Source organism: Panthera pardus, unplaced genomic scaffold, assembly GCF_024362965.1.
Source record: "Panthera pardus isolate Hobbes unplaced genomic scaffold, ASM2436296v1 HiC_scaffold_6, whole genome shotgun sequence".
In the NCBI taxonomy this organism is placed as follows: Eukaryota; Metazoa; Chordata; class Mammalia; order Carnivora; family Felidae; genus Panthera; species Panthera pardus.
In genome coordinates, this window is record NW_026526991.1 from 27748571 (window position 1) to 27820659 (window position 72089).

Sequence of the window (72089 nt, forward strand, 5' to 3'; positions counted from 1 at the left end):
GTAAGAAAATTGCCCAAGGTCACACAGCAAGCAAATGGCAGAGATGTTTGTTAACTCAGCTCACCGGCTCTAAAACTGAAGCTCTTCCTAGTCTGCCACCGGAGGGTATTATTTCGATGAGTTGTTATTCATGTCTGTGGTGATCTATAACTGCTTAGATCGGTGTGCCGTGGCCATGGGTGATCAAATCATCCTGTTTTCTAGGGCTTGAAAAAAAATGCAGGCATAGAATTCATGAAGCCTTGGTAATCAGAATTAGCCATATACCTTGGGCTCCATTCACTCATTCAAATAAACATTTGTTGAGTTCCAACCGCATGCCACGTACTGGGCTAGGTCATGCTGGTGCGACAGGAAATAAGAGAGAGGTAACTCTGGTCTTCATGAGCTTACATTCTAGAAATAGTCCACAAGTTAAGAGGCAAACACATTCAAGCCATGAAAACATTAGATCAGATAATGTTATTCTAGTGTGCCAGGTTGCTACAGGAATGAGATGCACAAGGAAACAGAATGTTCTGGTTGTCTACACAGACTTTATCAAAAATTGAATCTGGCCCTAACTGCATGGGAAAACCTATGGATTGTTTCACCTCTGTATTAGCTGCTATAAAACGGTCTTCCTCGTCCTTCTGTGGAGAGACCACTCAACTTGTTACTCCTTTAAATTTTTTTTTCCTTTGGGGGACTTTCCTTAATTCCACTGATACTAAAACGATACTAAAACCCTTCAACAGAGTTATGATATTTTATTTTGGGGTGGGGGTAGTTTTTTAAGAAAGGGAATGGGCTCTTCTTTCAAAGGTCACACTGTTTTGATTTAGAACGGTCTTGAAGACATATGGATAAATAGAAAAATACAATTTGATACAATTTGCACATTCATTTAAAAAATCTATCAAACCATACTGCATATTTTTAAAGGCACATACATTTGCAGAAAAACATCTAGAAGGAGACACATCAGAACTTGGGGAGAAACTTGGGAGTGCAGCTGGTGGTCAAATGGGATTTTGTCTTATTCATGGTATTTTGCTATTTTATTTACCTATAGAGTGTATTCATATATTATTTTTATAATAAAAAAATAATGTGAAAAGAGGCATTTAATGGAGACCAGTTAAGAAGCTGTTGTAGTATCGCAGAAAAGAAATGATTCCGATGTGAAAGAAAAATGGAGACAGTCTCGCCTAGCAGTTTTAGAGAACAGAGAACAAACCCCACGTTGCTTGGGCTTGAATGTCAGCTCTCACACTCACCAGCCGTGTGCCAGCTGGGTAAATTACCTAACCTATTTGTGTCATGGCCATTTCATCTGTAAATGAATATGCAAAAAATAGCACCTACTCATAGGGCTGTTGTGATAATTAAATGACTAGTACATGAAAAGTGCTGAGAACAATGGTTAGTACATCATGAGGCTTCTATAAATACTAGCTCCTATTTTCGGGGAATAAACAAGATTGGGTTGGGGAAATGGGAAGAGTGAGGGATAACTGAAGAGGCTAGTGCATTGGATACCAAATTGATGCTGAATACCTTGTCAGGTCTTGTGAATCATCATGCTTTTATGACCGTCCCTTCCCACCGTATGCCTGGAGGTCACAGGGCTGTAGAACAGCTTATAATGACTCTCCACTAATTCTGTGGCAGGTCCTGGAAGTTGCTTTTCTAATCATGAATTGCAATCTGGAATGAGATGGTCACATCACTTAGCCTCCTGTCGAGTTCTCTAATTAGTAAGTTGGTAACCATGTCACTTATTTTTAGTGCTTAGATTTTTTTTTTTTTTTTTGGTAATTAATAAGGTGACTATACACGTTTCAGTGGATATAAAATGCCTCTTCTCCAATTTCCCCTGTGTACTCTATTGCATTTTCAGTCACTGATAAATCTGCTTCTCTGGATAATGTTGTGGAAAACAAGACAGGTCAAAGGAAAAACTTATTACCTCTCAGGGTCTGTTTGTGTGAAAATACAAAGATAAATATCACTTGGGGGCTAGTGTGGGGGAGACTCTGGCACACTGCCTAACACTGAATTATTTTAAGGATCCAATAAGGAAAAGTATGCTTAGAGAAAATGTAAAGCACTGTGTACATTAGGAGTTAGTCTATTGGCTTTCTGTTTGTATTTTAGTTTCCTATCCCGTGAGAAAATACTATAGAAGAAATTCTAAATGGCTACATTCTAAATAAACAGCATCCACTGAGTTCTTATTTCTCTTTAGTTTTGTCTACTTGCCTCATCTTTGAGTTTACTGACTATTGAGTGATTGTTTAAACCTTGGCATTTTATTCCCTTCAATCTTTGTCCTACACTGGTAGGACAATTGCTGAATCTTTGGAAAAGGACAAATATTTAATTTAGATGTTATTCTACCTTCTCTACTCAATGTATCCCTATATATTTTTTTTTCTAATTATGATACTGAATAAACTTTTGATGACATTAAATCTTCCTCATCTGTGCTCAGGAGACTCTTGAAGCTTTTTCTGGAGGTCCTAATTTGCCTTTTATTTGTCTTAACTTGGGTCAGAATGTAGCCCAATGTCTAGCCTCTTATATAAGTCTACAATAATCTACAAACTATAATCATGATTCTAGTCCTTTCTCTATGGTGGTCCATATTCCAGCTCATAATGCCTTCTTTCTTTCTACCATAAGAAAAAAAATGCTTCTGTAACTATTGATTTTCTTCTTCTTCTTTGCTTACCAGCAATATTTACATATATATGGGCTTTCCTTATCTTGTCTTTTCTCACTTATACATCAGGAAATACCTTAATATGTTATCACGAATTTGAGATTTGGTTCTCAACTCAGAAGAGACTGATATTTTGAAAAAAAATTCTAAAGCCTGCTTTTTAAACATACCACTTTACTGAGTTATAATTGGTATATAATAAACTGTACACATTTTGAACGCATAATTGAAAACCTACTTTTGAATAATAAACCTCAACTCATTTTCCACAGAAGCCCTGATTTAGGTACCAACCTATCTTTCTCCTTGTCTTCAAAGCTAAGCTTGTCAAGGGCACTGTTTGAACTCACTTTCCTTAATTACTCATCTTCCAGTAAAGTCCATTCTTTGTCCCTCCCAGTCATGCTTCCGTCCTCATTCCCCAACTAAAATTGCCGTGGCAATGTTCATCTGCCAAATCCAGTGGATATTTTCTGGTCTTCTCTTTGGATTCTTTGTGACATTTGCCACCATTGACCATTGTCTATCATCTTGAAAAAGTCAACTTTCTTGGCACCCACAGAGACGAACTCTTTAGGTTCCTCTCCTACCACTGACATGGTTCCTTCTCAGTCTCCTTCTACCTGCCCTCAACTGGTGGCAGCACCATGGCTGTGCCCTTCACTGCTTATCTTCTCCATCTCTAGCCAACCCAAGTGAGCTTGTGCACTCAGTTTCCGACTCATCCTGAACATATGTTGACGAATCACAAGTAGGCAATTTCAGTTTAGATTTCTCTTCTGATGTCAGATCCATATACATAAAATGCCCAATAGACATTTCTACCTGCATCTGCTATAAGCAGATAAAGCTTAATATCTTAGAAATGCACTTCATTATCATTCTCTCGCAAACCTTCTCTTCCTTCTCTATCCCTTGGCCTACGACATAGGCCTTCCCTGTGGGAAACTTATTCTCTTGGTTGGTGACACAAGATACAAATGCATGAAATAATCACAAACAAGCTTGTGTTGTTAATGTCAGCTTGCTATAATAAAGCAGCGAAAGACTCAGTGGTACTATATGACCGTTAGGGAAGAGAGCCTTAGCGAACAAAGTCCTGGTGATGGGGGAACGCTGATAAGTGCAAAGAATACTCAGGAAGGTGAGAATGTCAAAGTCAGGAAGGGAAGGTTTATCAGGGAAGACTTTGGAGAGCCAGTGCAACTTTATTCCTTCATTTATTCCACAGATGCTTGTTGAGGCTTTTCCATGGGTCGAGAACTCAGGTTCTGGTCTCAGTGGTTTTCTTGCTCCCATGGGGCTGATATTCTACCATGAAGAATGAGACAGTGAACATGGAAGACATTAACAAAAATACAATTTTGGATAGAGATAAATACTACAGAGAAGTTAATGGGCTGTAACGAACTAGAAAGTGATAGAAAGGTGAAGGGATTCCTTTAGGCATGATGACAAGGGAAACCTCAGAAATGTGACATTGGAGCTTTTTGCTGAATTAGTAAGTGTATCTTTCCCTCCTTCTAAGCTCTGAAAAGAAAAAAGTTTAAGAACCAAATTGAACCGTTAGAAGAATCCACAGAGTGGGTGTGAGGCACCGAGTTTATTAGAATCCTGCCAACAAATCTGGAACAATTGTGTCTTTGTTGTACTTTCTTTGACATCTAAGGTAAGACGCAGACTTACTGGACTTTTCTTTCTCACCCAGATATTGTGCTTGTGTTTGCAAGGTGGAGAAAATAGAAAAGTTCTGAGTGAGGACACCCTCTCTGTAGTGTCTGAAGTGAAAAATCCTTACCAGTGAGAAAACTTCGGTCTCCTATTTATCGTAACGTTATCCAAATCTTAGTTTCTCCAACACATGAGAGAAAAATATAACAGAACTGTTTTGCAAGCGGCATCCTGAATGTTTATTCAGGGAATTGAATTCAGCATGCTGGTTTCTGGGAAAATAGCAATAACTAAGACAGATTCACATAAAGGTCATATCTTCTAGTAAGAAGAGAAAGACAGGAAAGAAGTAAACAGATCAAAATATAATGTCAGAAAGTGATAAATACTATAGATACATAAAATAAAGGGGAAGAAGGTTAAGTGATGGAGTAAGAGCAATTTTAGGAGGTGTCTCCTGGGAAGTGATATTTGAGGGAGACCTGAAAGGTGGGAAAGTACCAGCCGTACAAGGGGGGCGGCGGTCAGGAGGGGCAGCGAGTCAGTTGGCCGGGAGTCTGGTTCATTCGGCAGACAATTTCTCACTTCAATACTTTGCTATCTACACCACACTCTTTCTACAAATATGACATTAGACCAGAAAGGGAAGTTCATTTGGCCTACAGACTTCTTATATTAAGAAGAATTACATTAATTTTCCCCCTAAAGTTGTCTCATCATTTTTAATGAACTGATGTCCTCAAAAAGTGCACACTCCATTCTTCTGTAGGAAACAAGATTTATAAAGAGTTGGTGCACTGCGATAGCAGCAGGAGGAGGATAAAGGGGACTAAATACGAAACTGACCTTTTATGGTCTTGTTGACTTTAAATTCAGTGATATAAGATGTAAAAAAATGGAGGAGCCTGGGTGGCTCAGTCAGTTAAGCATCTGACTCTTGATCTCCACTCAGGTCACGATCTCAGGGTTCGTGAGGCCGAACCCTGCATCCGACTCTGTGCTGACAGTGTGGAGCCTGCTTGGGATTCTTTCTCTGCCCCTTCCCTGCTCATGCTAAGTTTCTCTCTCTCTCTCCCCCTCTCTCTCTCAAAATAAATGAATACAATAATGAAAAAAAGATGTAAGAACCTGAATGCACACTAAGCATTGTTACAGGGGAGGAAGGAGAATGCCATTCCTCAAAGTTTCATTTCCTAAGCTCATGTCTCTTTGCTCTGCCCTTGGAAAGCCCACAACTCCCCTTGAGGGTTTTAGTTTTTTCATATGGAAAAAGGAGAAAGAATTAAGACTCACCACCACTGAAGAGAAACCAGCAGTCATTGGTGTGCTTGATTTTCATTGTTTTTGGTTTCTGTTTGAAGATGCTCGCTCTTGGCGAGCACATAACGCTGACCTGGGAAATTTCTGCTTGAGGTTTTCAAATGATCCAGATGAGCTGGCTGAGGAGACAGAATGCTTGTCTTTAAAGAGCATTTTAAGAAGATGATAGGATTTGAAGTCAGAGCCCGAGAGCTGAGTCCTGTCACACATTATATTTGCTTTCGGCGAGTCACAGAACTCATGTTTTGGAATACCGAGGACCCAATGACTATGGTGTGTGGAAGTCACAAAACACTTTGAAAACATTAGTTATTGGCCATTATTATGCGGATAATCGTTTGTTTGTTTTAAATCGTCTTCACAGATTTCTCTCTCTAGGGATTCATTTTCCCCAACAAATTTACTCATTTCAGTTTCCCCATACCATCCTGGTTTGGAAGGAGCGTGTTCAAATTACTTCATTCAATGCAAAGGTCTAATTTGAAAAATAAAAGGAAATTACATATCAGAAGAGGTCAACAAGACAAGTGAGACACGATCTTAATCTAACGCAGGCTGAGAAAAGAGCCCAGGAGGGGGATTTGAGTCAAGAGTTAAAGGAACAGATTTAAGTCAAGAGTTAAAGGGTATGAAGGATGAGCTCCGTCGTGGACAACCAGAGAGAGACGCCATGCTGACGTGGCGGCATAGAGAGTGCTCAGTTATGCGCTCGGAGGTAAAATAGGCCGAGAAGAGCCCCGGCCTGGAAGTAAGCCAGCCCCCTGCGTAGGGGCAGGCGTGGGCCAGAGTGGGCAGGAAGTCCAGAGTAGCACGTACGCTCTGTGTCTCATGAGCATGGCAGCAGCTAACATGTGATTTTCCAGTACAGCTGTCAGCATCAGAAGGCTGAGAGCAGGAAGGAAGAGCAAGTCCCCACAGGCCTAGTGACGGGGGCACAGGAGTGAGTGATAATAACAGCTTCTGGCCGCCAGGCAGCAGCTGATCAGGACCAGAGAATCTGGCCTGGGTAGCAGGATCTCGGGAAGCTTTCTCACCATCACCCCTCCCCTCCCCGTCCCACCCCCCTACACACACACGCACACACACACACACAGCCCCACAGTGTCTCTTCGACTGAAAGTAGAGCTATGTATCGAGCACAGCCTCTGGAGTCAGAAGGCCAGGATTTGACTCCTGGTTCCATCATCTATCGGCTGTGTGAACTTGGGCAAATTTCCCAAAACCTCTGCAACACGGTCCACGGGCTGTGCAGGGATCCCCAGGGGTGCTGTGAGGAGTGTGAGATCATGTGTGGCGGGGTGTGTACCACAGAGCCTGGCACATAATACATGCTCAATGGATCGGATGAACGAAAATGAAACCCGCGCTGGAGGCAAAGCTGGGTTCACATTATGAGATTCAAGATGGTCTTGCGTGGAGATGTATTTGAGTCCCGAAGCCTGGAGCAGTGGCAAGGATTAGCTAGTGCTACATCTCAGAGGGCCGGCTGAGTTACCTTTATGTCTCCCCTGCCCGATTCAAGGCACTTCTATAGATTGACACGGGGGGCCCTTCAAGTGAGGGTCAGGGGGAGGGAGGCACCTGTCTGGGGACCTGACAGGAGCATGTATGCAGCAGGACAAAGGCACACACATGTGGGGAAGCCAGGTAACAAGGGCTGAGAGAGGAGGGGGTCACTAGGAGGAGAAATCAGTGATCCAGCCGGCAGGTCCCCCTGTAAAGTTCCAGAAAGTGGGAGGTTGGCGAGAAAGATCAGCAAGACTGAGTGAGAAGCCTTCAGGAGAGGGGAGACTTGAGGAAACTGTTGATTTAGGGATACACGGCGGAAGTGAGAAAGAAATTAAATAAGAGAGAGCGTGACTGATGGGACATGTTTACGGAAGAGAGAAAAGGAGACAGATCACGTGGTTAGGTTGGAGTCACTTTTGGAATGAAGACATTCCTCTCCAAAACAAGGAAGGTGAAGATGTAGAAAAATAGTGAGATGGAACAGAGAGAAGGTGAGGGGCCCTTTACCCAGTGGCCGCAATGTGGGACAAGAAGAAGAAAAAGTCATCTGGCAGGGAGGGCGGGGGATGGGAGGCAGAGGCTTAAGTAAATGGTGTCAAATAGTTACTGCGGGGAATTTGGTAGGGAGCCAACTGGGGTTGAATCAGTCCGCTGGTGTGATTTTGGTGCTTCTGGAATGCACCTGCCCAGGCGGGCTTGGATGGAAACTGAAAGTCGCCTATGCGGATGGCCTGAAATAGCAAACCCAAGCTCATCCCGCCCTGCTGCTGCTAACACAGACTGCTGCACCCACCAACCCCACTTCCTACCACAGATTCGCCCCTTCTCGTCCTCTCCAGACAGCAGGCGCTGCTCAATCAGAGGTCGCCCAGGCAACCGGAGTAAATGCTGCCCCTTCTCACTTCTCATTCTTACTGCCATCCCCAGAGAAGCAATATCCTCTTTCTCCTTGAAATGCTCTCCCTCTCCTTCTGCCCCTACCTTTTGCACGACAGGTTCCTTCCCATTTTGCAGGTCTCCTTTTAAAAGTCATCAACTCAGAGACGCTTTCCTGAAACTCTAACAGATGGTTCTTTCCTATACTGTGTTCTTATAGAATTCCCCTCTTCCACTGCTGTAACATTAAAAACAAGAAGAAGAAGGAAGAGATGTTGGCTTTTTTAAAAAAAAATGTTTATTTATTTTGAGAGAAAGAACACCAGCGAGTGAGGGGGAGGGGGAGAGAGAGAGAGAGAGGAGGGAGGATCCCAAGTAGGCTCAGCACCATCAGCACAGAGCCTGATGCGGGGCTCAAACTCATGAACCATGAGATCCTGACCTGAGCTGAGATCAAGAGTCAGATGCTTAACTGACTGAACCACCCAGCCACCCAGGAAAAGACCTGTTGCTTTGCTCATTTTCTGGGTCCCCAACTAGCCTGTAAGTTTCCTGAAGCCAGAGATCCAGCATTTAACACATAAATATGTGTAGAATGAAAGAATGGACAAATGAATGGTTTAACTTTGTATCACCCCTTTCCCCTCCCACTTCTTGCCACTTTGTATGCTTACCCCTGACTGACGGTGGCAAAAGGACCAATCTCCACATCAGAGGTCCCAGTGTAATCTTCCCACTGTCAGTTCCATCAGCCTCGGGATCCCTTCCTCTGTCAGGCCCCTCTGGTCCCCTGGGCCGTCCTATGAAAGCATACCGTCCAGTTCTGTTCTTCCTTTTGAGAGCCTTCCTTTCACTAACACGTCTATTACTCTAGATGCAGACATTTCTTGTAATTTCAAATACTTGCAAGAATACACTCTCCAGTTTCCCGACAAACACAAGCGTGAGACATAATGAGGGCTGAAGAGATAACCTGATCTAGAGGCAGCCCTGAAAACTGCAGCCACGATGTGCAAGCTGGGAAGCAGACTGAGCCCTAGTGGCCATAACGGTGAGCATGAGACATACTGCGAGCAGGTAGGTCAGGTAGCAGAGAATGGGCACTACTCATGAGTCAGACGGTGGTTTTCTGGAACTATTTCTCTCAGCCTCAGAGTAAGCTGGTAGGGAAGACTCCCGGAGAAGCAACTGTTTACGAGTGTGGCCTCTGGAGTCAACTGCGTAGAGGCAAATGCCAGCGTCGCCTCTGATTAGCAGGGTGACCTTAGTCAAGCCACTACATCTCTCTGTCGGTCAGTTTTCATAGCTGTGAACAGGTGACAGCCATTGTGCTTAAACCATAGGGTGTTTGTAGATGTTAATGACTTAGTGCATCAGGCACTTAGATCTGTGCCCGGCACGTCGTAAGTGCTCATAAGTCAGCTTTTAGCCATGGATGAGAGTCCAGTCATAAGCAGAGGGCCTCCAGGTATGGTGCCTGTGGGACAGGTACCTGGGCTCCGTGCATCAGAACCAAAAAGAGTGTCTCACACCCCGAGTTTCTGGTCTGCAGCACTGGGTAAGGCCCAGAACATATGCATGTGCTCTGGGCTGAGGTTCCCACCAACCTTCCTGTGAGTTCTTTGCTCACATGATAAGCTTCCATTGTTCTTCACCAGGGTTGGGCCCTTCCTGGACCCCTAGTCCCGCTGGCTGCCTAGGTCTCCTCCTTGATCAAACCTATACGTGTAAGGATCACACATGAGCCTCCCACAGATTCTGCCACGGGAAGAAGGGATGGGGGCACCGAGGTTCCAGCTACCCTACTGAGGAGAAGTTAAAGATCATCTTTCCTGCCATTTTAATCTTTCCCACATCGCTCTGCTTGCACCCCTTTGTGTAATTATGAAATCAGAGATTAGGGTGATTATGGAACTCTGCAGTCAGCCCACTCCTACGTTTCCAGAATTTTTTTCTGTGGCCATCGTACTAGCACCTTAAATGCTTTCAAAACTTGTCTATCTGCCATCCCCCAAGCATATTTGAGAAAAACTGTGGAGTCTTTCTCTTCTGAACTTTGGCTGCTGCTTTTCCTTTTCCTCTGCCCTCACATGGCCCATAGTGAGAGCTCAGCCACGTCTGGAGCTCCCTTGCAGGGTGACAGGAGTCCCCCACAGACATGCCGTTGGTTTCTGAAATGAGTGATAGACCTTTTCTCTGAAGTCCTAGACGTTTCGGTTTAAAGCATCATTTCTCAAATGTGCCTACCAGACACTTAAGGAATTTTGGTGAAACGCATATGGGTCTGGAAGTTCTTGGTGGGGCCCGAGACTCTGCTGATGCTGAGGGTCCTTGTGCCCATTGATGACACTTTCTAATTGTGTCCTAAAAGTGTTACCTGTGCTGTTTCTCTCACTGTATTTTGAGCTAGTTGAGGGTGGCATTGGTACCTTTATACATCTTTATATCCTCCTAGGTGCCTGGTCCATTGTCTCATTGTTAGTGCACAGTAAATACCTGTAGAATTCATGGCAAGTGCTTAAAAGCTCTACTTTGTGTCAGACTGGGCTTAGATAGCCAAAGCTGCCCTTCTCCCTTACTTTTCCTTTATTGGTATATCCCGTGTCACTTCTACTAAAACATGTAACCTCAATCCTGGGCCCAGTCTGTCACTAGAAAGAATCTCCTTGATGCTAAATGCTGACGATTTTGAAGTATTACCTACCTCATGAATATCTGACAGAAAAAAAGATCTCCTGAGAGGTCGATGTTTAACATAGATGATACAACATCATCTATGCGATGTTTCTCGTGTTGCTCTAGGTAATGAATTTCATAGCCTCTTGCTGAGCAACAGCTCTCCTGGGTATATCTGAACCATGGGAGAAACTTTCCTACCACAGAACATTATTAAGAACTTCCAGAAACGGGAGATCTTTAATTATATAGATACCAGAGTTGGATAGACGCTCACAATTCTTCGTCTACCTGTGCTTCTGAATAACCACTCACCTACCTGGTGACCTGGGGTGGGTTTTTGTGGTTCAGGCTTCACAACTTGCTGCTGTCCTGGCTCTCTGGTGAGCGGGCTGGTGGTAGTTCTCTCCATGGTCCCACACGGCGTCACAGGGTATGCTCAGTCTTGGAAGACGGAAAATAAAGAAACAAACAAAACGTGTCTAATCCTTCCCAGTGGAATTTCTGCCTCTGTTCCACCCATGCTTCTCCTGGGGTGGGGGTGGGGGGGCGGCTCGTGCTGCCTTGGCTGCAGTTGCTGCTTTTAAGAATTGACGGGCCTTGTGGTGCCTGTGTGGCTCAGTTGGTTGGGCGTCTGACTTTGGCTCAGGTCATGATCTCGCGGTTCATGAGTTCGAGCCCCACGTCGGGCTCTGTGCTGACAGCGCAGAACCTGGAGCCTGCTTCGGATTCTGTGTCTCCCTCCCTCTCTGCCCCTCCTCGCTCATACTCTGTCTCTTAATAATAAATAAACGTTAAAAAAATTTTTTTAAAGAATTGATGGACCTTGTAATCAATGCATAGCCTCCCTCCTTGTAATCAATGCATCTTGTAATCAATGCATCTCCCTCCACTCATGGCTCAATGTCCACAAATTCAGACGCTGCAGGGAAGAAAGGGAGAAATCAGTTCGTTTCAGACAAGAAGTCACTTACTTTCACTTTCTTTACCATCTGAACTATGGCTTGCTGGAGAGAACTTCTGGCCCCCCCTTGGGGCCTCCTTCATCCAAATGTCCCTTTGCCCATGTCAGCCCTCCAGCCTAATGTCCCCTCTGTGGCACATACCTCTGTGACAGCAAGGACATAAAGAACTGAGCTCTCATAATGGGATTCCAGGGCCTTTAACACTTAAGCAGTAGGACATATTTGAGCAGAAGGGGTCTTCCTAGGCCCCTGACCCCATTCCACGTAGTGAGTCATTCCCCGTGCCTATGCCTAAGTTGTGCCCTGGCCAGAGGGGGGCATCTCATTGAATGGATCGTTACTTTGGGATCTGCTTTGTCCTAGTAGCCTCATGTTGGCACAACAAAGTTTCTGAATGTGGCTCTTTCTCAGGCTACAAACAGCCTCCCGCCTTGAGCAACTGATGTATAGAACTGCATGTGATGTAGTGTGTAGGGAAGTTTGCCAATGGAATATCACGGATTGAGACAAAGAGGCTTTCAGAGCCCTCTTCTTTAGAGATTCCTTGCCCATTACCTCAATCCTCCAGTGTCAACCTTAGTTTTTATTCTGGCCACATTAGTAATCATTTGCCCTCACACAAAACACAGGCGTCTTTGTGCATCAACATCACACCTTATTCTCTTCTGTGGGAGAGGGTGAGGCTGTCATTCACTCATTTAAAAAGAACATGTTCAGGGTGTGGCCAAAGGCTCATCTGAAACCCTAGAAATTGTAGGTGGAGAGTATTTCACAGCATGTTTGGGGAAGGCCACCGGGGGGAATTATTAATAGTCTTGAGCAATAACAATCATGTAGGCTGTTTCAGAAATTAACTTAATGTGAAAATAGAGGCCATCTGACTTGCTTAAATGTCCAGAAAAGGAGCATATGGGCCCAAATTTGGCTTTAATTTCCCTTTGAAGTTAATGGGTGTGGCAGGCGCTTATCTAATCATGACATGTGGACCAATGTTTTGCACATTCAGGACTTTGTAATGAGATGCGGTGTTTATTTATGTTCCATACGTCTCCCTACAGGCTGTAAAAATACCCTTTGCAACCCTGTCTAATCGTTGCCAGTGCTGACAGTCAAAGCTAGTGACAGAAGGCAGGTTTATGGGGTAGTAACACTGCCCAGTTGGCATAAAAGATCTATTCCCAGAAAAAAAGGTTTAAGCAATCATGTGGACTTCAGTTTGAATAAGGGAGCTTCAGTGGCCTGGTGATTCCAAAGTAATGATCTTTTGGTCAGGTTGGTAGTGAAATAGGAATGTGGGAGAGGTGGGGAAGGTTGTAGTTGATGGTTGTTAAATATGGAGAACATGAGTCTCATCTCTTTCAAGGTCACGCTTAAATCCCAAAGTCTGTCTGGTGTTTCCACCAAAATGCTCACTGGTCACTCCCTGAATTAGTTTCTATTTACTAAACATTTACTAAATACTCACTAAATTCTAGGGGCTGGGGGAGCCTCAGGGAGTCAAAGAGAAAAAGAGGTGGGGCCTAGATTTAGGAGTTCTGTGTCTTATTCTGAATCCCTACAGGACAGTTTGTATAGAGTATGATTCCCAAACCCAGCTACTCATTGGAATCACCACTGTAGCTTCTAAAATACTGATGCCTAGATCTTTCCCCAGATATAGCAAATCTGAATCTCTGGGACTAAGGTCCCCAGACCTATATATTTAACGAGTTCTTGAAGACAATTCTTATGCAGGTCAGCTCTGCAAAAGTCTGCAGATCTGAGTCTGGGGACCACTCACCGACACTGCTTTCTTTATACATGGCAATGTATTAATTGTTTTATGTGTCAAGCTTATACATACAGCTTGATTGAAAATTACTTGAAGGACTGCTTCTTATATTCTCAAAACAAATCACAGTTTTGTGTGCAAACCTTTGATAAATCAGTGTTTTTAAAACCTTGAGTGCCTATTAGAATTTTTTGGAGAGCTTTTAAAAAATGCTGATACTAGGGCCTCACTCCATACCAACTAAATCAGAAATTCTAGACACTGATTCCTGAGCATTGATATAACCAAAAAACCCCCACCAAAACCAAATATATATATATATATATATATATATATATATATATATATATATATATATAAAATTCTCCAGTTGATTCTAATATGATCTAATATGAATCCAGAGTTGAGACCCATTGGAATAAACATTTGCTGTTCGTGAGAATAAACTTGCGAAATTAGTTTCTTCCTGGAACCAGCATGCAGCTTTTGATAATTCCTTACATTTGTGTGGTTATTTTCAGCTTTCAAAGTGCTTTCATCTGTCTACCTAAAATGTTGTGAACCCTGGAAGAGACCTTAGAGGTGGTCTATGCCAGAGGTCAGCTAACATTTCTACAAAGGGCTAGATAGTAAATATTTCAGGCTTTATGAACCTTATGTCAAAACTACTCTGCAGCTGTAGAATGAAAGCAGCCATAGGGAATATGTAAATGAATGGGTATGGGTGTGTTCTAATGAACGTTATTTACCAAACAGGTTGGATCTGGATTTGGCCCTCAGGGTGTTGTTTACTAACCCCTGGTCTACCCAATGTTCTAATTTTACAGATGAGGAACCCGAGCTCCAGTTGGTGATGTGTGGGCTTAGATCTCATGGCTAGCAAAAGGCAAAAGTGGGCCTGAAGTTTAGGTGCTTGGACTTAAAAAAACCAAAACAAACCCAAACAAAGACCCATAATCAGCGAATAGTATTTTTTTAAATTAAAGCATTTAAAAAAAGTTTTTCTCCTCCTTGTCCTCTGTGTCTGACTGGCTTGTGTCCTGGTGGCTGTGTCCATGTTTATCACTGTACCCAGAATGCAGGCACCTAGAGACTAGAGGCGGAACTTGTCCAGTGATGTCCCTGGGGCTCGGGGCAAAGTAGTGCCCAGTCCATGTAAGTGAACTGAATGTATCAGAGCCGTGAATTTGGAGCTCTGTCTCAGGTGTTTATTTCAAGGCAACCTAACCCCGGCTGGCTCATTGACTTCCTTAACTATCTTATGTTAATATCTAGCTTACTAGGCTGTGCTTGTGCTCTTTGTAACTTCAAATAATGTTTACATAATGACAGAAAACGTTTTGGGGCTGTGGCAGTAGATAAAGCAAAGGTCAGAAGTCTAATTATTTTGAAAAAGTTGACCTTCATGTTTTGCCAAAAAACTGTAAGAAATCAATTTTTTTAAATTTATTTTTGAGAGAGAGAGAGAGCGAGCTGGGGAGGGGCAGAGAGAGAGGAAGACACAAAATCCGAAGCAGGCTCTAGGCTCTGAGGTGTCAGCACAGAGCCCGACATGGGACTCGAACTCATGAACTATGAGATCATGACCTGAGCTGAAGTCGGACGCTCAACCGACTGAGCCACCCACGGACCCCAGAAGTCAATTTGACCATCATTCTCTCCAAAATTGTTTCCTGTTCACTTTTTCCTCAGTCCAGGCATGTAGGACATATACAATATGTTTCTCTCCTATGTTACATCCAGAAGCCTTTCTCTCTGCACCCCCCCTCCCCCCCCCCCCCATTGTTGTGCAGTCTCTCCAGTTTGACCTTGGAAGAGACTGTTTACAGTTGGGTGAACCTGGGACTCTCCTTTCTTGATACACGCTCAGCAAATGGGCAGGAAAAACCTGCAGAACCTGTTCAGCAATTTCAGACTATAAGCAAGCAATCCAAAGGGAATAGGGGGTGGGTATTACTTTATGAAAGCAATTAAAGCCTTCTCTCCCTAAGTTGTCCACACACCAGGCTGAGCAGCAGCCTGAGAAAGTTGCTCATTTACCAGGCAGGTTTTCTGGTTCGCATGCAAACAATGCCATCCTGCTTGTAAAGTGCAACATGCTGTTATCCCGTGTCTCTTGCCTTATCAAAACATGTTTTTCACACACATAATGTCTTAGTGTGGAAAAGGTGCAAGACAGAATGTTATGGCCTTACAAGAGACAAAAAAAATTTTTTTAATTTTTTTAAGCTTTATTTATTTTTGAGAGAGAGAGAGAGAATGAGTGGGGGAGGAGCAGACAGAGGGGGACACAGAATCCGAAGCAGACTCCAGGCTCAGAGCTGTCAGCACAGAGCCCAACATGGGGCTCAAACTCACGAACGGCGAGATCATGACCTGAACTGAGCCCAACTGACTGAGCCACCCAGCTGCCCAATAAGGGAAAAAAATTTTAAAGATGATTTATTCTGGGAAAGAGGGAGTTGAATGCTTCGGAAATAAATGAGGAGGAAAATTTAGCCAACACATACAAAGTATGGCTCTAAAGTCATAGAATTTTCGTGTCCATTGTATAGAAGCACATTATTTGAGTTAAAATGTTTGTACCACCATCCGTAACTTGGGAGATAGAAAAAAAAAAAAAAAAAGGAAAAGAAAAGACAACATGATTCCTGTCCTCTACTAGCTGACAATTATTTGAGGAGAAAGAACAATAAATGTGTGGGTAACTGAACGAATGCATAGCATACTCATTTAAAAAAATGACAAAGATCTCAGATGAATAGAACAGACCAGTTTTAAATGGATTCAGAGAAGAATATGGCTGAGAGAGGGTAGTGTTTGATTCATTCTTGAAAGATAGATTTGGAGGGTAAGACGTGCCAACCTAGAGGCTAAACCAACAGAGACAGAAATGAAGCAAGCAATATGGCTTGGGTAGTGCATTTTCCTGGGGCATGGAGTTGCCTTGGTTGTAGAGAAGGGGGAAGTGGCTTGTGGAAAACCAAATCATGTCACAGGAACATCTGTGGGCTTGGATTCAAACCCCAGCTCTGCCACTCTCATGACTTGGGGAAAGTAGCTTACTCTTTCAGTTTCCTCGTCTATGAAATTGGATACTATGAGTATCCATTTCATCCGTTATTTTGAGGACTAAATGAGATAATCCATGTTAAACTCTGTGCATGCTTAACATACAATAAGCAGCCAATAATAATAGCTATAAGTTATGGCAGATCTTGAAGGTCAAAGGGAGTCGTAATTTTCCATACTCATATTTATCTTTTTAAGGCATTTGCTTGGGACCTAAAAATCACTTACTTCTTTTCACTCTTAACCCTAATTTAAGTAAGGGTGTCTCCATCATGGAAAGCTGCTCTGTGAGATCACGGCAAGATGCTCTGAGACTAAACATTAGACTGGCCATTATGAACCAGGACTTAGGAGTTCTTCTTCATTTTGTTTTGACCTAATATTTTATTTTATTTTTTAATGTTTATTTATTTTTGAGACAGAGACAGAGCATGAATGGGGGAGGGGCAGAGAGAGAGGGAGACACAGAATCGGAAGCATGCTCCAGGCTCTGAGCCATCAGCCCAAAGCCAGACGCGGGGCTCGAACTCAGGGACCGTGAGATCATGACCTGAGCTGAAGTCGGATTCTTAACAGACTGAGCCACCCAGGCACCCCTGACCTAATATTTTAATGAAAAAAGTTAAAAGGATTTTAAACAGAAAGGAACTCAGAAGAGAATCCATGAGACTTAAAGAATAATCATTGCTTACCACTGAGAATTTGATTTCAGAGGACCTCATTCATGATACATAAATATATATGAGCAATTATTAGGCTGAATATATAGACTAGTTCTTGTCCTTCTTTTATGAAGATAATAGAAGAGAAGTTAAATTCAAGTGATATTAATTTATAAAAATTAAAAATTAAAATTAATTTAATTGATTAAATACATGATACAAATAATTTTTTTTAGTCAAAATGATATTACAAGTGTGTATTTATTGGCATGGGTATGTTTTAATACTAAACTGTTTATCAAGTAGCCACTAAGAAATAATTTCTTCTCTGAATAATTTCCTTTTATTAATTTCTTAATAATGTAAATTTCCAATCTTAGGTGGGATACCAAGCTTTCAAAATATGGTTTTCTTCCAAGTTTTTATTTAAATTCCATACAGTGTAGTATTAGTTTCAGGAGGATATAGTGATTCGTCACTTACATATAACACCCAGTGTTCATCATAATGAGTGCCCTCCTTAGTACCCATCACCCATGTAGCCCATCCCCTCCCTTTATCAACCCTCAGTGTGTTCTCTGTAGTTAAGAGTCTGTCTTGGTTTGCCTCTCTCTCTCTGTCTCTCTTTCTCTCTCTCCCCACCCCCATGTTCATCTGTTTTGTTTCTTAAATTCCATATATGAGTGAAATCTTACAGCATTGTCTTTCTCTGACTGACTTATTTTGCTTAGCATAATACTTTATGACTCCATTCAAGTCATTGCAAATGGCAAGATTTTATTCTTTTTTATGGCCAAGCAATATTCAATTCTCTCTCTCTCTCTACACACACACACACACACACACACACACACACACACACACACACATCATATATATACCACAATTGCTTTATCCATTCAACAGTCAAAGGGCATTTAAGTTCTTTCCGTAATTTGGCCATTGTTGATAATGCTGCTATAAATATCAGGATGATTCCCTTAGAATCCGTATTTTTGTATCCTTTGGGTAAACACCTAGTAGTGCAATTACTAGATTGGAGGGTAGTTCTATTTTCAGCTTTTTGAGTAACCTCCATACTGTTTTCCAATTGGCTGTACCAGTTTGCACTCCCACCAGCAGTGCAAGAGGGTTTCCCTTTCTCTGTATCCTAGCCAACATCTCTTGTTTCCTGTGTTATTTTAGCCATTTTGACAGGTGTGAGGTGATATGTCATTGTAGTTTTGACTTGTATTTCCCCGATGATGAGTGATGTTGAGCATCTTTTCATGTGTCTATGGACATCTGTATGTTTTTTCTGGAAAAATGTCTGTTGTCTTCTGCCCATTTCTTTACTAGATTATTTGTTTTTTTGGTGTTGAGTTTTTGTAAGTTCTTTATATATTTTGGATACTAATTCTTTATCATATATGTCATTTGCAAATATCTTCTCCCATTCCTAAGGCTGCCTTTTAGTTTTGTTGGTGGTTTCCTTTACTGTGCAGAATTTATCTTGATGAAAGGACTTGAGAATTCTAATCTGAGTGATATAACTGATGCATTCTCTGTGCCTTTGATGATCTAGCCTGTCCATCTATAAAATGGCCTTTGACGCTGATACAAGGAGAGAATCAATATCTCCCTATCACCATCTTTCCACTCTCTGAAAGGTATAAAATTCTAAGTAAGAGTAATGTATCTCTTTGTATGTATGCCTTATTGAATGTGTGCTGAGCCTCAACTAAAAATTTTAAAAGGGAAAAATAAATAAATTAGAGTAGGAGTATTCCAAAGAACTCACAAGATGTCCCCTTAAAGAAAAGGTTTATATATGAGGAAACCGAAGTGCAGATGGCGGACATAACAAGCTCAAACTCACACGGAGCAGATCTCCTGATGTAAATTGGAGGGCTCCTTGTCCATCATATTAATTCTATTTGCTGATTTATAGAGGTTTTAGCCACTTTATCTTCCCAGTAATTAGGACCTCAGGACAGAGAATAACTCTTGTTCTTGGGTCCAGAAAGAAGTATGCCAAGTAAAGATTACACATGGAACTTTTGTTATGCAAAATGCTGCCCTTCATAAATACAGAGACCCCAGGGGCTGTGTTCCCCTCCCTGGGCCTGCCAATGTGTCTAAATTGCCGAGAGCGCCTCCCACCAGCCTACGGATATGGGCTGCTCCTTTGATAGGCCTGTCATCGCAGTTTGATGGCTATGACATACCATTTAGAAGAGGGGTTAATGTCTTTTTGTTGTTGATCCTTAACCTTCCCGGAGCCTGAGCCACCGAGGGGTCTGCTTTCATGCCATGTGTGCAGAAAGCTTTTGCTCGGCCTGAGCCAGTCCGCTGCTGGTTGCCAGGGCCAGCGTGCGCTCACTGCCACTGTGTTTCCCAGCGGCGCCAGTGGGGTCTTTTTCTTCACACGTGCACCCCTGGGGCAATTCTTCCAGGGCAGCGTTGTGTGTGTCCCTCTGCGGGGCTGCCCTGTTGGTGGCTGGGGGTTGTGTGCATCCAGCCCTCTCTCCCCTCGTGTCTGAGCTCTTCCGATCTGACTTCCAGGGCAGTTGCAGCTTGGCCGCTGCCCCGGGCGTCCTCTTGAGGCTTACCCTGTCCTGTGCTGTTTGCACAGCCTAGAAAAGTCCCTTGGGAAGCTTATCAGATGGTCTGATGAAAATAGCAGGAGTCTGTTTCCCATAGTCAAATTGCCATTTTCATCATCGTCTTTGCTGCTGGGTTTCTCTTTCAAGAAAAATTGTAAGACAAACATACTCTTTCCCAAAGAAGTGTGGACTTTTATCGTGACGGTTCAAAGGAGCCTCCCTGTGTAAATACCTCCTTCCCACTCTCATGTGGCAACTTCTCTGTTTGCTTTGAACCTGGCTGGGTGAGGCCAGGTGGTTTTATCACCTCTCTTCTCACCCTTTGGTCTCCCTGGGTTTCTGATTCTCAGGCAGTGCGCTTGAGAATGGGTTGGGCCAGGTAATTTCTGAAGGTATCTGGACACCGGAAGACCCTGAGTGGTCACAGTGACCACAGAGCAGTACATGATGTCTGAGAGAGACTGACCAGGCCTGAGGTCTGGGAAAATTTGACACGGTAATAACCGTTAGCAAATATTGAGCATTTATGGTTTGTCAGACCACAGAGGAGCAGTTTATAAGCATCATATTACTGATGCTCACAACATTCCAAGAAATTGTTTCTTCTTCTTTGTTTTAAATATTTATTTATTTTTGAGAGAGAGAGAGAGAGAGAGAGCGTGAGTGGGAGAGGGGCAGAGAGAGAAAGAGGGACAGAAGATCCAAAGTGGACTCCACACTGACAGCACCGAGCCCGATGCGGGATCTGAACTCACAAACCATGAGATCATGACCTGAGCCGAAGTCGGATGCTCAACTGACTGAGCCACCCAAGTGCCCCAGGAAATTGTTTCTTCTATTATTCTCATTTAACGGATGAGAATATGGAGGCTCTGAAAGGCTAAGTGAGTTGCCTGAAACCGCATAGTTACTGTCAGAGTCAAAATTTGATCTCCAGGGCTGTTGGACCCTGGTTCCATACCCTTAACCACTATGTTCTAATGATTTAGTTCTGGTGTGTGGAGACACTTGCCAGGCTTAGGGATAAACTGTATCTGTATATAAATAAAGCACAACTGAGGGTATGTCCTGCTCATGGGCACATTCCTTTCAAACTCCAAAGGCTAAGAGGTTATCCTCGTGACTTCGATAGGAAACAGAAGACAGGTTGTCAAGTTTCTTGGGTAATTCTAGGTATTTGGACACCTGTTCAGCTATTCTGGGATTCTGTGGTCGAGTAAGGGGAACATGGGGAGAGTGAGGTCATTATTGCAAAAACCATTTCCTGAGGGCTCGACTTCAGGAAATGCTGGGGCATTAAAAATACCAGTTGTTAGGTCACAAAGGATTTGGGGGAACACAGGGGATATTCATACAAGATTGTGTGTGGGGGCGGTTCTGCATGAAATTTTTAGTAGGTTGAGCAGCATGGTCAAATTTTGAGAAGAGTGACATTTAAAATTTTCCATGGAAATGGTGAAACTTGACTCATGCATTTAGACACGGACTCACAAATAGCAGTTGGCCACCTACTAAGTGCAAGGCCTCGCCCTGGGTGCTTGGGGGTGATGTAAGAGGAATAAAGCATGGTCCTAGCCCATCAGTGAAGTCTTTACGAACCAGTGACAGTGAGACAGGCTGTTTCTCGAATTCCTTTTGTCCTTCACCTCGTGACACTTTGAGTAAAGGAGGATTCGTTCTTAAAGAAAAACATTTTGTATTCTTTTCTAGCATGAATAATTTCCAAAACAATGTGATCTGGAAACTCCTGGGGCTTCTTCTCAGGAGACTATAGCCATCAGGAGGAAAGAATCAGGAGCCTGGCCTGGCTTATGTACCTCTGGTCACTGTAGAATGAGGCAGGGGAGGGAGAATAGAAAGTATTAATTGACTGCCTCACGTTCTGTACCTTTGAGGATTTTTTTTTTTGCTTTGTTCAATAGTTTAAAATTACATTTTTATATAAAATTTGACACATGCTAGAATATACTAATATAATGATGACCCACGAAATCACCATGTAACCTAAGGACCAGGATAATATCCATCACTTGTATCTCCCTGTGTGTTGTGTTCCTCCCGTGGCTCTAACCATCTAACCACCCCCTCCGGCCTCTTCTCCCAGAGGTAGCCCCTACCTTGGAATCTGTATTTACTAGATAAGAGTGTGGACATTTCAAATCTGTCCATCTGTACGAGATGAGGGAAACAGAGACGAAGCTTAGTGTCCAGGGCTCACTTTGCTGCTGCCGATAGATTTGTGACTGTGTTTGTTTGCAGACAAGGACACCACTGACCCACAAATGAGGTCCCTCCTGGAGAGGCTGCATAGCACAGGGGTAGGAGTGTGGAACTAAAGTCTGGTGGATCTAGCTTCAACCCTCACCTCCATTGGCATGAAGCCCCGATGTGACCTCAGGCAAGTAACTCAACCTCTTTGAACTTCAGTTTTCTCATCATTAAAATGGAGAAGAAGCAGGTAGTACCTGTATCTCCTGGTGGTGATAAGAATTAAAGGAATAAGTGCAGGGAAACTGTTTGGTATGTGGGTGGCACTCAATTCAAGACAGTCAAAGGGAAAACTAACTGAAATGCTGTGCGGTGTCTTATCATTACTAGGGAGATATACAGATTATAAGTTTTGTAATCCATAGTATTTCTCCTTTTGCTTTTTACTTTCCCTTCTTATGGTCTTTCACTTTTCCCCACTGGGTCTTAGCACGGTTGTCAATATTATATACAAGTCATCAAAAGAAAAGTAACTAGAACAGTAGATATTTTAGGCAAGATGTGATATGGTGAAATCCTAGGTTAATAAATGCTAGTGGTGAGCAAAAGTAATGTAAATTAAATATAACCGTAAGGACTGATTTAATTCGCTCTCCGTTAGTTGTACTGATTAACCAAATTCACTAATTTTTTCAAGTATGTTAATACAAGTAAAACATTTTTTTAAGTCTCCTTATTTTTTCCTTAGTAAACAAAACTTTTCTTCCTCTTTGAAAAACTTTGCCCCTGAGTAACATATATATGTATGATGCGGACATGTAAGTATATACGTATGTATTTGTGTATTTACTAGGTTTTCAAGTTCCTTTTGCCAGACTTGACAAAGAAAGAGGCATTTGGCTGTGAACTGTTGCTCGTGAATTACCTACAAATAATTTTAGTTTGTTTTTTTTTTAAATTAACTGAGCTCTTTCATTCAATACAATATTCAGCAGACATTTATTGCATAATTATGAAACAAGTGTATTTTCAAGGGTTAGAAATAAGTCATAAATGCCAGGAGACATAACACTAGTGGTTTTCAAGTTGGATTTTAATCACAAAGTCAGTACATTTAAGAACTATCCATTTGAATACCCACTTATAATAGAAACATTACAAATTTAGGAAAAGAAAGATTCTCTTAATAGATAAATAATGCACTCTGGATGGAAGTAAAATGTAGTAAATGTCGTGCATGCCAGGTACTTTACATCTGATGTCTCAGATATTCCTATGACCTTGAGAGGTAAGTGTTCATATCCATGTGTTATTGGTGAAGAAACTGGGGTGCAGAGAAATTGAGGGATTTGTTCTGGGTTTCCAGCTAGTAAGAGACACCATCAATTCCAAGTAAATGTCAAATCTTGTTTCAATGTCCTTTCTCCTGTTAGAAACTTTCACTTTTAAATCAGTAAGAAATAAAAATGACCAGGGGCGCCTGGGGAGTCAGTCACTTAAGCATCCGACTCTTGGTTTCGGTTCAGGTCATGATCTCACATTTTGTGAGATTAAGCCTCATGTCAGGCTCTGTGCTGGCAGTGTGGAGCCTGCTTGGGATTCTCTTTCTCCCCCTCCCTCTCTCCCCCTCCCCCACTCACACTGTCTTTCTCTCAAAATAAGTAAATAAACTTAAAAAAGAAAGAAATAAAAACGACCGTTCTCATATATGTTCAATATTGTTTTGGAAGTTCTGTTCACTGCAGGAAGATGTCAAAAAACTAGAAGAATTAATATCTGCAAACAAAATGAAAATGCCACTTTTAGATATTGTGATTGTATTCTTTTAACTAAAAAGAATAGTCTAAAAAAACTATAGGCGTCAATAGAGCAAAAAGATGAATGCAAAACAAATACAATATATTAATCACTAGGAGCTCTTTATCCCATGTCAGAATAATGACATGATACCTACATGATTTAAGAATAAGAAAGTTGCATGTCTTATTTAATATAATCATAAGCATACAATTTTATTGAATATTAAAGATGATGCATAGAGAGGTATACTATTGTCCTTGAACATAGTGATGAATCAGAAAGACTTCTATTCTTTCAATCAGTTTACATGTTGAGCATAACCCATCTCAAAAAAATCTCAATAGGACTTTTGACTTTAATGAGTATAATTTTTTTTTTATTTTTAAAAATGTTTTTATTTATTTTTGAGACAAAGAGCATGAGCAGGGGAGGAGCAGAGAGAGAGGGAGACACAGAATCCAAAGCAGGCTCCAGCCTCTGAGCTGTCAGCACAGAGCCGACGCAGGGCTCGAACTCACGGACTGTGAGATCATGACCTGAGCTGAAGTCGGTGGCCCAACCGACTGAGCCACCCAGGCGCCCCTAATGAGTATAATTTGTATGTGCACAAACAGATACTATTTATTCAGCACTTACTTTATGGCAGGCACTATTCCAAAGGCTTCACATACAGGAAATACCTCATATAATTGTCACAGAAAACAGAGGCCTGTTTTTATTATCCCCATTTTACAAATAGGGAAACTGAGGCCGACAGAGTTTAAGTAACTTGCCCAAGTTCACATGATGACTAACAAATTGCTGAGCCATGGTTCAAATCTAGCCTGCCTGTCTCCAGTGACCATGCACTTCTCACCACCATGCTCAACTAAGAACATTAACTAGTATTTTGCAAAATGAAACATTAGAGTAGAGCTAGGTCTTTCCTGAAAACGCATGTTTTCATTTTCATGAAAATGAAGTGGATAAATGGAATAGCATAAATAAATAAACAGATAAATGGAACAGCATAGTTCAGAAAGAAGCATACTGTGGGTAAGGATATAATGCATAACAAGACAGATCACAAAAGAACAATGAAGAATTATTTAATACTCATTATTTAGGACACTTAACTAACACTTTTTTGAAAAAAAAAGGTCAATTCAATACCCCAATTTCATACCTCATCATCAAAATACGTTTTATTTATTTTTGATTAAAATTTTTTTAAATGTTTATTTATTTTTGAGAGAGCGAGAGAGACAGAGTGCGAACAGAGGAGGGGCAGAGAGAGAGGGAGACGCAGAACCCAAAACAGGCTCCAGGCTCTGAGCTGTCAGCACAGAGTCCAATGTAGGGCTTGAACCCGCCAACCGTGAGATCATGACCTGAGCCAAAGTCGGACGCTTAACCGACTGAGCCACCCAAGCGCCCCAAAATACATTTTAAATGGCTAACATGAAAGATAATAGAAAACATAGGAGTAAATATAAGTTATTGCCTGTCAGGTATCTGGAGAAGCCATTATTTTATTTTTTTTATTTATTTTTTCCTTTGAAGTGACAGAGGAAATCACAAAGGAAAAGATTGACAGATTTGGCTACATAAAGAATTGTAAACACATGTCCAGCAACAAGAGAAAGATAAGGTCAGCAGATGGGAGAGGATCACATCAAACATGACAACCAGAGCTATCGTCTGTGGTGAAAAACCTCAAAGGAGAAGTGAAAGCAGTAGGCTGGTTCTTCTCCATGTGCAGGGCTGTGAGGGTTCAGGAGCACCAGCTTCCAGCGGGAGGAAGCGGGGCTGGTGTCTCGGAGACCCAGCTGGGAACTCCCCATGGCACGTGGCGCATCCACAGGGACAGGGGGCTGACCTGATGCCTGCCTCAGTCTAGCAAGGCTCCGGCGAACTGGAATGGTCTGAGGGTAGGGCAGGATGTGGTCACCCAAGCATCTTGTCTCCTGGGAGTATCCTTAAGTCAGTGGGGAGAAAAGAAGGGAAAATAGAGGATACAGCACTGCATGTGCAAAGAACTGGGAGTCCTGGAAAATGACCTCAGTGATAAGGACAGAAATCAGTTCCCCAAACAAAGAGAAAGACGGGAATTGTGTCTCTCAAAGCCCTTTGGAGGGTGGAGGGTCTGCAAGCAGGTAAAACAGGATCCTGCGGCAGGTGGGATTTTCTTAGCCGTCAGTATATTTTTTATGGGGTGGTGACAGGGCAGTGATTGGTAAGGTTAATCAACCCAAGACTCAGGAGGCCACGTGGGAAGTTGGAGGGAAATAGAAGCTGCGATACATCTGATGAGGCTTCACATTAAGAACTCACGTGATACATGGAAAAAATGACACAAATGAGTAGTATGCAAGACTGCAATGACCATCAGCCAAGAAGCACGGAGTGGTGATCGCCTTCACATGCAACCAAGAATGAGGGGCTGATGCAACACTGAAAATGACTTTATGTCAGGGCGCCTGGGTGGCTCAGTTGGTTGAGCGTCCAACTCTTGATTTCAGCTCAGGTCCTGATCTCACAGTTCGTGAGTTCGAGCCCTGCGTCCAGCTTTGCGCTGACAGTGCGGAGCCTGCTTGGGATTCTCTCTCTTCCCCCTCTCTTCTGCCCCTTCCCTGCTTGCTCTCTTTCTCAAAATTAATAAATAAACTTAAAAAAATTAAAAAAAACCCTCAAATGACTTTATATCTAGTAAACCAGCCTCCTTCCACAAAATCTAAGTACCCTGCAGGAATTTTGGGTTTTGTTCATATAGTAGATACTCAATAAATATTTATTAAATGTAAAACACAATGCCTAACTGTCCCATTTGAGACAAAAGCTTAAGAACTCAAACACTGCTGATGGTATGTGAAACTAGTTCATTATTTTGGGAAAACAAGAAGGCGATGTATCATTATATCTATGCAGATGTTCAAGTCTTTGGAACCCATTTTGTGGGCCCGTGGAAATTTATTCTGAGAAAATGATTGATATTATGTTCACGAACCCCGCAGGCCAAATCGTCGAGCTCCTCCCTGCACCGTGTGTCCGGCTGCAAGTGAGATCTTCTTTTTTAAAAAAGTGCTTGCTTGTTTGCTTATTTATTTGTTTGTTCGCTTATCTATTGTTTGTTCATTTGTTTATTTTGAGAGAGGAAGAAAAAGAGCGTGCATCCACACGGGAGGGGCAGAGAGAGAGAGGGAGACAGGATCCAAAGCAGGCTCTGCACTGACAGCAAAGAGACCGATGTGTGACAACAGAGAGACTGATGCAGGCTTGTACTCACAAGCCCTGAGACCGTGACCTGAACTAAAGTCAGATGCTTCACCGACTGAGCCACCCAGGTGTCCCATAAGTAAGGTTTTCTTAGGAGTTCTCAAAGTTCCTCATGGAAATCTACCCCCAGTGGCTGTGACTCTGGGCATGCCCCAGCATGTCTGAATCCTATGCTGGCAAGAACTACTTAGGCGCAAATTAGGACCACTGATATGAAAATGATCTTTTTGTTAAGTAGTGAGATGAGATATGTGCTTTTACTTGAACACTGTTCTTATATTTTATACTTACATTTTAATGTAAAGTACAGAAAAATGAAAAATCACTCCTACCTGTTAACTTCTTGACGGTTCTCAACTTACAATTTTGTATTTTGTTCTAATATGTTTGAATTTAATTTAAGACATATAAGGTAAGGAAGGTTTGAAACCATCCAAAGATTTACAAAGGAAAAGTTGATATTCTTCCCTATTCCATCCAATCCATTTTTACTCCATTTGATGTACGTCTCTCCTCACATTTCTTTTTCTGTTTACTTAGACAAGTAAAACCTAAATGTGTGTCCTCTTATATGGGAAGGCTGTGTGTGTTGATAGAATCACCCTATACACATAAATTTGACCCCTGCTGTTTTTTACTTATCAATTCATCAGGACATCTCTTCTGGTCAACTAATACAGACCCCACCAATTACATTTCTAGGAGCATAATATTCTGTAGTATAAATGATTCATAGTTCACTCAGCTAGTTCTCTATTTTTTGAACAATCAACTTATTTTTACAATAACTTAAAAATGCTACAATAGATACTCTTATATATCCATATTTTAAATACATATGTAATTACAAACGTACATATTTGCACATACATAAAAAAATGTTGGTAGTTTTGTTTCTCTCAAATATGAAATTCACATTGCTTCATCATGTGTTTTACATTTTAACATCTGTTGCTATGTTTCCCAAAATAAGATGGTAATTTACAACCCCATCAGCCACATACAAAGTGGGCACATTTGTTTCCTTATCTCTTCACTGAAATTGAGCACACCTTAATTTTTGCCAGTTTGATGGGAGATAAATGGAATCTCACCATTATTTTGAGATTTTATTTATTATTTTATTTTAGAGACAGAGAGCACGTGAGTGAGGAGAGGGGCAGAGTGAGAGAGAGAGAATCTCAAGCAGGGTCCATGCTCAGCTCAGAGCCTGATGTGAGGCTCCATTTTATGTCCCTGGGATCATGACCTGAACTGAAATCAAGAGTCAGATTCTCAACTGCGTGAGCTACCCAGGTGCCCCTTTCACCATTATTTTAATTGGCATTTCTCCAACTATTGTTAGGTTGTGTATATTTTCATTAGTTTATTGTCTCTTGAATTTCTCTTTCTGGTATATATATTTGTTTATACGTCTGTCCATTTTTCCTGTGGGGCTCTAGCTCTCTGCTTATGTTTTTGTAGGAATTTTTTTTATCATATGCATACGGTCTGTGGTAAAGCGGAAGAAAAATTGTTTCCCTCTATTCATCTTAGGTTCATTGCCTGAGGCCCTGCAAATTAAACCTACGAAAGATAGTTTAATAAGAGAAAGACAAATAGATGTGTATTAACATGTGCATTGCACATACACATGGGAGTACACAGTGATGAGTAACTCAAACAGGTGGTAAGAACTTGGCCTTACGTAGCACCTTAACAAAAGAACAACAAATTCTTGCAGAAGTGACAAGGCAAAGGAAAAAGACTTTCAGTTTCTAGGGGGACCGACTGTGGGAAGATAAATACGTGCGGGAACTAATGGAAGATACAGGCTAGTCAGTAAAGTTTGTTACATAGATTCCTCTGACTTTAAATCTGGGCTGATGAGGGTCTGGAGTATCTCTAGTAATTAATTTCTGTCTTTCCTGGTGGAGGAGGGGGTGGAACAGCTTTACAAATTTATGTCTTGGTTTTATGCAAATCGGGGGAGAACAGAGAGCTTTTCTTGCATCTGCTTTATCTCAGTTGCCTCCAGCTCCAAATAATCCTTATGCCAAAGGATTGGCACATTTTGGGGTGGCATATCATGCTACCTTTCAGTTGTTTACCTTTTAACTTTGTTCAGTGGTGTAATTTGTCATTAAAACATTAAAATTCATGGACTTAAGTACAGTTGTCTTTTCCTTTATGATTCCCAAGGGTCTTATTTTGCTTTTAGGAAGAACTTCCTTCCCTCGATTATTCAAATTGTTGTCAACATTCTCGTTTTGTTTTCTTGTTTACTTTTAAAATGTTTTCTGGAAATCCAGTTTTAATTTTCTTCTTACATTTCTACACTGTTCTCAGATGATGTCATGTACTCCCATAGCATTAACTCTCGACAATACACCGATGTCTTCTAAATCCGTATTTTTACTGAATTCCATAACTCTTACCATATGTCCAGAGCAAGGCTCACGTACTCTCCAGCCTACTGAGCGTCTCGCATGCACCAAACTGAACTCATGATTGTGCTTTCTATCCTCTCCCGACTTTACATTCCTGCCTCCCTAGCCTTGGATGGCTCCACCATTAACAAGTAGCCCAAGTCAAGAAGACTGGCAGGGAAGCTTCAGTCCTCCTTTTCACATAACTCAAATGTTCAGCAAACCTTCCTCTCCTGTCGCACCTTTCCAGTTAATTGCTCTTGAATCTGTCCACTTCTCTGTTCTCATTTCAACTACCTGGGGTACCGCAACAGCCTCCTGACTGCTTTCCTTAACAAATATTTTTCCCTTCCAGTTTCACATTAAAATTGTCATTAGGATTATTCTGAAATGCCAATCAGATTTGACCTATGTCTAAAATCCTTCAATATTCTCCCCTTTAAAGCAAAGTCTAATGTGTAAGCACGGCCTGAAAATAAACTCTTTGAGAGTAAGTCCACATCCTATCTATTTTGGTATAGTAATGTACTTAGTACATATTAATGGGATAAGTGAATATATGAAAGAACACATTTCTGGAAAAACGCTATCACATACATGTATTCCATTAATGTCAGAAGATAGAATTAATTTTATATACCTCCTTTGTAGTAATTTGAATAGTTTTCTATTGAATCATAAATAAGAACTAATGTTCTAATGGATGTAATAAAAAAAGGCTCAGATTGAAGAATATAATAACGTGTTTTTTGAACAAATGCTTCGATGTGAAGTTATCATGCTGATTTTATGTCTTGAAGGCTCTGATGTGTCTTTCCAAATTGATTTTGTAAGATTTTGCTCATGCTTGAAACACCTCCTGCTGCAAATTAAAATCTTTGAAATTGACGTATCATGATGTTTGCAACTAGCTTTGAAAGAGTTCAGCAAAAAATTGTATATATTGTATATATTATACATGTTTATGCACACACATGTATGTATATATATAAATGCACAGATGTACATATGCATATATGGAGGGAGAAAGAGAGAAAAATAAATGTGGCAAATGTTAACAATTAGTGAATATAGTTGAGGGGTAGATGGATATTTATTCTACTATACATTTAAATTTTCTGAAAATTTGAAAATTATCAAAAGAATATATTAGGAAAAAGAACCCCAGCAGCAGTGTTTGAAAGCATTCATTTAAAAAAAAATCTCAGAAAATAATAAAAAAATAATAAGACAATCTCAACAACCATAACATTATACTAATAAAAAAATCTTTTCTGATTCAATAGAAGTTGTATATAATTTTAGTTTTACTTTAGCTATAAAGATGAATGTTTTTCATGTGTTTATAATGAATTTGATTTCTCTTTTCATGAATGGTCTTTGTCCATATTTCTATAGGTGGTTTATTTCTTTTCTTTCTTTCTTTCTTTCTTTAAAAAATGTTTTTATTATTTATTTTTGAAAGAGAGAGAAAGAGGCAGAGTGTGAGTAGGGGAGGGCAGACAGAGCCATAGACACAGAATCTGAAGTAGGCTCCAGGCTCTGAGCTGTCAGCACGGAGCCCGACGCAGGGCTCAAACTCTTGAACCACGGGATCACGACCTGAGGCCAAGTTGGACGCTTAACCAACTGAGCCACCCTGACACCCCGGTGGTTTCTTTCTTTTTTTTTTTTTTTTCCTTAAATTTTTTTTACATTTATTTTTGAGAAACAGAGTGAGACAAAGCGTGAACCGGGGAGGGGCAGAGAGAGTAGGAGACACAGAATCTGAAGCAGGCTTCAGGCTCTGAGCAAGCGGTCAGCACAGAGCCTGATGCGGGGCTCGAACCCAGGAACTGTGAGATCATGACCTGAGCCGAAGTCGGACGCTCAACCGACCGAGCCACCCAGGCGCCCCCCCCACCCCCGGTGGTTTATTTCTTAAGAGCACTTTATATGTGGGGCATCTGGGTGGCTCAGTTGGTTAAGCATTCGATTCCTGATTTCAGCTCAGGTCATGATCTAATGGTTTCGTGAGATTGAACCCCACTTCAGGCTCTGCACTGACAGTGTGGAGCCTGCTTGGACTTCTTTCTCTCTTTCCTTCTCTGTCCCTCCATCCACCTCAAAATAATAAATAAATTTTTAAAAATTTAAAAAAGAATTTCATATGTAAATGTATTCATGCTTTGTAATATATAAACAGATAACAATGAAACATACATCACTATACAAGAATTTCATATATTGTAAAGAAAGTACCACAAACCAATGGAAAAGGAATGAATGGGAAAAGCTGGCAAACTCACACCCACCTACGAGATTTTTTACCATATCTCACACTAGGATAGATAACCAAAATTAATGCCGTATGAATAAAAAGTTGGTTGTCAGAAAGTGTGAAATCTTAAAGCAGTTAAAACAAATATTGGTTGATCTTGGAAAAGAACTTCCCATAAAAACAATGGAAGAACAAAGGAAAAACTGGCTATGTATTAGATTACATACAAACCTAAAAAAAAAAAAAATACAAAGACAAACACGAGAGTTGAAGAAATCCTTAATATAAATTATTGAAATTAATAAAAACAATAGTATCACGATAGAGAAAAACATTAAAAACACCAGGAGGAAGGAAATTCAAGTCATGAAAGAAGAAATCCAGATGTCATAAAAGCAGATGAGCAGATATTTCAAAACAGGAATGCGAGTCATTGGTTCAGTTGGCTCTGGGCAGTTTGTATGAGGGAGATTCAATCTCAACTGATGAAGATCCAAGAAAACTGGCAACAATGCTTTCAGAAATGCTAATATAATTCTTAATTCTCCTTTAGCAAGAGCACAGCAGGCAAGAAGGGCAGAGCCTCCAGCCATACTTGGCATTGGTCAGGCCCTTATTAGGGTAATGCAATCAATGTGGGGTTCCACCCTTTAAAATGCATGTGGAGAAACTAAGAGGCACTACCAAAATGATTACAGAGAAAATCAAACCGACTGGGGAAGAAGATTAAGGGGATTGTATTTATTTAGTCTAGAGAGGAAAACGCTAAATAGTGAATAGTTATTTTCAATTATATAAGTATTTGAAAAAAATGATTATCCTGAGGAAACCTAGGTTATTCTATCTATATGATAGACAATAAACTCAGAGGAATATGGCTAAATTGCATCAAGAGACTTTAATTAACATTAAGCCTTACAAAACTTCAGGGCAGACTAACAAAGAAACAAAGGAACCTCTGTCTTTGTATAACTTTCTGAGCAATTTAGACAACTGCCTATCTTGTGGCTTAGTTATAGAATGGCAGGTGGCTGGGTCCTTGATTAGAATTATAGGTTTATAGAATCTTAGAACTGAAAAATAGCCTCAGTAGATTAAAGTTTCTCATTTACATGTTTTGTAGATTTCTGTTGCCACCCACTCACCAATAACATATACAAAGAAAAGTATAGGATGTGAAGCCTTGAAGGTTAGAGTTTTATCATGGTTGAGTGACTGGAGCCTTTTAAAGCATCTGCTCAAATAATGTGAACAGATCTTAGTTAGCTGATATGAAAAACAAACCTAATATGAAAAAACTACCAAGTACTGGGTAGTACTTGGATACTTAAGGGATTTTTTAGTTTACAGACAAAAACTAGTCTTTTATTCAAAAGAAATGAATATGGTCACATGCACCTATCCATGGTCCCCAGGTCCCCAGATGTAGTGGCCAAGGTGGAGGCAATGTGATGTAGTGGTCAAAAGCACAGCAGTTAGACTTATTATATTTATATCTACGTTGAAATCCTTCCTTTCTTCACTTACCAACCTTACAACCTTAAGAATGGTAGTTCATTTCTCCACTCCTGTTTCCTTGTTTCTAAAATAGGAATAACTTATTTTCTTCATGCATTTTTTGGGATGAACTTTAATTAACAAAAAAAGAAAAAAAAATTAAGTGAATAGTTTGCTGTATAGCAGATGCTACAGAACAGTGTTTTTTCCATCTCTAGCTGTGATCCACTGTAAGAATTCGGTAGCGAAATTGATTCAATAAGTAATGATTGATGTTAAAAAATGAAAATGAGTAAAAAAAATTCATTGCACTTAGTAATCGTAAGCATTGCTTTGAATATTGGTTTTTTTTCTGTTATGTACATGTTTGTGTGTGTGAGAGTATTATGAACTTGCGTACCGGTGGTGGTAGAAATATAGTATTTCTTACTGCAGATCACGGTCAAAAAGCTTATCGTCATTACCAGTCACTGTTTTTGTTGTTTTTGATTTTATCCCTTTGTTTTGATTTTCTAGTGCTTTCTGTAGGACCACGGGATAGATCCCCACCTCACGACTGTCTCGTTTGAAACAGCATGACAGCACTTTATACACAAAACAACACTATATATGTTGCCTACATGTGATGTACCTACATCAAGATACCTCTTATAGCAATATACCTGTGTCTACCCTCTCTGGCCTTGGATTCCATGATCCTCATGTATTTTTACTTCTACACGTGTTATAAACGTATAACATACTGCCATAATTTTTGCTTTAAATGGTCAGATTTCCACCAAATAAATTGAACACCAGGAAGAAAAAAAAAAACCTTCCACATTTATTATGTCTGGTGCACTTTAGTGTTTCTTGTAGATCAGGGCCGCTGTCCTTGAGGAAAGGTCCTCCCTCAACCTAAAGAATCTCCTCTGGCATTCTTTGTAGTGTGAATCTGCTGGCAATAACCCCTCTCAATTTTGATAATCTAAAAACATCTCTATCTCCTCCCCACAATTAAAGGACATTGGTGCCGGTTATCAAACTCTAGGCTAAAATCGCTCTTTCTCAACACCTAAAGGATGCTGTTCCATTGCCATTTGGCCTACTTGGCTTTTGATGGAAAGTCAGCAATTATCTCCATCAGTGTTTCTCTATATGCAATGTCTCCTCTTTACTTGTTGCATATAAGATTTTCTCTTTATCCTTGGTTTTCAGCAATTTGACCATGATGTACCCAGTATCGTTTGGTTCTTGTTTTTTTTCTGGCTTAGATTCATTGAGTTTCTGGGATCCTGGAGTGGATGTTTCTAATCAAATTTGAAAGTTGCTCAGCCATTAGCTTTTTAAACATTTTCTCTCTTTTCTCTCCCTCCAAGACTTCAATTGCATGTCTAGTGGACCTTTTGACTTGATCTCTTAGGATACTTTCTGTTACTTTTAACTCTCAATCTTTTTCCTCTCTGAGACTCAGATTGGAAAATCTCTACTTATCTGTCTTAAAAAAATTTTTTTTAACATTTTTTATTTACTTTTGGGAGACAGAGAGTGACAGGGGGAGGGGCAGAAAGAGGGAGACACAGAATCTGAAGCAGGTTCCAGGCTCTGAGCTATCAGCACAGAACCCAATGTGGGGCAGGAAATCACAAACCATGAGATCATGACCTGAGCCGCAGTTGGACGCTTAACCAACTGAGCCACCCAAGTGCCCCTTTACTGATTTGTCTTTAATTTTACTAATGCTTTCTTCAGAAGTGTACAATCTTCTTGTGTTAGTTTGGGTCCACTAAGAAGTGGATGCAAAGATGGGCTTAGACTTCTGAAAGCATATTGGGAAAATGTCTGTAAATAATAAAAGATGAGGGAGTAGGAGCAGGTAGAGAGAAACTTCAGACCACACTAAAGTTTGATGCCTGTGAAAGAGAGGAAAAGGGAAAGGAACAAAAGATTATACAGGAAATTTAGACTCTTGCACAGAAGTAAACAAGTTTTCCCAGGCTGATGAGAATTTCTCAATCCAAAGTCACCCATTGGAGAAGCCCAATGACTTATAGGAATGGGCCTACATTAATACCCTTGTCACGCCATTGGCTGGGGGCAGCCTATAGGAAGCATGGTTTTGGTGTGATGCCATGATAGGTCCAGAGAAACAGTAGCTGGGCTATCAGTCAATTTTTCTCCCCATAGCAGGAAATCTTAAGACTACACATCTATGATTAATCTATTGCTGTTAAGCCCATTTAATATTTTAAAAATAATCTTAGATATTGTGTTTTTAGTTCTATCATTTTTTTTTCGTTTGGTGTTTTTAGTATTTCTATTTAGTATTTCTCTTTAGTATTTAATTTGGTATTTTTTAGTATTTCTATTTCTATCCTAGAAAACCCCCTCTCTTCATCCTTAACATCTATCTTTTCCAGTAAATTCTTTCATATGTTTATAACAGTTATTTTCAAATCTTTGTCTGCTAATTCCAACAGTTTGATCGTCTGCTGGCCTGATTCTTTAGATTATATTTTCTCTTAAATATGGTCACATTTTCCTGTTTCTTTGCAAGTCTCATAATTTTAAAATTGTTTTCTGGATATTGTGTGTAAAAGAACAGTGGAGATGGAGGTATATTACTTGTTGTTTTCTTTATTATCCCAGAGAATGTAAGTTAGGGTGAGGAAATAATAATTCAGCTCTCTCCTAGCGAGGTGTTGAGTTGGTGTTAAATTGCAGCTTTTACTAGATTGAATTCAACTGTGACTAACCACATTCCCAACTTCCTTCATAGATTTTTGACCTTTCCAGTATTTAGGCTGGACAAGGTTAGTAGTTTCACCTTTGAATCAAAATCTGAAGGATCCCTGGATTTCGAGCATCATGAGAATGTGAGAGACTATGTCATTATGTTCTTTTTGTCAGCCTCTCCTGCACTGTCTCTTTCTCACTATAATTTGGAAGTTGGGACAAGGAGAGCACTGTCAGGCAGAGTGATTTATTTATTTTTTTAGTCAGGGCTCTATCAGATTCTTATCCTCCTTGCCAGGTTTCATTGTTGAATAACACCTGGCTGTGTGTCATCTCCTCTGAGAATCCTGTACAGAATCCTTTAGAGCAGAAGTCAGTATATTTTTTCTGTGAAGAACCAGAAAATAATTTAAGTTTTGTGGGCTGGTCTCTGTCATTAATACTCAACCCAGCCAGTGTAGCATGAAAGCTGCAGGTTGCAAGCCTCTGATGGTCATTCTTGCCTTCTTGCAGGTTCTAAGGTCACTACACAAATAAGATGTAAAGGATGAGCATGGCTATGTTCCCTCAAAACCTAATTTACCAAAACAGGTTGTAGTTTCCTGACACCTCTCTTCAATAATCAGTAGACCTAAATAATTATGCTTACCAAATTATAAGGTGGTTAGTTATTCATTGGGGCTACTTTGAACATGGTTGCTGTGCAATGGACTCCTTTCCTAGCACATGTGTTGGGCACACAATCATTCTTTGCAGAATAAATGAAAGAAAGGAAGAAAATGTGAGATGACTGTGAAAATGGAAAGAGAGAAGCAAGTGAGGAAATAACAGTATTTGATGAATAATGCTAGTCTCTGTAACAGATACCCTCCCCCAACTGCCGCCCCGCCAAACCTCAATGTCTTGACACAACAAAAATGTATTTCTTGCTTACATCATAGTTCAATGTGGAATGGCAGGGTCAGGCGGAACAGACTCTGTTTCACACAGTCATCCGGGAACCCCAGTCCTTCCACCTGATGGACCCACCAATCTACTGTAGGGCCTCAAAGTCTTCTCCATTCAGCCAGGGAAAGAAAGCAAGGAGCATGAGTGGAACGTCTTAATGGCACCCATCACTTTTGCTTGTTCTGTCGCCAAGATCTCAGTCACAGGCACTGCCCTATGGTGGAAAATGGATGCGGAAAATTGTGTTCTAGCTCTGTGCCTGGAAAGAAGAGGGGATGATTGCTGTTGGTGAGCACTAGATGTCTAGTTTGGGTTGCACGAAAAGAAGGCAGTGAGGGGATACGGCAGTTTAGATGAGAAAGCAGTCAAGATGACACTTCCCAGAGGGAGGAGACAGCATTTTCAGTGATGGTCTCCAAGTTAATTTTCTCAATAGAAGCTTGTAGAGCTTGTACGTGCTATCGTTTGCACATACATCAACGATCGTAGATAAATATAATCGTGTGTCAATATAGGAAAAACCTCCCCCAAACTATGATTGGCCACACTCCAAGATACACTAGAACACTGTGGCAGATGTATGGGAATGTACCTGTCCTTGGGCTGAGTGAGGTTACAGGCACCAGGTTATTTTAAAGCCCAGGGTACAATTATCAATCTCTGAAAACAATTTTATCCTAATTTAATCTTAATTACGTTGAGTCTCTTTCTCAGTAGCTGCAATTATGTCTTTCCAAATAATCCCACTAGACATTTCTCAGTATTATGGAGAACGCTTCCTTATCAGAGTTGGTGGGAAAGAGTAGTACGAATGGCAAGGCAGAGCTCCTCCTATAAGAAAGCACTTTAGAAAGTACGGCATGAAAGAAAGACATTGATAATGCAGTGGTCATTTTAATATTATCATCATCATTTTAGTTTATTTATTTCGGTTGAATTGCTCATGGAGTTGAAATACCAGTAATGGTACTTGCCTAGGGGAGATTAACCCATGAGACTTATTATTTTAAGTAAGGATTACAGAGAAGCTGTCTTTCTGGTGATGCAAAAAAAAAAAAAAAAAAAAAAAAAGGATGGTGGGTCCCTTCCAAAACCATACTTCCTTTAAAAATCTGGTGTCAAAGTGGGCTTTCCGGGGCAGTGGATGATCTGGAGGTGCCACAGTTTAGCAGTAGTTCCTGGGTCTGAATTTCTGTTGTCCCTATAGTGGCTTATGGCACAAATGAAAACTATCTGGAATTAGATTCAGGCCCTTGAGCTGAGACAGCTTGAAGAAAGCCACCAAGGAGGTTGGAAGAAAACCTCACCCTTTCATTTACACAACGATGAGGCATTTCCACTGAAGCCGCAGTTCTTTAAATAGGCCCTCCATTTTCTCCCCGACAGGTCTGGAAGTACCTCCGACTGCTCTCCCTCGTGGTCTCCAGGAAGGTTGCCAGCATTTCACCCCTGCTGTCATGACTGTGGCCCCCTTGGCAGGATGTGTGAGCCTTCTCATTGCCATAAAGCATGGATATGTTTGGCTCGGTAACCATGCTTAGAAGTCGGGTCGAATGGATTGTCGTGACCGGCTTCTGTTCTGTCTTTTCTCCTAGGATGTGAGTTATCTTGGTTGGCACTGAAGAATGAATAGAATGCAGATGTAGTAGGGGTGAGTGGAGGCTATAAATTTGTTTTCGTGATTGGCAAATTTTCATTTTGTATATGCAAGGAATTTGCGTGCGCATAGAAGAATGTAAAATTTACCATTGCAAGAAATTAGAATGACAGATGTAGGTGTACTATAAACCAATGATTATGCTAACCAAAGAAAGGAAGCATCACTATTAAATAGCTAGTTGAGATTTTATTTCACTTTGGAAAGTAGAAATTCATGGGAGGAATTCTAAGCGAAGTGTGAGCTACGCTAACTGGGGTCTTAGAAACGCAGCAAGCTCTCAATAGGTGATAGTCATTAGTAATAATTTTAGTTAATATTGATTGAATGCCCATCATGTGTCAAGCAATGCTCCAATGACTCTAACATGTAAGGAATATGATTCCCGTTTTGTAGATGAGGAAACTGAGGCATAGAGAATTTATGGATCTTGTCTAAGTCCACAAAGTAAGCTTAGAGCCAGACTTCAATCCCAGCTGGCCTGACTCCAGATCCCCACCTGATAACCTTTCCTACATTCTCTTGCCCACCAGCCTGGCATATGGGTTCACTTTCCTATGCCCTTTTTCTTTTTCCTGATTTTTCAGGGTGTAGTTCTAAGAGAAAGAGGGAATCGACCTTTCTCACATGATGCCCACAGCTTTTCTCTCCTGTTCAGGCAGCAGCCCTAGCTCCAGGTGGAAAAGGCAACCTACTCACTGAGAAGGTTCTAACCTCTGCAGCCCCTGTGGGAATCAGGGTATTTGGAAGAGGTAAGGAAGCTCTAGGCTAATGAGAAAATGGAAATGAAGGGCCTTCTGCTCTCTCCAAATGCCCTAAGGGCTCCAGCATAGATTAGCTGCAATGGTTGTCTTGGAGCATGCAGAAAAAAGTTTTTTGCTGAGAATAAGTAGACACGAAGAACGTCTCCCCCTCCACTATCCCCAGGTACACACGTTCACACATACACACACAACACACACACCATACACGTTTGAAACTTTGTATTTCAAGTATCAATAAACTGAGATTTGTTGGCATTGTGGCTTCATTGAACAGATGAAAATCATTACAGCTTAGATATTTCTGCCCTTTTTGCACAAGGAATAAGAGAGATAATAGTCTAAGATGTGTAGCGGGAATGCTTTCAGCTTTGGCTTCAAGTCACTTTATAGAAAAATTTTAGAGATATACTTGTAGAAGTGTAAGCTGTATGATGTTGGTCCTTCAAGGCAAAAAGACCAATTTTCAAGACGTGTGCCAGAATGTGTTCACACTGACAAAAGCAGTCTTTTCCTGGAGTAGAAAGTGGAAGGCCATGGGCTTATTCTGATGTTCTTGCCATGGCTAATCCAATTTTCTTTAAATATTAAAAAAAAAAAAGATTGATATTATTTCCAAATGACATTGATTGGCAACAGATCATTGCCCTTTGAAAACAAATTTTATGTATTTATTTGGAATTTAGTACATGTTATTTCATTTTATTTTTTTTAATTTACATTCAAATTAGTTAGCATATAGTGCAACAATGATTTCAGGAGTAGATTCCTTAATGCCCCTTAACCATTTAGCCCTATTTATTTTTTAGTAGGAGGAAATAACCAGGAACTGAGTCTGAAGAAAATGTGGGTGATAAAAAAAAAAAAAAAAGTGATATGGCTATGGTGAAACACAGGGTGTGACTGTAATAATAAGATTAAATTTAATTGTGTGAAGTTGTTGCTGTGAAGGTGATTTCCAAAAAAAGCAAATACTACAACAACAACAAAAATTGTGCAGATGTGTGGCAGCATTGAGTTTGTGGTGTCTTGATAAGTAACAGGTGTCTCCATGATCTGGCAGTCGTCTTGTTTAAGTATGAATTCACTTGAGGATGTTCACAGGATTCAGTTTCATCTTTTATGGTCACATGATGTATGTATGTAAGTAACAATTCCAGTATAGTATAGGTTTAATAGTAGAAAAATTAAGGTTTTAGCAATATCTGATAGGAAGAAAAGTCAAATTAGGTCAGCATATCTGGTTAGAGATAATTTTACGATAAAGCCATGTCTTTCTCTCTTGTACCTCATATGTAATTCTTCAGCTTGAAGGAATATTCAGAATGGGTAAGAGTAGTGCCAGAAAGTAGAGCAGAAAATGTATGGACTTCTCTTGGCAGCTTGAGCGATGACTAGCAAGTCTTTTATTTTTTTTATAGCCCAGGGGAGGAAATGAACATACTTGAAACTTCTTTAGTAGGACTTCATTTTTATTACTGCTACTAGATTTAAAATTTCAAAGGGATAGTCTTCAGTTCTCAATCCTGATGGAAAGCTTCGCATTTCACACTCCTTACTCTCAGGTTCAGCTTTGATAGCTAGTGTTGGTTCCCCAGTGACGCGGCAGAGACGAAAGCCCTGGGTTAGGAGTTAACAGATTTGGGCAAAGTCCTTTCTCTGTGTTCGTTGTTACTAGATCTGTGATTGTGTTGGACAAGTTAGCCCTGCCTCCCTCGGTCTTAGGGATCACATCGTTCAAATGAATAGAACGAACAAGATGTCTCAAAGTTTCTCTTTAGGTTCTAACCTTCAGTGACTCGGTGTTCTCTCAAGTCACGAATTGGGTATTTTGTGGTGTTGATAACACAGATACCCTAAGATACTGGCTTACTTGGCATCTGGCGTTAAAGGAAAGAGCCAGCTCAGCAAACCCATTTTGTCTTCCCTCAGAGTGTGAGCTGGGGTAGGGAATGACCTACCCAAGCACTGACACAATCATCATTCTTATGGTGAGGCAACTTAACAACTAGCTTGCCTGTTTCTCGGTTGACATACCCAGAAATTATCATCATTACATGCTTCATGTATTGCTTAATTGATGGACTGTAGTATTTTTGGAGTGGTGAATTTTGCAATACTCCCTTTCTTTTGATGGTTTTAAACCAGAGAGCCATTATGGAAAATCAACTCTCTTCTGCATGTATACATAATTAGCATTGAATTCTCATGCAGATCAATCTGATTATAACTATTCTACATTGAACTGGAGCAATTCAGAACAAAGAGCAGTTCATCATACTCATGGTCATGCAATTGTAAACCATTTACGTTTTTTGTTAGGTTACAAAAACATTGTATACAAAACCCTTCTAGAAGTCCCTAAGTTCCTAACTCGGCAAACAGGGCTCTCTTCACTATATAACAAAGCTACAAAAATAAAGCAAAATATTTGCCGAAAGTATCTCAGGATAACTCCCCAGATTACCAGAAAACCTTTGCAAATTCAGACACCATGGCACATAAATCGAACTGCTCCTACTCCTGGTTTAAAACGTGTTTCAGGAACTGAACACGCAGGTGTCTGAACTGCATATCAGTGAGAAGCTTCCAGAAAATGATTGACTTGAGTGATTGAAAGTACGGTCAACTTTGCAGATACACCTTTTATTGACTATTTTAAAAACTCAGCAAACATAGGGGAAGGGCAATATTGCTTGGCAGTAGGGAGTAATAATTGGTAATGGGCACCACAGTTGAAATTCAGGAATATTGGTAGGTGCATGTGGATGTTTGGGGGAACTGACCTTGGGATAGAAAGCTCATGGCAAAAAGGCTCTTCAGTAAAATAATCCACACTTTTAAAGTGCAAATTCTACATGAAGACAGGATTTATGGTCTTAGCAGGTACTCAGGGAAATCTTGGACTAAAGCTGTTCATGGCCGGGAAAGCCTGGGGAAATGCGAATACACTTTGGCATACTTATAAGAAAGTGTCAAAACCCCTCAAATATCAAGTGGTTTTTGGAGGATTTTTCAAACTGTAGAAGTTTAGGGTAAAGCAAGTTCTTTTAATATTTTAGAGTTATGGACTAAACTCCTAGAAATAAAAGTCTATTTAATTCATGTTTTGCGGGGCGCCTGGGCAGCTCAGTCAGTTGTGTCTGACTTCTGCTCAGGTCATGATCTCATGACCTGGTGAGTTCAAGCCCTGCAATGGGCTGTCTGCTTTTAGTAGAGCCTGCTTTGGACTCTCTGTCCCCCTCTCTCTCTGCCCTTCCCCCACTTGAGTTCTCTCTGTCTTTCTCAAAAATAAAACATTTCATTTATTTTTTGTTTTCAATAAGGAACACATCTATATCTCTGTATCTACTTTATGTATTACCCTTGCATCTTCCAAAGGTGGCTATGTGTGGATTTGAGGTAAAGACAAAGAAGAAAGATGGAGAAGGGAAATGGGACAGGAATGGAGGAAGAGGAAGGGGAAGGAACATTAAGCAAGAAATTAGACAATTTGTACAAACTTTCTGTCTTGAATGAGTTTCTTTTATCCTTCTCTATGAGATGTTACTATTAAAAATGATATTATGATGAGATCTTGACTATTCTTGTCTCAGTATAAATCAGCAGATAAATCTCTTTTTTTCCCCATTTCCTTTCCCGTCTGGTGTTAGGAATGTCTTGTTACAAATTTTCCTCCATATCTAAGATGGGACCCCTCGGTGCCTCCAGCAGTTATAAGGCAAGCCCGCTTTCATATCTTTGAGGTAAATGAATACAGAAGTTGGTCCACTTGCTTCAGTGGTTGAGAATTCCACTTCCCCATGACTGTATTTGTGCCTTCCTGCAGCTGTCCCCTTGGATCACACTGATGGATGACTCACTCAAACGGGAATGACCATTTTCTCATTAGGTGTAGAGTTCTAAATTTGAGTTGAGTGGTATCTAATTTTTGTGAAGGAAAGCATATCAGTCATCTTTTGTTGGGTTATGCTGCAATAATAAATGACCCTCAAATTTTAGTTCCTTACAAGAATGAAAGCTAGTATTTTGCTCATGTTCCACGTTGGCTGAAGTCAACTATGGCTCGGTCCCTCATCCTCTTCACTTTGGGATCCATGTTGATAGAAGATTCCCATCTGAGGACATGATGAGCCTTGTGTCAGAGGTGGAAGCTCACAATGGCTCTCAAAGCTTCTGCACATGTCACTTCCACTGCCATGTCACCTGCCAGAGGAAATCACACGGCCAAGTCTGATAGGAATGTAAAATCATCTCGCATGCGGACAGAGTGAATATTTTGAAAAATAATAAAATCTATCAGAAAGACTGTGAGGCAAAACTGTTTTAAGTCCTGTTCTTTGCTGGAGGACTAAAATGACAACCTGATCCTTGCCTTCTCAGCCTTTCTCGTAATTTATAGCTTTACCTGTATGACAACAAAACAGCAGAGCTGAGGAGCAAGACTTGTGGGGAAAATCTTTTGTTGGCACTCAAGGTACCAAATGTCTTTCAAAAAAGAAGTGTCATAAGAGATCTTTAAACTATAACCAAAAGACTGGTGCCCAGGAGCCTTTCCTGAATCAGCCCCAGTCTCCTACTCACCAGTTTTTTAAAATAAGAGTCCCCTCCCACTGCTCTTATCCCATCAATGAGCCATTCTCTTCGTGGCAATATAAAATAATGATGAACACACGATTTACTACTGATTCTATTGGATTAGAAGTGATCTAAGAGCAGAGGTTACTACACAGCAGAGTGAAAGTCACTGTTTACCTGTAAAGTTCCTTAAAATCATAGACAATTCTGACTTGGTTTTTCTGTTCATTTCTCAGAAAGAGAAAATTATTGGTTTCAAGAACTTTTATCACTTAGTTTTTTTCTTTTTAAAGATATAGAACAAAACATAGGCACCATCCATCCATCCATCCATCCATCCATCCAACAAATACCGAAAGCCCATTATAGTCCACGCACTAAGTCAGGTACTGGGTTATGGTACCAGAGGCTCACAGTTTCTGCCCTTGTTAATTTTACCTTTGAGTGGGAGTGACCCAGGCCGATCAAATAACCACACAGGCATAGTTATAAACTGTGATAAACATTAGGAGAAAAACTTAAAGCATATTTTAAGAACGTAGAGAAGACTGACTTATTTGGTGTCTCTGCAAAGGCTTTTCTGAGGAAATGACAGTTGGGCTGAGATCTGAAGGAAAAGTGGCAGTTGTCTATATAAAGAATGAAGACAAAACAATTCAAAGAAGATGCAGAGGCATGTGCACAGACCCTAAAGTGGGAGGAAGGGAAGAAAGGGCAGTTGTGAGGGAGTACAACGAGCAGAGCAGCAAACAGTGTGAAGCACAGGTGGGGCCAGTTTACTCAAGGCCTTCTATGCCATTTTAAAAGTTTAGGTCTTTATTCACTCAAAGGTATTGAGAAGGGACCTGCCAAAACTTGAGCTTTTAAGTGTCACCCTGGTTGGCATGTGAAGTGGATTGGAGAGTGGTAAATGGATGGCAAGATGTCAACATAAAATCTTTTGCAGTAATGGAGATAGAAATTTTCACGCAGTGCAAAACTAGCCCCTAAAAGGTGGATAGCACACTACTGATAATCTGGATTCTTAGTTCTAACAATTGATTTTTTCAAATTGTTCTTAAAATTTTTTTTAATGTTTATTTATTCTTGAGAGAGAGAGACAGAGAGACAGAGAGCACGAGTAGGGGAAGGGCAGAGAGAGAGGGAGATATAGAATCTGAAGCAGGCTCCAGGCTCTGAGCTGTCAATACAGAGCCTGATGTGGGGCTCAAACCCACAAACCGTGAGGTCATGACCTGAGTTGAAGTTGGATGTTTAACCGACTGAGCCACCCAGGCGCTCGTCTAACAATGAATTTTTAAAACCTTAGACCCGAGGGCAGCTGGGTGGCTCAGTTGGTTAAGCATCCAACTCCAGCTCAGGTCATGATCTCAAGTTCATGGGTTGGAGCCCTGTCTCAAGCTTACTGCTGACAGTGTGGAGTGTACTTCAAATCTTTTGTCTCCCTCTCTTTGCCCTCCCTCACTCATTCTCTCTCTCTCTCTCTCTCTTTCTGTCTCTCAAAATAAGTAAATAAACATTAAAAAACCTAGAGCCCAGTTTAGCACAAATCTAATTTAACTAGTTCATGGTTCACGATTTACAACACTATTCAAAATGCACCTCTCAGCTAAATAATCTCAACTACACCACAAGTGTCGGTCTATGACCCTCTAGTGATTTCAGCGGATGGGCTTCAGGGAATCCATGAAGATTCTGAAATTCCATGAAAATTATGTGTGCCTATGTTTGTATATTTTTCTAGGGAGAAGGTCTATCTATATTTCATCAGATTCCTGACCCCAAAATGACTAAGAAATAACTGATTTCTCTTACCACTTGACCAACACATAGTTACTCTATCACCACAATGCAGTCCTAGATAATATGTCTCGAACTGGTGGAAAAGGTTAGCGGACTGACAAAGGTTTGAGCTCCTCTTTCCTCATGCAGAGGGGTTGCTGAGAAGTGGCTGACCAGCCAGAGACTGTATTTCCCCATTCCCTTGCATCTGTAAGGGGGCTGTGGGGGCACATGACTACCTCTGACCAATAGAATGCATGTAGACATTTTACTTGACACTCGGTGTGCAGTTGGGTACGTATCTGATAGCCTTTCCCACATAATTCTTCCACCGTCTCTAGTGACCTTGGAGGTCATGTTTTGAAACTGACAACATCACAAGATGGAAGAATCCTTGATTTCTGAGTCATGGCGGCAGCCAGGAGAGCTGTCCAACTACGAACACCTGCATCGGATTTTAGTGATTAGGAAATAAATTTTTATTATCTTATGCAATTGAGATTTAGGGTTATTTGTTGAAGCAGTGAATCTACCCTGGCATACAAAAAATAACATCTCACACAGGAAGATACAGTAATATGGATGTGTTGGCTGGAAAAAGTCCTCTTTGGATTTCTTCCTGGAACAAAGAGACAACACTGTCTCGCAGGCCATAGTTTCTTCGTGTCATTTCGCAATGTGTAAGTTACTCTGAGTTCAGATTTCTCGGAATCCAGGTCTTGGGTGCGTGTGAGTACAATTACCATAGATAGCTAATGTAAATGGCTTTTAGTCACACAAGAACAATTTTAATACAAGAGACACATGTTTTTAGCGGGTAGCCATATTCATTTAGCAAATATTTGTTTATTGAGTTTCGTTCATGTGTTTTAAAATGTACCTGAGGGTTTTTTTTTTTTTTTTAACCAGGTATGGTAAAATAACAGAGATAACTGTTTTTGAAAAGAGTTTTTTGTTTACAGTTCACAAGAAGGTGAGACACGCTAAGCCACGCGAACCATGTGGAGAAGCACCAGGGTTGGTCAGGAGGCAGGAGTGAAGAGAACAGCATTTGTTTTGGTTTTCATGGGAAGACATGGGCCGAGGCAGGGTAAGCTCCTGAGCAGGTTTGGGATTAAAGATTTTGAATCATTTTGACAGGCTTTAGGGGCCACCAAGGGCAGAGGATAGTGTCCCAGAGGACAGTGCCTGATAAAAGGAGGTGGGTGAGAGTACAGACTCCTGAGGGGTTGCTTTGCACATGAAAGCTGTGCTTGCAGGCAAATTGTTTATCATCTCCAGGAATTAGCAAATCCTGGGAGGAACAGGTCCTCCTCAGTCCATAAGGACCCGGGATGTCAAAATATAGGAGATAAAAAAAATTGGGGTGTTTGGATGGCTCAGTTGGTTACGTGTCCAACCCTCGATTTTGGCTCAGGTCACGATCTCACGGTTCATGGGATCAAGCCCCACTTGGGCTAGCCTGCTTGCAATTCTCTTTCTCTCTCTGCCTCTCCCCCGTTCATGCTCTCTCTCTCTCTCTCTCTCTCTGTGTCTCTCAAAATAAAAATAAAAATTTTTTTAAAAAGATTAATACATAATGTACCAGACATATTTAAAAAAATGAGTCACCGGGGTCTCTCTAGGTAAAATTAACTAAATCATTATGAGGACACAGACTTATGAACATTTAATAGACATAATTAGTGACTCATTACACCATGGAAGTCATTAAAAAAATTTTTTTTAATGTTTACTTATTTATTTTTGAGAGAGAGCATAAGCAGGGGAGGGATAGAGAGAGAGAGACAGAGGGTCTGAAACAGGCTCCAGACTCTGAGCTGTCAGCACAGAGCCTGACATGGGGTTCGAACCCACAAACCGTGAGATCGTGACCTGAAGTCAGATGCTCAGTCTGACTAAGCCTCAGTCAGACTGAGCCACCCAGGTGCCCCGTGGACATCATTTTGACCACTGAACATTTTTACCAAAATTATTCACTTAAGTGTATATGTCAAGTTGTTCAAGATCAAACTAAAGTCATGGATATTTCAAATTACTAACAGGAAGTCCTTGAGTTGTGTGACTACTTTAGGGTTAAATAAGAGTTTATATTGAAACATGAACCTGGAAAGTATGCAGAGTCTACATTGGTTCTGGAAAGTAAATGCAATTCCCCCTTAACAAATACCTCAAGTTCCCATCCAAGAACCACCCCCCATCTTGCCCAAGAACAGCATTCTAGAATATAATCTGTGCCTAAATTTATCAGGGTTCCTCCATTGTTTATTGCCAACATTTTCCAACTTCAATGCTTTATAGATCACCTTCTCAATTTTTGCTATATAGCATTCTTTTTCTAACTATATAGCACTTTTATTTTCTGTTTTCTTAACTTTTTTCTACAGATCAACTCACTGTGGTACTATGTGAGCCTCATCTTCAGCAGTTTTTGTATCTGTATAATTTCAGATTTAAAGTGCTAATTACAGGGGCGCCTGGGTGGCTCAGTCGGTTAAGCGTCTGACTTCGGCTCAGGTCATGATCCCACCGTTGGTGGGTTTGAGTCCCGCGTTGGGCTCTGTGCTGACAGCTCAGAGCCTGGAGGCTGCTTTGCGTTCTGTGTCTCTCTCTCTGTCCCTCCTCCACTCAAGCTCTCTGTCACTCTCTCAAAAGAAATAAATAAACATGGAAAAAATTAAAAAAAAAAAATAAAGTGCTAATTACAGGGGAATAAAAAGAGAGAGAAGGAAGCATACCATAAGAGGCTCTTAACATAGAGAACAAACTGAGAGTTGATGGAGAGAGGTGGGTGGGGGTGGGTTAGAAGGGAGATGGGTATTAAGGAGGGCACTTGTCCTCATGAGCACTGGGTGTTGTATGTAAGTGATGAATCCCTAAATTCTACTCCTGAAACCAATATCACACTATATGTTAACTAACTAGAATTTAAATACAAATTTGGAAGGAAAAAACATGCTAATTACACATTTTCTCTAATTTGTATAAAAATAAACATATAGAGGTACTAAAAATCTTTAAAACACCGTTTGTGTGCCAGATAACAACACAGCGGTGGCAGTTGCCAGTCGTGTCATTGTCACCCGGGGGGCAATCCCAGCTGGGAGGATGGTTCAGTCCACTGAGCATACTTTTTAAGGCTCCTCATTGTAGAGCCCCTGCCTCTCTCCCTTTTCTACTATCCTTTTCAATTGTCTGGGCATCGATGACTGACCTTAATTTCCTGACAAGTCCTACTTTTTGTTTCCATGAGCGCCAGAACCGGGTCTGTGCCTTTAACGCTGCCCTCCCCCACTCCAGACAGGCCCATAGCTGGCCTCTAAAAATCCCCTCAGCTCTGCTTCAAGGCTTCTTCCAGCTTCTCCCTCCCACTCACAGCCCCAACCCTGTGCTGCCTCCAGCTCCTGCTTCTCCCCCGCTGGGTTTTGCCTTTCTGCTCAGTCCCTTTAGGATGTTGTGTGGGTATTATTTTCCTACTGGGTTTAATCCTACCTTTAGACCTGAATGCTGCCTTTGGGGGCTCCTTGGTTTCAAACTCTGAACCCCATGAGCCAATTGTAATGAGCCATCCCATTCAATTTTTCATCCCGGATACTGAGAACCCCAATCAGAATAAGGCATCGCAGATTTGCCCAGTTACCCAAGGGGAAAACAAGGGGCTTTTCCACGGCTCATCCCTTTGCCTGGGATGCTCTTCCTCTTCCTTGGTCTCCTGGTACGTTCCTACTTAGTTCACACCGCTCAGTTCCAATATCACCACTTCCCAAGAGCCTTCCATGCCCTCCCTAGGCAGCGTTACTTTGTTCCTGTTGTGTTGTATCATAGAGCTCTCTGCAATTGTGGTTATTGGTCTGGATACCTGTCTCTCCTGTTCATTTGAGGACTACAAGGCAGGGAATATATTTCAGTGATCTTTAATTCCCCGGCACTTAACACAATGCTCAGAGCACAGGCAGTGTTTAAAGGATGTGTATTGAATGCATGAATAAATTAATAGACTGGAAATATGCTAATTAATGTGTACTTTGGAATAGTTTTGAAATCTAGTTCCTGGATAGGATACCGGAATGGGAAGATAAGTGTTCTTACAATAAAATAATGTCAGGAATAATTGTCATTAAGTTTCCCTCCCAACCCCCACTCCTGATCCTCCCAGCCCCCACTCCCATCTCCCCTCCTGGGCACAGGAGACCCATGGGATAGGAGAACTTTTACTTATACATTGGAGCAGGAAGTGGCCTCTGAACCCGGGGTGAAATGTCACGTTCACGCCCAATCCCCAGAGATCCACTAAACTAAGTCCTGTGAGGAATTTTGTTAGGGCTAAATACTAGGAAAAACACTGAATATTTACACAGTACATTTTTCCCCAGTTTAAGCTGAAGAAAAAAAAAAGTAAAAAGGAGGGAAAGCCAAAATTAAATAAGCCAGCTGGTTTAGCTTCTCTTTTTACATATTTTCCATTGCAATCCTTCTCTTAGTCATAAAGTCTTTCTCAACCACTTTACTGCTTTTCATTTTGGCTGAAAGTTTTTCAGTTTTTTTCTACATTAAAAACATACAGATTGAAAGGTTGAATGGATTTGACTTTATCCTCTCTTTCTCTTCTCTTCTTCCCCCTTCCACTGCACACACACACACACACACACACACACACACACACACTCACACACACTGTCCAACTGTGTTTGGTTAAAATCGGTTTCTGATAACAGCTATCCAGAAACAGGACCTCCGCTCTTTCTGGGAAACGAAGCCCCATCATTGTGGAGGTGCAAAAAATATCTCCTCTCCCCCGTGAGCCAGTGCCACGCTCCATCCCCGGGTCTGCTTGCAGAGGCCCAGCTTCAGAAGTTGAGCCCTGAACAGCTGCTGAACAACAATAGTTCCTAACGGAGCCAGTAAATAGATGAGGCCTAATTTTCTTGACCTTTTCCACCTCTGCACCATCCTCAGAATAGTGTTTTGATTCTGGGCTGGGAGGGGGAAGGGAAGAAGGATAAGGAAGGCTCCTTTTTCGCTTTGTCTTTCTCTGTCCTTAAAAATAAAAGAGAGAAGTGCTCATTGGGAAATTCTGCTTAGTAATTTAGTTCCCAGTCTTAAAAAACAACCAAAAAAAAAAAAATGGTATGTGATGTGTGTGTGTGTGCGTGTGTGCTTGTGTGTGTTTAGCACTTCCATTTGAAGAGAGTGCTGATCCATAAAAAAGACCACTCTTTCGGAGGCTGGGTGATTTGCTCAGTGGAGGAGACTCCCTGGTGTCCTTCCAGCAGGTCACTCCACCTGGACAAGCTGGCCGGGGAGGGGGACTTTGGCCATTGGTAGCAGTTCAGCATTAGTGGGTAAAAATAATGTTAATTCTTTCAAAGACTCAAACAGGAACCCATATGCTCTGTTCAGCTCTCAGACAAGGACCACCCAATAAAGGCTCTCGCCATGTGATAACGAGGCATTTCTTTCAACGTAGAAGAAAGAACGTTCCCCACTCTTCTTACCAGGTTGGGAACATTTTATCTTTATGGAGCTCAAATGAAACCCTGGCCTCCTGGCTGCCAACCGAATTCTGGAGAACGCCAGTCACCCCAATCCATCGCCATACAAGCTTGCAACAGAGCAGCCCTGATGCGGGGGGATTTTTTTTTTTTTTTTAAAGTCAGCGAGTGAGAAGTAAATCAAAGCTTTGAGCTTTGCCAGGCTGCCCATGTGTGTGAAGCTCAAAGGAATTGCTTCTCTCCCTCTCCCCCCTTACTAACAAAAGACCCACTAATCCTGATTCCCTTACACAAAAACAAAGTGTAAAACCAGCCGAGGGACTGGAAATAAAATGAATGCTGTGGGAGCAGCTGGCACATTAAGGCCCCCCAGAGCACTCGCTGGCACCTCACCCTGAAACCCAATCACCCTGTCTCCGTGGGGGCTGAGGAGGGATTTAGCTTTGCCACAACACAGTGAAGTGTATTTTTAACAAACAAACACAATTTTGGCATCTTTAGCCGGGGAATGCTTTCTGCACTCGCTGTCAACTCCCTGGACCCCTCCCATCCTCCGCCACCACCCCCAACCCCAAGAAAAAGCTGCAAAAAGAGGTGAGTGCCCCCAAACGTGTTAGATGGGGAAAGAATGGCCGCGCCCCCACTTTACGACCACATACTACTTTCCCTTCTGAACCCCAACAACCCTCGGTGATCTCAGTTGCGTTTCCCGAAGTCTTGCGTCTTGCCTAATGGCCAGCGAGGTTTGCGTTCCGTTCCCGTTTCCTGAACCCTGTCCTTTGGTGGCTTCACCTTTTTGCAAAGCAAACCCGGCCCAGACTTCTGGGAAGGCCGAGTGGCAGATCTTCAAGGCGGGTTGGCTCAAGAGTTGCACTGAGAAGAGCTACCCCGCTTTCTCCGTCCGTGTCTGCTGATTCTTTGGGCCTGGGGATGAAGGACGGCCGCCAGCTTTTCTCAGGGCCTCGGCCACGTCCCACGCTGGGAATTCACAGCTGCTGTGTGGCGGCTCCGGGGAGACTTACTGGGAACGAGTAAGTTGTAGTTAATTCCAACCGCTTCGCGAAGTCACAGGCGACTCTCCCCCAAGGGTCCAGACTACTCCCTGCAAGGGAGAAGTGAGAAGAATATGCTGAAAGCAGGAAACGAGAATCGTGGAGGAGAAAGAACATTCATGTGGGAGTCGGGCTACCGCCAGGGAAACTCCCAGAGAAAGAAGCCCTTCTCTTTCTCTGAGTGCGATTCCCAGCTCCCGGGGCCGCGGAGCCTCTCCTAATTGAGGTCAGAATTGCAGTGCTTCCCCGATGCTAAGTGTGATCACACTTAATTCCAAGCAGCAAAGTCCACTTCGGACCCATATTTTCACCCTGACAGGACGAATCTGAATACTCGCTGGGTTGAGGCTGGTGCTTGAGTAACTTGCCCAGCAGATACGAATGTTACTTTTTCAAAAAAAGAAAAAAGAACATGTGTAATAGCTCAGGAGCAACCTTTTGCTGACCCCAGAATCATCTCAGGAATTCTGTCAAGGGCAGCTCTTTGAATACGTTGTTCTGGAAGGAGCATTGTCTCCTTGTGTTCCTCTCAGGTCTAGCTCGCTCTTTCTTCCCACTGGGAAGTTTCACCTCGGTCCAGCATGAACCCTGTCAAAATCCTTGGTTTCGTCTCAATTCCCCTATACCTTGACATCAGAACCTAATTTGGTTTTCTTTGTCTTCCTAGCATCTGACTAATCTCGCTCTGTGTTTCACGGGTTTTGTTTCCCCCTCTAGTTGTCTGAGTCTGAATAATTTCCCAAGGTTTGGTTTCTGGTCATATCACAGGATGCCTGTATCCAAGGGAGCCTGACACTCCAGGGGCCCAAGATGGCAGAACTGTTCCGGATTTCACATCAAGACCGAGATAGAACAACTTCCAGAAGAAAATGGAGGAGACCATCTTCTCTCAGGCCTCCTTAGGAGCTTCCCAGTGAGCTGCTTAAATCCCGTTGCGTAGATTTGTGTCCTGTGGACCTCCCTAACAGACAATAATGGGAATGACCATTATTGGCTTAGACTAATCAGGATCCACCTTTTGGACATGAGAACAACTTTGAGTGAAGCTCGAGGGTGAGAGGAGGTAGGGTAATAACTAAACTAAATGAAAATTTGATTTAGAAGGTCAAGGTGGGGAACAGAAGTTGAAAGCCAACAGTGTCTGCTACCCTGCTTGTCTTCACCTCTCCTTGGACACTCGTGCACCCTAAAGGTTTTAACTGCCTTTCTGCGAATTGGCCAAGACTCCTCCTGATTCCTAGCTACACATTCACATTCAGTGCTGTTACCTCCAGTCCAACCATGCAGATAAATTTATCTTCCCTTTCCTCTTACCCACTTCCCCCAGACTCAGTCCTTTAGACTTCACTGGTTTTGTTTACGGTAGGACCATTTTCCTTACCATGTAGGCTTCTCTTTCATTACTTGCTTTCCCCCAGGTTATGTTAAATTAGTCTCTAGGTCTTGTTGATTCTTCTTTAGAGGGATTGTCCTCATCCCTTTCTTTCTTTCCACTTGTCTAAACCAGCTCTTAACAGGTCCCTCGTCTTTCAGTGTCTTCACATTTGAACAAACTTCAAACACATCTTCCAAAACAACACTTCGTCATATCATCCCTTTACTAAAAAGTGTTTATTCCTATTATCTAAGATTTAACAAAAACTCCTTAGCCTAATAGTCAAAGTGATCTTCCTTAATCCGATTCCAACCTACCTTTTCAGATATTTCTTCTATTACTTCTACATATGAACCCTTAACCACTCATGAAGTTCTACTTAGAGTCTCTCCAAACATATCTTATACTTAGGTATGAAGTTGGTTTGATTTCACAAACTAGCAGCAAGTATTTTGGACCCATTACCTTGCCTTTAGGAGGCTCAGACTTGTTATCTATAAAATAATTTTTAAGAGAGGCAAAAATAAGAATAAAAATATTCTTACACTGTTTATTCCTTAGGCATATTAAATAGGAATGATTATCTCTGTACTTATCAAGTGTATTGGTCAGTGTGTAATTATCTATTGCTGCATAACAAATTACCACAAAAACCTAATGGCTGAAATAATATTTATCTTATAGTTTCTATAGGTCAAGGGTCTGGAGGTGGCTTAGCTGGTGATTGGGGCTCAAGGTTTCACTCAAGTTGTTGGGTGGGACTGAGGTCTCATCCAAAGGCTCAACTGGGATGGGCGGATCTACTTCCAAGCTCACTCATGTGGTGTTGACAGGTCTAGATCACTCATCACATGAGACTCTACACAGGGCTGACTCATAACATAGCAATGCTGTTCTCCAAGGTCATTGACCCAAGTGAGAGCATGAGAGAGGACATCCCAAGGTGAAAATCACAATTTTTTTTTTTTTATAACCTATTCATTAGAAGTGAGCCAGTAAGTCCAGTCCATACTAGAAGACAGGAGATTATACAGGGCATGAATACCAGTAAACAGGAATCATCAGGGGCCTTCTTGGAGAGTGCCTACCATAATCAAGGACTCTTGGTTGACAGGGAGTGAATTCAAATTACCTTTAAAAATAACACATTTCTTGGAAGAATACTGATGTATCTCATAGAATTGAAAAAAGAGATTGATAACCAGAGGGTCCCAGAGATTGCATATAGTACATAGATGATTTCTTCCTGAACATTTTCTTCCTGTTAGTTCTAGAAAATCACAGCCCCCTTGACTTTTCTCCTACTCACCTAGATGATCCTTCTCAGACTTCTTTGTTACTTTTCCTTTTTCCTGATTTGAAATTTATTTTTGTTTTTAGAGAGAAAGAGAGAGCATGAGCAGGAAAGAGGGGCAGAGGGAGAGAGAGAGAGAAGCTTAAGCAGGCTCCACCCTCAGCACAGAGCCCGATGTGGGGCTCGATCCTACAACCCTGGGATCATGACCTGAGCTGAAATCAAGAGTTGGATGCTCAACCCACTGAGTCACACAGGCACCCCTACTTTTTCTTGATTTGTATATGTTGAAGGACCTCAGGGATTAGTCTTCACCAAATTACTTCTATTCTCTATCTAAATCCACTCCCTAGGAATATGTTATAACCTCATATTTTAAATGACATTAATGCTTTAAATAATTCCTTTGTTAGCTAAGATAATACTGGCCATTATAACAGCTTCAGAAATATGTTCTGATTTAGCATCATAGACACTTATTTGTAACTGACAAAAAGTCCAAGCTGGATGTTGTTGATCAGTTGACAACACTCTTCAAAGTGGAGATTTAGGCTCCTTCCTTGTTGTAATTCTACTGTTTTCAACTGAGAGCTTCCAAGTTGTCATATTTGTTTGTAACAAGCCAGTAAGAGCGTGAATGATCAGGCACAAGAGATTTTTATGGGTTAGGCCTGCCATGGCATCCTATGTACTGGCTAGAATTCAGTTGTATGGTTAGATTAAATTGTGAAGGTGGTTGAATATTTTAGTCCAGATGTGAACCCAGCAAGAAAAACAGGTAAATTTGGGGATGACTCTCTAATTGCACTCATAAATTTTTACCTTTCTACCTCTTATCCCAGCGTTTCTCTCTCTTTTTGATTCCTGACTTACTTATCTACTTACCTAGTTGGCATCAGCCTAGATAACATCCCACAAGCAGTGTGGCCAGAAAGGAAAAGAAATTTCTCTTTTGGAATTTCACTCTCAAATATTCCAGGGAAGATTCTTACTGGTCCTGGTTGGGTCACCTGACCACCTGCTTAGACCTATCACCATGGCCTGAAAAATGGGATGTACCGATTAGTCTTGCCTACTCTGTGACCAAGAAGACTGAAACTCACCAAATGAATCAGAAATGACCACTGGAAGAATTTCTGTAAGCTGGGCAGATGACACAATTTGTACCTTTTCCACAAGTTTTGATGCCGATGTGAAACACAGAAGTTGAGGCAAATACTGCTAAAGCATAGACTTTAACTCATCAAGATCATTGGACTTGTGTGAATCATATAGCAAACATTGGGACACTAATTCTTTAAAAAATTTTTTTTAAACATTTATTTATTTTGAGAGACAGAGACAGACAAAACACAAGCAGGGGCAGGGTAGAGAGAGAGAGAGGGAGATACAGAATCTGAGGCAGGCTGCAGGCTCTGGGCTTTCAGCACAGAGCCTGACATGGTGCTCAAGCCCACGAACTGTGAGATCATGACCTGAGCCCAAGTTGTATGCTTAACCGACTGAGCCACCCAGGCACCTCTGTGACATTCACTCATTCATTAATTCATTCAGTGTTTACTAAGGCCCTGATACATATAAGTCCCTGTCTGGATGTGTTGGAGTACTATTATTTGTGGGGAGCATGGTAATAAGCACTCAGAAGCTACAACTGAATCACTGTCATATTTTTGTGACTCAGAGATTCCTTCTCTCTGGGCAAGAAATTGTCGGGCTTGACTTCACTTTAGCACCATGACTCAGTCTAATCTGTGCCATCACCTGAATCACTCTTTGAAGTGTTTCTGCTGGTTATTCTTAGATTCCACTATTGGAAAGAGAAATTAAGATTCTTGTCAATACAGGCATTAAAATCATGTAGGGTTTACTGGCTCTTTATCAGTGAAGACTGCTGAGGGAAATCTTATTTCAAGCCTATTTTCTCTAAAGGAGTGATGAATAAATTGCACTTATTTCAAATTGTTTGTAACAGTATCTACTTTACCTCAACATTGCCAGGACCTTTAGAGGAGGTAACCTAGGAGGTGGATGGATTAGGAGTCTGGATCTCAAATTAAAATTTCCTTTTGTGATCTCAAATCACATTTTCCTTTCCAATGAGACCTTAAGGATGTGGTTCTCAAAGTAGGGTTCCCTAGGCCAAAAGTGGCAGCATTACATGTAGACCTATTAGAAATGTGCATTCGTGGGTCCCACCTCAGACTCGCTAAATCAGAAACTCTGGGGTTGAGGCTCAGCAAATTGTGTTTTGACAAGTTTCCTCCATCTGAGTGGCTCCTGCTCCTCCCACAGGCCCCAGGTGACAGGACGTCAGGCAAAATTTTAGAACCAGTGACTTTTCTGTTCCACAAAAGTGACTTTTCTGATGATGAATAAGATGGAAAATTGACCTTTTCTTGGCTCTGCTTTTCTGATGATATTTTCTCCAAGAATTACGGTGGCAGTAGTCCAATTGATACCCTATTTTTAATTATGCCTCTCTTCCTACATGAGGAATGAAGAAAAAAATGTGTGTATTGAGTGTGTGTGATTTACATTTCACTTGGCTCACTCAGCTTGATAAGAATATAGGCATGGTCTTCAGACAAACTTATTCCAGTCCCAGTTCTTTTGCATGGGAGTTAAATAGGAGGAATAGTCTTGTTTTTCCTTCATTTCCTCCCCTAAGGCACACCTATGGTTCCAGGAAATGCACAAAATGACCTGATAGCCTTTGCAAGGCAGACGATGCAACCAGATTGAGATGTGCTGATATATAATATACATAGCAACTGTGATATCAGCTATAGTACGTGTGTGTATGTGTGTGTGTGTGTGTGTGTGTGTGTGTGTGTAGTATATACGTATAATACATATGTTTATGTAAAACCAAAGCCAAAAACAATGCCATCCTTCCTGAACAAAGAAGAATAGATACCATTATAATCCCAGGTCCTCTGGTAATGACTTAAATTTTCAAAGTTACATTTGACTGTGCATAGATATTTATGTAGGGAGGGAAAAAAAGAAGAAGAAAAGGATATCATCCCAGATAACTGAAAGCTTCTAAACTCTGGCACTTAATGGGAATGGCATCCCTCAGAGGAATGTTGCTTTAGAGCTGATCAAGGATCTGCATGAAGTATTTGTTTTTCACTATCATTTCAATGTTTTTCTGTTTCCATAAAGCTAATGTTGTTGCCAGCAGAGCCTCTAAGTGATAAGACTTTAGCACTTATTCTATTTGTGGATATTTTATAACCAAGAATAGAAAGCTGGTGTGCTGACTTCTTGTAGTTGAACCACATTGCTTTAAAAAAAGAAAATGTCAGGTGCAAAGCTCTCTATTCAAGTCATGGTTAATAAATCATAGCATTTCAATGATTGCCTTCAAACAATTTCTTATTTCTAGCAGCCAAATATCAGGGGCAGAGGCTGATCCTGTGGGTTGCTGAATTCACAGTTTCATCAAATTTCTCAAGTAAAAGTAATCAATAAAAAATATTGCAATATTTTACATTTTCATACTAACTTTTCAAAGCATGGTGTGCATATCACACTTCTACCACAGTTCAATTCAGACAAACCACATTCGGATGCTCAGTAGTCACATATGGATAGTGACCGCCATATTGGGCCATAAAGCTGAATAGGCCAATTAGTATTCCGTCAGTGAGTTGATTTGATAATTGGCTTAAGGAGAGCTCAAAGGCTTCCCTCCTTGGGTAAGTGAAGGGACGGGTGACTCACACTCCCAGGGCTCCTATTCTCCCTTTTCCACCAGCTCTACACACTCCCCAGGATTCATCTCTCTCCCCATCCCCTTACCTCTCTCTACCCCCAATCCCACTATGTGAGAACACACTCCCCAGGATGCATCAGACACTCTCCATGACAAGTTGGCTGGAAGAGAAGAAGAAAATACTGAGTCTGGTTTCCAGGTGACTCTATACACTATGCATTGATGGCAGCTGAAAATGGGCCTGCTGTAGCCACAGGGGTTGTCCTGAAGGAAAATGGGAAAGGGAAACCCATTGGACAGAACTGCAAGTGATGCATGTGGTCTTCCACTTTCCCTGAAAGGGTCTTCTTTCAGGTGGCATGTCTATGCCACCTGAGGACTGATAACGGGCCAAATTCAACATACCAGTGGATGTCACCTGCTCTGTAAGGGAGACGATGACCTCATGCTGGAGTTAACCAATCTGCAGAAGAGTTAAAAAGAAATGCTGCTCTGCCTGGGTAGGTGTTCTTTGCCTGAAGTCTGTGATTTAAGTCTTCCAGGGTCTAGCACTTTGCAGTTTTGTTGAGTTGGAAGTTAACTATTTTTACCCCCCACCCCCACCCCAAGTCTAAAGCAGTTTAGATAGTAGACCCCTAGCAGGAGATGGTCACACTACACAGGTGGTGAGCGACTACCAAGGTGGGATTTAGGTTCTCTTCTCACCTTTGTTTCAGATGGATTCAAGGTACCTGCCCATCTTTGCAGGACTTGGGAATGACAGCACACAGAATCTAGTAGGTGAAAGAAAGTCTTCAGATTTACAAACTATTTTTAGATACAATATCTGATTGTGGTTACCTGCACAGAAAGTCACTATCAGCAAATAGTGGAAAACCTACTGTTCTTGAGAGAAATGTACAGTCAAAGAAACCCCAAGCCTATCTGAAAAATACCTTGTTCTATAAAAATCCCTGAGTAAATTCCCAGGCCCCTAAACCTGTACTGCCTAGAAGTGGGTGCTGAAGCTCAGTGACCCCAAGTCTTATGGATTGAATGTTTGAGTCCCCTCAAAATTCCTATGTTGAAGCCCTAACATCCAGTGTGATTGATGGTGGGGCCTTTGGGAGGTGATTAGATTTAGATGAGGTCATGAAGCAGAGCCCCCATGAAGGATTAGTGTCCTTATAAGAAGAGGAAAAGACCAGAGCTCCCTCTCTCTCCCCATCTTCTTACCTCCCTCTACCCCCAATCCCACTATGTGAGAACACAGCTAAAATGGAGCTATCTATAAGCTGTAAAGTGTCCTTACCAGAATCTGACCATTTGGGAACCTCAAACTTGGACTTCCCAGCCTCCAGAAATGTGAGAAGCAAATGTCTGTTGTTCAAACCACCCAGTCCATGGTATTTTGTTATGGCACCTCAAGCTAGGACCCCAAGGAAAGGAATACTCTGCAATGTCTACCTCAGCTCTGGTTGTGAAAGATGACACACAAATAAGAACTTCCTGGAGTAACCAGTGTCAGGGCTACAGGAGACAATAGACAAAAGAAGCACTCCCAGGGATTAGGACCATGGGCTGTCAGCTGGGTCAACAATTAACCTCACCTTTGCCATGGTCCTGTCATGGCTGTGCTATTTCTGCGCTGCAGATTTTGATCATTGCTGGGGAGCTGTGACAGCTCTGTATTTCCTTTTCCTCCCTCCAAAAGCAGCTTTTTTTTTTTTTTAATTGCAGTTATCCTATCCCCTTCATTACCATTTTATATTTGGTTTAATAGGAGTAGTAACTTGTCTTTTAGTCTTATAGTTGCCACATCTGACTCTGATAGAAAAGCACGCAGAGACTCTGGCTTTGAGCTGGATACAGTAAATGAATGTAGTTTGTTCCATGCATGGGATGAGTACATTAACGTGTTTGAGGATCTTAGAGGATGGAGTTCACTACTGGCTTTCCAATAGCCATTTCCCCCAACCCCACGTTATTCCTTAGTAACAGAACCCTGGGTCACGGTTAAGCTGAATGGTATAGAGTAGGAATAAACTCTGTAGAAATTACTGTGTTTGCAACAGCTATTCCCATACTTTTGAGATCATACTTATTTGTTGTTGTTTTTTTTTTTTCATTGAAGTGAAAATTATTCAAGGGAAAATGAATAATTTGGTCATCGTAGAATGGGCTTTTAAACAGTGGTCACCAAATTTAATGAAAACTCCAAGGAGGCTTCTAAATGGGCAGTAGCATCTGACCAATTGTTTGTCACATTGGTAAGTGCTCTTACACTCACTTCTGTCAATAGAACGATTGTGTAATGAATATTCTGCAATCGTGAGATGGTTGGCCCCACTGCATCTCGTAGATGGAATCTGGGTATACACTAGGGTTATACAAGTTAACAGGATTTCAGAATAAGTCTGCTTCAGTTTTGAGATTAGAACCCACTAAAGATTTGTTTTCATTTCTGTCTTGGACCCTCATGCATATTTATATATTCAGGGGAATATTCTTATCCCCATAATGTTCATGTAATATTGGCATAAATCGGCACAAAATCGATGTCTTTGTCACCCTTTAAATTCATCTCAAAAACAAAGGGATATTGAGGCATAGCAGATCATTTTAAAGATAGTACTCTATCCCTCTTCCTGTAAGAATTCACTAATAATCTAAGTTAAGCAGGCATTTGTCATAAAAATGGGGTATGAACACATCTACATAGATGGTCTGCTTTGAATTTACTTAATTTTAAACAGGAGATTTGAAACATAATGAATAAAAAGCCAACTTCATCATAGAAGTAGAACTTCTCTTTTGTTTTTTTATATTTAAGAAGGATGTTTTTCCAAGAAGTTCCTACAGTGAGTATAGGGCTCAATCTTACACACATGCTTTCCCACATATGATCCTGAATAGGCTGCTGAATGATAAGATGATAAGATGGACAAAAGCAACACCAGAAGGGTACTTTTCTTTCTTTCTTTCTTTTCTTTCTTTTCTTTTTTTAAAGGAATAATAGGGTCATTGTGCAGGCTTCCAAACGACAAAATAGCTTACTAAAAATGCAGGTTCGAAGCTGGTTGATGTTTCACTGCAGTTTAAAAGCTCTTTCCAAGCTCAGATGAACACATTGATAATTGAAAACTATCTGGACACGTTATATGCTCTAGATATTAATCTGAGGCTTTCATGAGTGCCTATACCTTCAGCCCTTCACACTAGCTAAGCTGCCTTAAATCCTTTCTGGAAGAAGGCAGGATATGGGTAAATCTATTGGTTAATTAAATTAATATGGTGTCCCACATTTGTTGAGACAGCTTTCAATCTAGAGAGGATTTGCTCTTCTTATCTTCTCAGCCTCATTAAAGATGCAACTGCCCAAACCAGTTTTATAAGAACAATATACCCTGAAATAATCCAAATTAAATGATTTCTTAAGGCAGCGTCAAAGAACTTCCAGATAATTTTACAATGTAACCAGCCAAGGGTATTAACTTCATTTTGCCATTGCTTTTCTCTATGTGAAAAGAGGGAATTTGTTTTTTCTGGAGGGATATTTACCATAAGATGGCTTGCTTACATTTATTTTCATGTGAACATAAACATCTGCCAACTGCAGAATTTCAAACACATATCAAACAAAGGAAGGCTCTTCCCTTGAAGTGAATGTCATCACATAAGCCAGCAAAGCCACTGGCCATTGTGAATGGCAATGGGTTCTAAGGGACTTAAACCATTTTGATGACCGCTGAGGGCAGAGTTTGGAAACTTCCAACACATGGCTAAACTTGGGGGAGGGGTGTCTACAATGGTCCTGAACACTTAATTGAGTACGTCACTTTCCTAGGTAGTTTGTTTAAATATATTTTTTTAATGTTTATTTATTTTTGAGAGAGAGAGAGAGACAGAGCACGAGTGGGGGAGGGGGCAGAGAGAGAGGGAGACACAGAACCTGAAGCAGGCTCGAGGCTCTGAGCTGTCAACACAGAGCCCGATGCGGGGCTTGAACCCACAAACCGTGAGATCATGATCTGAGCCGAAGTTGGACGCCCAATGGACTGAGCCACCTAGGCGCCCCTCCTAGGTAGTTTGTTTAAAGTGAGTCTCCAAAGCTCATAACCACTGGGCGCAGATCTGATATGCTTATGAGATCTGATGTGTTTTATGAGAGGATGTAACCAAACTCTGGCTTGTCTTTTTTTCTATTCTGTTTCTTTTTAAATCTGTTATGTGCTGCTTCATTTAGTTCATTCCATTGCTTTAAAATTTGTAGGAACCATCTACTTAGACTATGATTTTAAATTTAAAAGAGGGACTTGGATTTGAAAACAGCTTTTTTCTTTTTTTAAAAAATTTCCCCCACATTTGATCTGAGTGGTGATTGTATTCAATCAGGCTTTTATGGAAACACTGTCATTAAACACTTCTCATGGTCCCTAGGGACAGGATTTGGAAACACAAGGCAGGCCTTTCCGATTAGGGGTATGAGCACTCCCACTCCCATGTTTGCAATGGTTTTATGTTTGATTTGTAATAACTCCCAGCTAATGATCCTCATCTAGAGCTATTTAAAGAAGTCCTAACCAAAATTTTAAAGGAACTAGGTGAAAAACGTGAACAGAAAACATTAACACGACGGATAAATGTGTGTCTCCCATCCCCCATGAAGCATAATCCTTCAAATCCTCCTCCTTGTTTTTCTACCCTTTTCTTTGATTCAGTTTGCCTGACCCTGTCCTTTCTCTCTCCCTTCTTACCCTCAGGGGCCTGGCCATTCCTCTGGTGCTAAAATTTTGGATCTGCTTTTTTTCATTCTTCCCCCCCATGATCTTCCAAGTCCTCAGTTCTGTTCTGTCCTCCCACTAATTTTTCTGGAGGCTTCCATTGCCTGATCCTCCTCTGGGCTTCTCCTCCATCCATTTCTTCCTTTCCTTTGGCCTGAATTTTGGAGACTTTTTTTTTTCCTTCCTGTTCATTCCACCACTAGTCAGAAACGACCTCTTAACCTTGGAGGTTCCCATCCCCACTGACATCTGTTTAAATCTGGACAAATCTTTCTCTAGAACTCTCAGAGCAGGAATTTCCTGACCTAGCAAAGCAAACACCAGAACATGGCATCCCATGTTTCAGAAGGAATCGTTTTGGTTGAAGGATGGAAACTGAAGGTGCCCCCTCCACTACAAGCTATGCAACATAGACAAGTGGAAACAGAAGGCAGATGGGAGTTCAAAATTTTGGCTATTGGCAAATCTCGATATTTAGTGATAAAGCTGGACTAGAGCTCCTGGCTTGAACTGTGATCAGAAAGAAGCTTCCACCTTAAGTTGCCCCTTCTGGTCACTGGCAAAGCAGCCAGGCAACCAAATACTGAGAACCTTCCCCAAGTGTCTCGCAGTGTGGAGGACGGATGGGTGTGGGTTTGCTGAGACGTCTTGTTTTTCAACCTTGGCAACGAGCCTTGAATACCATTTCTTCTGTGAACATTATGGTGAATACAACTACACAACTAATGCTGACACCAGTCCTTAATTTTTCCACTGGACCAAATCATGTGTAAGAATTAATTTGCATCCACCCTTCACCTAATACATCGATATGTTTTTGTAACATCCTGACTGAACACCTGGTCACTTTCTGAGCACTAGGGACACAAAAATGAATTGGACACGGACGACTTTGGCCAACATGGTACAGGTGCGGGAAAATTAATTATACATAATTATATGCAAAAATATCATGTAGGAGTCCTGTATGAAAAGTCCTTGTGGGGGAGGACCATCTCTGATGCTTTTAGAAATCCGTTTAGACAGAATAGATAGGTTTTGTAAAGCTTAAAGATTACAGAATCTGGAGGGCCCTTTTAGAGAATATAAAATTATGAATTCAAAGTCAGTTTCAAAAGTGAATATCTAGAATGAAAATAGAAGCCACAAAAAAATTAGAAAGCCGTAGAGATGCAGGTCCCTCGCTTTTGCGGCCTGTGGAGGCATTTTCTCAGAAATGCTTCTACTTGCCACCTGGTTTCCACTTAGAGCACTCTGCAGTTTCCAGTGACTCCCAGAACTCAAGGAGTGTGCAAGTGGACCTTGAAACTGGTGTCAATGGCTTCAGAGTATATCTGTTCTTTTTTATTAAAATTTTTTTGAATGTTTATTTATTTTTGGAGAAGAGAGAGAGAGAGAGAGAGAGCCAGAGCATGAGCAGGGGAGCAGCAGAGAGAGAGAGAGAGAGAGAGAGAATCCGAAGCAGGCCCCAGGCTCTGAGCTGTCAGCACAGAGTCTGACGCAGGTCTCAAACTCACGAATGGTGAGATCATGACCTGAGCCAAAGTCGGATGCTTAACCAACTGAGCCACCCAGGTGCCTTGGTAGGCTCAGATTAAATAAAAGAAGAAAATGGGACTCTGGAAACAGAGGTGGGAAGAGGGATATATTTTTAAACTTTTTTAAATGTTTATTTATTTTTCAGAGACAGAACGAGCAAGGGAGGGGCAGAGAGAAAAGGGGATGGGGGGATCTGAAGCAGGTTCTGTGCTGACAGCCCAACATGGGGCTCGAACTCATGAACTGTGAGATCATGACCTGAACTGAAGTCTGGAGCTTAACTGGCTGAGCCACCCAGGTGCCAGAAGAGGGAAATTTTGAAGATGTTACCCTGCTGGTTTTGAAAATGGAGGAAGAGCCACCAGGCAAAGAATGTAGTCAGTTTCTAAGAGGTTAAAAAAGCAACAAAATGGATTCTCCCTTAGAGCCTCCAGAAACAATGCATCCCCAAACAACACCTTAATTTGAGCCCAGTAAGATTCATTTTAGACTTCTGACCTCCAGAACTATAGAATAATGAATCTATGTTGTTTTCAGCCACTATGTTTATGGTCATTTGTTCAGGCAGTAATAAGAAAGGATTGCAATGCCAATAATTCATTCTTTGGCACTGTGGTCAAAATAGTCCATTCATCAGCCTGGAGTATTAAAAAAAAAAAAGCTAACATTAAAAAAAATATTTAAACTCATCACTAAAACCTTCACTTTTCTTTCCCTTGGGGCTTTCCTCTTCTCTCTGTGTTGGTCCAGAATGCCAGGAACCAATCTAGAACAAAGGGGTAAGCCAGTGCTACCTAGAGATACCAGGTGGCAGAGAGCAGGGGACTCCGACCCACCAGAGATGTGCTGTGGGTTTCACAGTATCTCAGTGGAAAATCTGTGAACATGTATCCATTGCTGTGGTGGCGGTCTTGCCGGCCCGGGCCTGCCTTGGTGGTTAATTCAGGTAAGGCTGATCTCGGACTCTCAAAAGGCCATGCCGTTTTCCTAACGCTGCCATATTTATAACAGGAGATGTTGCCGTTCTTAGCCCCTCTGCGTCAGAACCCTCCAGCCCTGAAGATCAGACTTCATCATGAGTCCAGAAACTACTTCCCTAACAGGGACCCCCTTTTTTAAATTCCTCTTACTGCCACGAGACCTCAGTCACTATCACCCCAATCCATTACAGATGTTGAAAGTCCATTTCATCTTCTAGAAAAATGAATGGAATTACTATCTCTTTTTTTCTAAGCAGACCGTTTGGTCCTCCACTCCCTTGTGACCAAGTCTCTGCCCTGGAGCTATCAAAGGGGGGGGGGGGAAGACACCTTTCCACCTTCCCTAGGAAATGGGTGCTCATTCCCCTTATTTTCCATAGTTGCCTAGAAAGAGAGACGGTGGGTTACCAGGAAGCCAATTTTCAGTATTATGGGAAGAAAGAACTTGACCACTGTGGGTTGTCACTGCAAAATCAAAACGTTACAAGAGTTTGTCTTCAGAAAGAGGGGTATACACCGTGTAGAGTTCTGATCGCTTAGTTCACTTGAAGCCTGGTCACTGCCGCAGTCCCAGGGTGCAGGGGCTGTGCGGGTCTCCTCTGCCTTTAGAAATAACGACCTGGTGGAATCACCAGCTGACAAATACTCCAGTTTCTCCATAAGAAGATGACTGACAGGAGCTATATTTGGAATGATCTTGGCAATCTTAAGACTGACTTTTAAACCGTTATTTCATTTACTCTTACCTTTTGTTTTTTTTAGAAGCATATTGGCTGTCTGGGGTGCCTTGACTCCAGTAAATAGTCCCTGTTATTCTGTTTTATTTTTATTTTAAAGATATTTTAAGTTTGAGCTTTAATGACCAGAAAGAACAAATCTATTTTTATATTTTCATCAACATCTACCCTGGCCCTAAATTTCTATCCCAGGCTTTCATCTAGGCAAAAGTAAACAAAGACACAAGTAAACAAGAGCCTTAACAATTTTAAGGAAATTTAATGAAAACATTCTGTCTTCCAGGCACTGTGCCAGGTACCAAAAATAGAAAAAATGAATTAAACTTAGTCCCTGTTCTACAGAAACTCCCAGTTTCATGGTACAGAAAAAAAGCATGTTACTACCATTAAGTACATAATCCCTCAGTCAATATTTGAACTACTTTGTGCAAGTTTCTGTAGCTCCAAAAACAAACCCAAAGAATCTGAAGCCTACCCTCACGTAGCTTCGAGTCTGGCAAGGAGAGTGGCTTCTGAGCTAATTTTTACAAGTATGATCCACGTCTCCAAGGAAAACCAAAGCATTGTATGGGAATGTTTGACAGGGCCACACTCCAAATTTGAAAGGGGGAGGCAAACATTAGTTTGGAAATAGTTGTGGCGGTTGGGGGTGGGGTGGAGGAAGAGAGCTGAGAGAGGAATCCCAACATAGCATGTACAAAAATCCCTGAGGCTACAAAGACTGAAGCGTCCTGAAACCAAAAGATTCCAGTGCATTCGGGCTGAAGAAAAAAAGGGGAAGTGAGGGAAGTTTGCATGGGTTATGTTTTATTTTTTTTTTTAATTTTTTTAACGTTTATTTATTTTTGAGACAGAGAGAGACAGAGCATGAACAGGGGAGGGGCAGAGAGAGGGAGACACAGAATCTGAAACAGGCTCCAGGCTCTGAGCTGTCAGCACAGAGCCCAACGCGGGCCTCAAACTCATGGACCGCGAGATCATGACCTGAGCTGAAGTCGGCCGCTTAACTGACTGAGCCACCCAGGCGCCCCTATGTTTTAAAATCTTAGATGAAATCTAAGATCTTATTAGTAGATGAATCTTGAGTCAAGCAATCTTGAGTAGATGAAATCTCCCAAGAATAAGGATATATCAACATCAAGAGGTTTTTTTTTTTTAACAATAAAACAATTGTACCTATTCGTGTGCATGGCTTCAGGTACTTCTTCATTCAATAGACATTTATGGAGTGTTCGGTATGTGTCAGTTCTCTGGTAGACACTGAGAATAAAAAAGCGAAAGAGGCAGGGTCTCTACGCACGTTATGTTGTTTGTATCACGATGGAGGCAGATACAAGATGTGATAAAAACAGATAAGGAAACAATCCTCTATTCATACTTTTTTAAGAGAAAACACAGTTATTATGCAGCTACTCTGAGATTTCTGCCCAAATCAAGGCTAAAAATAATGAGAGCGCTAAAGGGCTGTAGAACTCCAACCCGGTTATATGTCTGATTCTGGGCAGGTTTCACAATTCCAAGGGCCTGAGTTCCTCTTTAGATCTAGTAGATTTCAGTCTCTGGAGGGAAGACCCGATAATCTAGAATTTTTAAAAGCCCCCTGCCCAGCGATTCTGTGTTTATTCCGCAAAGGGCACTTGGGAACTACTGAAGGCAAGCACGGTACTAGTGAGGTCACGGTTACGTTTCCCAAAACATTTCCTGTGCTGCAGGCATTCATCATAGATGACATTTGCAAAGGGGTTCAGTGGTACAATGAGTTGAATAGTGTCCCCACCCTTCTCAAATTCATATACGAGTCCTAACTCCCAGCACCTCAGAATGTGACCTTAATGTGGAGATGGGGTCTTTACAGAAGTAATCAAGTTAGAATGGGCTGTAATCTGATACAACTAGGGTCCTTTTGGAAAGGGGAAATTTGGATAGAGATATACAGGGAGAACACCTCGTGAACATGAAGACGGCAATCTACAAGCCGAGGAGACAGAAGCTTGAAGACGACAATCTACAAGGTTGGAACAGAACCTTCCCTCACAAGCTTGAGAGGAAATGAAATAACACCTTCTTCTTGGACTTCTGGCCTCCAGAACTATGAGATAATAAATTTCTGTCGCTTCAACCACATAGCATGGGGTACTTTCCAAAGGCAGCCATAGCAAACTGCTAGAAGCAGTTAAATAAGTTTGGAAATTCCGAGTTAAAGAGAATTAAGTGATTTTTTTTTCTACTGTGGGGCCCTCAGAAGTTCAGCTATGCTAATGTGTCCCATGGCTCCCTGAGAGGGGACAGCCTGTGAGTGCCTCTTGTCCCAAACGTGATGACAGAACGCTTTTTATTCGTTGCAGAGTATTTCTTGAGACTGGTGTTCTGTGATTCTGATGGAGGGAAGTGTTGGGCTTGTTTCCCTTGAAGAAGTGGTCGTGCTGTGAGTCTCACACCGGCAGCAAGGTCAGCCTTGTGGAGCTTGGCTGCTTTCAGTAAATAAGAGGTGGTGAAAGTTTTTGAATGCATTAGTTCCAATCCATCACACCTCCTGGAAAAAATCAGCTCCACGGGAACAACCTACTGGAAGTTACCAGGAACCAGTTTTCTTGATCCACGATTCCTTTGACTCCTGTTACTTTCCAGCAGTGACTCTGGAAGCTGCCTTTTGAAAGGAAAAAAGGCCAAGAAGTACTTGGCTTCCTGGTTGTCTCTCTTAGTGGGAGTAGTTCGGGAAAGTAGGCGAAAAAATATGCAAGAGTGATTCTATCAAATAGGACAAAGCACTGCACATTGTCTTCCAAGCACCCCATTTATTCCTATTGTTGTTTCTTCTTACCTTGCCAAAACCCTGATCCATCTTTCTCAAAATGGAACATCGGGAGACAAATGGGCCATTGTCATCGTCAATGGTTAAAAAGGTAAGACTGCAGAATTTAATTTGTGTATTTCAGTTATTAAACACACACCCCCACACAGAGGGAGGGAAGTATGACGTAGATGAATCCAGGTTTTTTAAACTTTGCAAAAGTGCAGTATTTCAACTTTTTATTTATCTGATCTGGTTTACTGTCTTTAAAGGCTAGATTTAAACATCTGGAAGTTTTAGACTTGATATAAGATCTACAAGTATGACAAGTTTGTGACTAGTCCCTGTGAAAAGTTGGTATCATGCAAACAAAGCGTTCATCCATCTTTGTTTCATATTTGTAAGCCATCATTTCTAAATGCGGTCCACCCTTCACAGCCCCCGCAACATTTAACATCTGCCTCCACCCTCAACATCTGCCTCTCCCCTCAGCAGTTTCCTGTAACTGGGACCCATCATGGCCCACTTCAAACAGAAATGCAGCTTCTTTGGTTCTGCTTCTAGAGTTTCACACTTGGGGCTGAGGAAGTTGAAAAATCTGTATCTTTCACAGGCATCTCAGGAGAGTCTAATGATCAGCTAATTGTTAGAATCAAAACTACTCATTTGCCATTCGTCATGTACTGCCCAAACTGTTTGTGAGACTCCCTTATCTGGGACCACCCTTGCCTTCACTGAATTACATTTTTTTTTTAATTAAAAATATGTTTATTTTGAGAGAGAGCATGCGAGCAGGGGAGGGACAGAGAGAGAGAACCCCAAGCACGGAGCATCATGCCGGACTCGATCTCACAAACCATGAGATCATGACCTGAGCCGATACCAAGAGTCGGAGGCTTAATGGCACCCAGGCACCCCACTGAATTACATTTTTTAAATATAAAAACTATAGAAAGTTATTTTAATGCTATTCTTCCTCTCTGTAAGTGTGCTTTTTACTCTTTGTTAAAGTAGTTATCTGTCTCCTCTGGCCATTCTATTTTAGCAGAAGAATATTCTTCTTGGTGTGTGGTTTTCATTCCTCAGTCTGACTCCTGGGTCCCCTTGGGGTGTTCATTATTTTCATTGTTGACCCCTGGTTGTAATTGGCTGGATTAGCATTGAGGAATCCTGAGTTGCAGACACGGAGGGAAATCCATCCGTCTGGGTCTCTAATTGGCAAATTGTTGAGAGGAAGCCATTTCCCCTCAACGTTGCAAGGTGGCAGGCCAGCCTCAAAAGTAGAGAGGACCAGGTCCCACCTGTTGAGCTCCATCCCAACTCCTCCAAAGCCGAAGAGACCAGCGGATGCCCCCAAGCTGGCACTCTGCCCTTTAAAGGTTCACAGATCCTTCTCTCCCCGGCTACACTCTCTCCAGGAAGCTTGGAAGTCTGACTCTTTTCTCCAGTTCATCATTACTGGTGCATGCAAATCATCTCATCACAAGCTTTCTCCAGCTGGACCTCCAGAGATGGGAGTCCTTGCATGCATCCTTCATGCCCCATGTAGCACCCTGCCCCAAAGATGGTCTGCTTAAGTTGGCAGTTGAGTAGAATTATGGCAGGGGGGAGTAGAAGAAGGGGAGGCAGGGTGGGTGCCCAGGCCACCATTTTCCAAGAATACACTCATTGTCACTGAACTTTCTATTTGTGAGTGTCTGATTTCTCCAGCTAAGAGGCTTTGAATACATCCCCTACCCCCACCATGCCTTACTTTCCTTATTTTGAGAGCTGAGATAATAGTAATCTCCATATAAAGTTGGCATTTAAATCACAGATAACCACTATTGCACACTCTTTCTGTGCCAGGCACAGTGCTTTACGTTCATTAATGCCAAATGAATAAGTAAAGCTGATGCACTCAGCACGTTGCCAGGCACCCGTGGGTGCTCTTTCTCTTCTGTTCTTGCTCTTAGCTGCTGACCTCAATGAGGGTAGACACTGCCATGAATATTTTACAGTCTCCCCTCTTTCCTCTGTACTTTATACCCTACCTTGCAGAAAGGCACTCAACATATTTGGTGGTTGACTGAGTAGATCATATGCTTCCAAATGGCAATTTCCCCGTTTTTCTATACTTGGTCAATTCAATTAATTTCATATGTTGCTAAAAGTTCTAGCTAAAAGTTCACTTCCTTTGCAAAACTGCACATCATCTCTCTTCCCTGATAGAATGTCATCTACACATCTTAGAGGTTATTTATCCCTAATTTTACCTTGTATACAAGTTATTTATGCACAGGAACTATATCCTTTGCTAGAATGCACTCCTTTTCTGCTCCAAGTCAAGGACTGTTCTATATCTGGGATTCCTTCTTTTAAAACCTTGCCCCTAAAACATGGAAGAATTACGATAGGAAACACAAATTAGAGAAATCTTTTCTTCATTTTTGGGGGGAGGAAAAGCTATCAAATTGGAAATGGGTCATATGAATCCAGATAGCTTTGCAAATTAGAGGTGGCCGCATGAGGAGAATATGGTAAAGCATCCTGGTTAAAGTGCTGTGTTGCCCTACCTTGGGCATCTTGCTGTCTCTTTGGGGTGTTTTTTAAAGTAGGCTTTTCCCCACTAATGCTCATACACCCACCTACTCAAATAAATCAGCATATCCATTTCAATTGG

The 72089-nt window shown here is 41.4% G+C and overlaps 1 long non-coding RNA gene across 1 annotated transcript; it reads right to left on the reverse strand.

Annotated features, from left to right (window-relative positions):
• Window positions 1–2872: 2872 nt before the first annotated feature.
• Window positions 2873–8305, reverse strand: LOC109265268 (uncharacterized). Its single transcript, XR_002079084.2, has 3 exons — window positions 8189–8305; window positions 5672–5817; window positions 2873–4018 (listed from the first exon to the last, which is right to left on the reverse strand). It is a non-coding gene; the product is annotated as an uncharacterized LOC109265268 (long non-coding RNA).
• Window positions 8306–72089: the final 63784 nt, after the last annotated feature.